The sequence below is a fragment of the Lygodium microphyllum genome, chromosome 21 (assembly GCF_053477565.2).
Source record: "Lygodium microphyllum isolate KBCC chromosome 21, Lygodium_microphyllum_v1.1.10, whole genome shotgun sequence".
Classification (NCBI taxonomy): Eukaryota; Viridiplantae; Streptophyta; class Polypodiopsida; order Schizaeales; family Lygodiaceae; genus Lygodium; species Lygodium microphyllum.
In genome coordinates this window covers 117,413,758-117,485,846 of record NC_141155.1, presented here as the reverse complement: position 1 = coordinate 117,485,846, position 72,089 = coordinate 117,413,758, and the positions used below count along the sequence as shown (strand labels likewise).

The 72,089-nt window shown below is 40.3% G+C and overlaps 1 protein-coding gene across 1 annotated transcript; it reads right to left on the bottom strand.

Moving 5' to 3' along the window:
• Positions 1-13,870: 13,870 nt before the first annotated feature.
• On the bottom strand, positions 13,871-69,743 carry LOC148018475 (RNA-binding (RRM/RBD/RNP motifs) family protein). Its single transcript, XM_087662160.1, has 7 exons — positions 69,396-69,743; positions 69,237-69,300; positions 48,224-48,291; positions 15,498-15,587; positions 15,270-15,400; positions 15,012-15,173; positions 13,871-14,510 (listed from the first exon to the last, which is right to left on the bottom strand). The coding sequence occupies exons 1-7, from the start codon at positions 69,661-69,663 to the stop codon at positions 14,487-14,489; spliced, it is 807 nt and encodes a 268-aa protein (XP_087518286.1). The 5' UTR covers positions 69,664-69,743; the 3' UTR covers positions 13,871-14,486.
• Between the last annotated feature and the right edge of the window lie 2,346 nt (positions 69,744-72,089).

Genomic DNA, 72,089 nt, shown 5'->3' with positions numbered 1-72,089 from the left:
TACATTGTAAGTGGCGAACAGTATTACCATTACTTCGTTCTTTATTCTTTCAGTGACATTTGAATAAAGGAAAGGTTGGCCACACATTGTGATTGTTGGAGTTTTCACATCCTCTCTCTCTCTCTCTCTCTCTCTCTCTCTCTCTCTCTCTCTCTCTCTCTCTCTCTCTCTCTCTCTCTCTCTCTCTCTCTCTCTCTCTCTCTCTCATGCTCCTTCCACCGTAGCTCTTTCTTCTGCTCTGTGCTTTCACTTTAGGGCTTACTGCCTTCATCTTTGAGATGATTCACCCTACATGTTTTTCTTTTCATCAATCATGAGAGAGACCAACTTTTGGAAATTTGGAAACGGTTTCTGTACATACACAAAAGTAACAAAAGATCTCTAAGGCATCTCATTATTAAGACTACGTAAAGTAGATAAAATCAAATCATCATCATCAAGTATTGTGGCAATAGCTATTAAGCCATCTGCAATGCTTCTCACCTTCAAAGCATATTCATTTATAGATAGTTGTCCAAGCTGTATGTGAAGTTTATGCATTTTTTATATACCCTAGAATAGTGCTATCAAGATTGTAGACAACCAATTTTATCTTTTGCATTCCATTCTTTCCACAACTTTAATTCTTATGCAGTCGCAAGATTATTTAGCTATGGTTTTTTTTCTTCACCTTAAACACACTTGTAGAGATATTTTTCAATACGGAAGTTCGTTGTATGAAACTTCCATGATGCGTAGTTATTTTTGTCTAGCTTCTCAATAATTGGGCTTCCACAGTTCTCACTTATTATAACATAATTGAGTACCAAAGAATAAGTCAAACTTTTGCAACCCTTTACAAGATGTACAAAGCAATAAATTTGGTAACCTTTCTCACTTTGCATTAGGGGAGTTTTGAGGTCTCAAAAATGGCTTGTGTAAGAAGTGAAGAAAATATTTTAGAAAATAAAATTATTTTTTATATTTTTAAAAAATAATATTTTAGTAAGTACATATATAAAAATTTGTTAACAAGTCATTGTCGTGATATTCTCATGGTTACATCAAACTTAGAAATCTAAGCCACCATAAAGGTGACAAAGGTTGTCATAATGAAGATCTTACTCATCCTTATTAAAGTGAAAACTAATATTCAATTTGAATTTTGTTCATTGTTTGATTACTTCTCTCCATTCACACTCTTTTCTTTATTTCCCCTCCTTATTACTAGTTTCTTCTTGTTTTTAATTCACATAGTTTTTCAATCCAATCTTCTAATCACATCCTTAGCTATGGATTAGTCATCCAATGATATATATAGCTCTAGTAATAAAAGACCTCTATATCATCTTCATATTGAGTTGAATAGTGAGTATGAACCAATAAGGAAGAGAACAAAACCCAGCACTATTACGAAGTCTACGAAATATATACTCAAGTTTGAAGGAAAGAAGATTCTTGATTTTTGATTAAATGGTAGGCTAGATCCCAAAGATCCTAACAAAAATAGCACTCTGCCTTTCTGTAATAGCTCTTCATTGATGAGATTTATTAATGATGGTTATAATGGATTTCTAGATTATACACTTAACTTGGTTGCAGAAAAGAATATTCTCAAATTGGATGACCATCTTTTATCAAAACATAACAATGAGTTATTACAAAAGCTAGAGGGTTGTGAATAGAGGACTCATTAGTTGAAGAAACACATTAAACATTGTCAACGAAAGCAAACTATTTTAGGCATTTGAAACAAAAAAATAGATCTTAAAAATATTGAGAGTCTCAGATGACGAGGAGATGGTTGTAGTAAAAGAATTCAAGAAACAATGTATATTTTTTTCACTTTAAAAATATTAAATATGACTTTGTTTATAACTATTTGTATTGATTTGTGATGTTAATTTTGTTTAGGTCTCTTCTTCAACTGAATGCACGTGAAATTGATTTTTAAACAGCATCTCAGTTTTATTATCACCATCTTCTTTCAATGGTTTCAAAAGATATTTTAGAGAAGAAATTTTTTAAAAAGGTAAAGAAACAATACTTGGAGTCGTTAATAAAGAATCATTCTTTGGATATTAAGTTAATGCAGAAGACACTAAATAGTATTGGTATCATTGAAAATACTTATATGTAACTTCTCTAGCTTTTACAATCAAATATAAAGCAAGGACAGGTATGCAATTGCATACTTCCAAGGCCATCTGTGGTTAGAACCATTAGATAGAGGAGAGAATAACAAAGTGATGAAAATTCTAGGTAAGCCTTTGCATATCAAGGCTAGCATCAGGGGCAAGAAAAAGTAAGTTGTATTCAATGAGTCTAAAAATATTTTCCTTGACTTGCCCACCCTACAATGTTTAATGATCAAATATTCTATGACTTGTCATCACTAGAAAAAGCACAAGGAGTGGCTAGATTTGTGGTTAAACTTGATAAAAGTGAGATTTTGAAATGCACAAAATTAGAGAGGATCTCTATTACCTTGATGAAAAGAGTACTTTCATCATGTCATTGGAATTACTAAATGTCATTTAGTGTTCAATTTGAACACAACATCTGGTGGCTAGGAGCATTCGAAGTAGATATAGAGAATTTTGATATGAAGAGCTATTTGTTGAAGGATTTGGAAACTGTAAGATTAAGTGGCATATAAATGGTGACTTAAAGATACTCAAATGTATGTACAATGTGTTAAAGGGAACCAACTCCAGATCTCCTTGTTGATCCCCGTAGAGTTAAACTCGAGAACTTGGAATAGAACTCCCTCTAGGCATAGCAAGGATCCACTATTTAAGCTAGTCCTAGATATTCATTTAGTGAATGCTCATATCTGTACATCTCATGTACTTTTTAGGATAATTGAAAAGCTTGTTTATCTTTATATAGGGTTTGCATTGAAGTTAAATTCATTATTAGCTAAAACAAATGCTATAACAAAGATTGAAAAAGTCTTATTTGTAATTGGTTTGCATGGTGGTAATATTGTTATTGAACTAGATCTTCAAAAGTCTAAGGATGGAAATTGTGTCCCCAAAAAGTAATTTTCTTTGAGATGAAAAATGTGTTGAATATAATTTAGCAATACATATCTCTTTTTATTAATAAGGTAAGTGGAAAATGTTGTGATACAATCAAGAGGACCTTCTTCAAGCTCTGCACTCAATTCTATCTCTTTTCCTTCCACTTTGTAATATTTTTACTTTTAAACAAAGCGATATCAAATCCCTGCACTAGTTGGTTCTCAACATCCTCTTGAAACATTTTTCCCTTCTCTTCAACCTCTTTAACTCTACTTCCAATATCCTTTGTCTTCCTCTTGTATTGTATCTAAAGAAGACCTATCCATATACTAAAGATATACAAAAAATCCAATATCCTTGTGGACAAGAAGACATTGATGATGATCCTGATAAAAAGGGCAATCTACTTTCCACTTCTTAAATTTCTCATCAATGAGGCTAAAGCTTATTTGTAAAGTTTTTCTAGCTACATTGATAGTTTCCACTACATCACTATAATGGATAAATCCCTCAATCTCTAGGCCCTACACATGTCTATCATAACACTCCCTATAATCCTTTAGTTGTCTTCAAGATCCTTTAAGAGCTCTTGCAAATCAAAGGGAACATTGAGCATATATCTAATGTAGTTGAATCTTGATGAATTTTCAATCGCATGGAGGAAATCAAAGAGCTTCTCATCACTTGTATCCTCCACATCCTCTTCCTCCCTTCCCTCTAGAGAAATCTTCCTTTTAGTCATCCTGATTACTCACAGAACCAAATTCTAAAACAACAAGACAAGTTTAGGAATACAAAGAACCAATCCATATTTACTTACATTGAAATATGTAATTTAGATTTGTATAAGTCCTAATTGCCTTCAAAAAATAAAAGGCCTTGACTCAAAATGGCTCAGCAAAAGGTGGCAATACATTTTTCAAGCTAATCACTTGGCATATGCTCTTAATATGGAGATTTATGAGTTTAGGACTTATGAAATGTGAGTTTCTTAGTCAAGTAGCAAACTGTGGCATTAGCTTTTGTGTTTCATTCGGCATTTGCAATTTATGAGTTGACGACTTATGGAACGTGATTATAGAGGTTAGAAGAGCTTTCTAGAGTCCTATTGCATTTCATCGAACAAAATAGACCATTTAGTTATGGGAAACATTAACACAAAGTAAAGATGGACTACTTACTTGTACACCTTTAAAATAAGATATTCAACCATTTAAATTGCTCTCAGTGGAATTAAGAATAAATCGCAATGCCTATGCATGAGAGAAATAACCACTAAAAGTTTGTTAACTTAGAAATATATTTCTTTGTGAGCATGAACCGGTTTCATCAAGAGCGGTGTATTCTTGGCTTATGATGTGCAAGATGTATGGTTGTAGAAGAGAGAAAAAAATGAATAGAAGCAAAGTTTGTGTAAACAATAACCCGACTTGGCTTCATAATGTGTATTTATTTATAAACAGTCACCTTGAAACTCACTCAAAAGGTACCATGTATTGATTTAAAAAGGATATATTTAAACTAAAAAAAGAAGGCTAAAAAATCTTACATTCTACTGAAAAAATAATGCCATAATGTCAGGAAGGATCAGTGACACATGGCATAAGTTTCAAGGTGACAACGATATACCCGCCACATGTATGGAGTAAATTGCTCATTATGCTTTGAGGAAATGTCCTTTTAAAAAGAATTTTCAAATCACTAAGCTCCCTTTTTGCTCCGACTTCACCAGCACAATGCAACTTTATCACAACTCAAAATTTTCCAATACCCAACACACAACATAAGATTTCATTACACATAAGGTCCCATAGTGCACAGTATTTTCTATAGTCTTGGGCTAAAAAGAAGACATCTTCTCTATAATAATGTATCTCTTTGACAGATCCTAGCTAGTTGTTATTTCTCTATACTAATGTAATTTTCTTTGTCAGATCTTGGCTAGTTTTATATCATTTTTTCATTTATGAATTTTCTCCAAAATAAAACTAAAATTTATTTTTTCACGTATGAAATGTGAAAACTGTGGCTTTGTCTCATGGATAGGTTTTCACTTTTTGTTTCATACTTCAGATGATGCAAGCGTGTTGGCATGCACTTTGAAGCAAAGCACTAGTGTCATTCAAGTATCTCATGATACTCTATGTTGCCTGCTAATGCTTTTTATAGGGTTTGTCATATACATGCTAACCACTTCCATTGCATAGGCAATATAAAGACGTGAACAACTATGGCGGCATATATCATGCTAATAACCGTGGATGCATAAGATCCTTACCTATGTCAACCTTTTGTTTGTTTGACTTGGGGCTATCCTAATCTTGACTTTTTTTTGAGATTTCAAATGGCTAGAACCAAGTCTATTGCAAGAAAGCAAAAAGTTGATCCTAGAGGCCTTGCTTCAAAGATCCATTAGTCCTCCAAGCCTTCTAAACTTTTAAGAAAATCAAAGCCAAGGAGAAAAGTTTTCATAACATATTAGATGCCTGAAGGAGATTAGAAGTGCAATTAAGGCTCTCGATAATGCAATTTCAAAACTACCCTTTCAAAGGCTTGTCAAAGAAATTTGTGACAAGCATAGTTTTGATCTTTTTAGATAGACAAGGACAACTCTCAATTGCATCCAAGAGGTTGCAAAAGATTGTTTGATTGAGTTTTTTCAAGATTCCTATTTCTGTGCTGCTCATGCACGTAGGCTTATACTTACGAACAAAGACATGATAATTCTTAGGAGATCGAGATACAGATTTTCAAAGGTCCTTGAGCCAATCCCCCTAGAAGACTTTCAATATTGTAAATGTGCCTCCATATAGAAACGGGTGTGTGGGTGCATGCGTGCGTGTGTGTATGCGTGTGTGTGGCTCAATATCTATTAGTGTCTACTAATATCTAAATATATAGCTATATATACTTTTCCCTTTTTCAAAAGTCATATAAACATATGGGTTAGAAGATGTTCGTGTGCATCTTGAGTTGGGTTGAGACAACCATATGTGCATCATACATGGAGAAGGAAAGTAAAGACAGCATGGGAAAGAAATGAAGCATCACAAGGTGAGTATGTTTCATGTGGTATTAGAGAAAAAAGTTAATGATGGGTTGGCCAATACCATTAACTCCTCCAAGGAACTTGACACTACAATTTGAAGCCATGAGGCGAGAGAGAGAGAGAGAGAGAGAGAGAGAGAGAGAGAGAGAGAGAGAGAGAGAGAGAGAGAGAGAGAGAGAGAGAGAGAGAGAGAGAGAGAGAGAGAGAGAGAGAGAGAGAGAGAGAGAGGGGGGGGGGAGGGGGGGAAGAGAAGATAGTGAGATAGAAGAGAGAGTGAGAGATAGAGATAGGGAGAGAGGAAGATATTGGAGAGAGAGAGATAAAGGCCATCCTTTTCCAACATCGTATACACTCTCCTTGCCACAATCAAGCCATTGGAGCTACTAAGAATCTTCTAGGAAAATAGGACAAGTAATAAGGAACTTGAGCACAATCAAGCCATTTGAGCTACCAATAAGCTTTTGGGAAAATAGGACAAGTAACAAGGAACTTGAGCAAAACACAAAACCCAAATATAGCATCCAAGAGGAACATAAAGCTTTCAAGTCTCACGTCAAGGGCCCTCCAAACACTTTTATTGTGGTAAACCCCAACTTCCAAGTAGTTGTGTAATCAAACTCATACCTTCAAGAATATGATGGTGCCATTATTATATTTTATTGGTTTAATAGGGAACTCTAAAATCCTAGACATTATGAGTCTTATGCTATTGAACCATGCCACTAGTACGCCCTAGAGGTGAATGTTAATGACAAGTTAGAAAGGTGTAATTTATAGGCCTTAAGTCCATTTCTAAGAATAGCAGAAATAATATGCATGTCCCTACTATGTTATGCAAAGAGCAAGGATTTGAAGCTACATCGATTAATAGGGAAATATCCAAGAAGAATTCTCATTGTACTTTGTGAGGATGATTTTATCTCAAAGTTCTCTCTCATTAAAAGCTTGTTATCGATTATAATGCTACTCCAATTAGCTTCCGCTAGGACCCAAATTATTGGAGACACTCCTCGCAAACGTTGGCTGAAATCTACCCATAGTTGGTTGACCTTTTAATCCTTGAGAATTAGTAGCATGAGTACTTGTAATCGGGTCTTCATTTCTTTGAGATGGTTTGCCCACTTCATAGATAGTGTTAGAGATACCTTGAGACTTGTCTCTTCTTTCTCTATCATTGAATTGAAGTGCTACTAGTTGAGAGATTTGGGCATAGCTTTTGTCTAATGACTTCTTGATTGAATGATTCATGTGATCAATAGCTTCCAGCTTGATAAAGATTGACACCCCCTCTCTCGCATGAGATTGTATAGAGATAGTTTAGATAGATTGAGTGCTCATAAGATAATTGTTTTCTTCATTAATATAGTGCTTGTTGATAGCAAAGATGATTTCTAGCATCAAACTCTCCTCTAAATTCTTGCTAAGTTTAGCTTTATCACTCAACCAAATTTTTTACTACCGTATAGGGTGTGAAGACACATACCTAGGGTGATGCGATTGTTCCTTAGAGGAAGGTTCTCTCCTATGGTAGCATGGGGCTAGATGGGGGCTTTAGTCATGTTAACATTAATCCCATGCTAGTCCTAAAATGAGAGAAGAAATGTTTGGTAAGCATGGTATATGGGCACCAAATAGACCTTGATTTTAGAAAAGATAAGGATGCAACCCATGAAGAGGTTGGAATATCCAATGATTAGATATTAGTCATGGAGTAAGGCTGGCTATAGATAACCACTTAAAATTTGCTTCAAGTAACAATTTGGAAAAGGTTGTTTTCAATTGTTTTTGTGTACATGCCTAAATGACATTCAACAAACCTTGCATAGCACGATAACTAAAGAAGCTATTTTTATATGTCCTCACAACATGGTAGAACCCCTAATTAAATGAATAACATGACAAATGTGTAGGTGGAAAGTGGATGGATAGTTGTCTCAATGATGCTATTATTTGAATGAGTGGACAGGATTAGTCGGGTGCTTTCCTAAAGAATTCATAGGATAACTACCTAGGGTCGAGTCTTAGAACCCAACTAGCATCATTTTAGGGGGGGCCAAAATGAGATTATGTCAAGGCAAAGGGGTTGATGATCAGCTCCTCCTAGTCACTTACTATCTTTAAACCAAGTGCTATGCTAGTCCACTCATGATCGTGATCAGTTATTGCAAAGTGATCCATCTCAATCACTCACTAAATTACTGATAGAGACCAATAAGTCATAAGAACCTAAATTTGATCCTAGCGGATCAAGGCTATGACATCGTGTTACGAGAGAAGTCACCTAACTAGCTAAGTTTGTGAATCCTATGGGATCCAAATGGTAGTGCTCAAAAAAGGTGTCCGAGCGAATACCAAATGTCACTACTCTTAGCTTGGGTCTTAGCTTGGGTAAGGGCAAGTGTTTTTCAATAGTACCTTCTCTATTTTGGTCAAATTTTTGCAGAATGAGACTATTAAACATGAAAGGAAAGGAAAGAGAAACAAATGAGAGAGATGCAACCATAATTTCATACTAATTTCCTAAAACTGAACAAAAACAAGCAATCAATAAGGTGCCATTCTTCCCCTATTTTTATCCAGTTAGAATGTGATTTGGAAATTAAAAATTTTCTTGTGCAAACCATTTTCTGTCTCAAATTTATCCCTAAGTCATATATGTAGGTGGTGGTGGGTGGGTTGGTCAACAGACTATGTGGGTGATCAGTCAAGGTAAACTACGCATGTGCATCTATATTAGTTATCCTTTAATGCTATGCATACATAGCTAATGTTGCCCTCATGCATATCATAGTTACTGAGTTCTCATGTTTTCTATACTCCCTATTATCCATCCAATATCTATTTAGATGACCATTGAAACACATAGGAGTGCATAGATAAATAGAGCCTTCAACCACCAATTGTATCACTTTGGTATAGTAGTACTTTTTAATTCTCTCTTGTACTTTTGTTTGTTGCTATGTTCTATTGTGTCATGTTTTCTTTCAAGTTAGGAATTGGAAGAAGAAAGTGAGGGGTAATCCTTGCCTTCAACCAATCTAGCTCCTAATTGAGCCATGGGTGCCTTAGGAGAGGCATTACCTTCTAGGAAGGTACTAAGACCCATGTGGTCTTGCTCAGTACAATATCCATTCTCTTGTTGGAAGGCTTGGAACCCACTACAAGAGTCAAAACCTTGAGCAACTATGTACCCACCAATGAGGATGAGGGAGGCTAGATACACATGCTTACAACTCTAGACCTACTCTTTATAATTGGTGAAGAAATCAAGGAAGGCACCCATTACACATCAAAGATGGAAGATCTCGTGCACTATTGTGATCATGTGGCAATGAAGACTAAGTGTGTAGATATTTTGGTATTTATGATGAGTATAATTCAAGGAACAAATGATGATGTATATTAACATATTCCTAGGAATAGATATGAGTTAAGCCAAGCAAAGAAGATAGGACGAGGACTGGATAGCTAACCTCTATCCTACACAAAATCTACTAGAAATCCCATCTTGGAATGGACTAGTGCACATGAATAAAACTTTAAATATTACTGTATAGTAATAGCTAGCCAAGATAAAGAGAGATTGGATGTTTGTGATGTGTACATGAGTGTATCTTATGAGAGCACACATGAAACCAATGGGAGAATGAGTAGCAAACTCAATCCCAAGTTGTTTCTTGATCAAGAGAGTGAACTAGCAACATATTTCAACAAGATTTTGACCTACAATAGCTAGAGTATTTGTGGGTGCTAGATCATGTACAATCAAGAATGGGATCCAAGGTTCTTCACCAGTCTTAGATGTTGGAATTAGCAAGTGATTGATTATTAGATGAAAATTCTACTTCTGATTCTTTTGGTTTAGAATTTGAAGCTACTAGCAATAGAGCAAAAGAGACAAAGGGACAAATAAAAGTGAGGCTAGTAGTGATAGAGCAAAAGAGACAAAGAGAAATAGTTAAGATAAAACATAAAAAGGAAAAAAGGAAGCCTTGAGATCTACCCATTTCAATTTGATTTTGGGTGCAAGAAGCAAGGTGTGATAATAGTATTAGGAGCCAAGAGAGATTCCTCCATGAGTGAGCAAACCCATTGAAGGTCCAACAAAGGTCAAAGAAGTAAACTTAGTGGGAGAGGGTGAAAATCCAAAGTCAGTATATATAGCTCAAGATCTCACATTTGAGGAAGAGGAAAAGCTAATCACCTCACTTAAGGAATTCATAGATGTGTTTGCCCTAACTAACCAACCTCAAGGAAGTGCCACTTTTCACAGTGACTCATATGATCTGCATGATGCTTGAGGTAAGACTAGTTAAGCAAAGCCCTATTTTATGAATCCTCGATTTTCTCAAGTAGTAAAGAGGAGATCAGCAAGTTGCAAGCTATAGATTTCATATTAGATATTAACATGTGGAATGGATGTCACCCATTGTGGTTGACACAATGAAGAACGGCAAGATCAAAGTGTGTGTCAATTGCAAGAAGGTGAATGCAACCACCAAGAAAGACAAATACATTATCATATACTGACCACATGCTAGAGAGAGTGGATAAAAAGAAGTGCACAATTTTTTGAATGATTTTTAGGATACAACCACCACCAAGATGATAGGCACAAGACCTTCAATACTAAATGGGGATCTTCAAGTCATTCTAAATTCTTTTGGGAGGACAAATGCAACAACCACTTTTCAATGTTTGTGTTGTGCACAATTTTTAAGGGTATGTTGCACATACGTTCCTAAAAGACTCTCTTATGTTATGTGAAACTAGGATGGAATGAATATCTTGACAAGTTGAGGCAAGTGTTCATGAGACTTGTCCTGGTATATAGATTCCATTTCCCAAGCATTATTTCCGTGATCTTTTGTAGTGTTCTTTTCTTTATTTATAGTCTCTCTTCTCTCTTCCATTGTGCAATCTATTACAATAACTTTTCACACTTCCATGCTTGCACCCACTTCTGACAATATGTCCCATGTCATGTGGTCCATGAATTCATCTTGATGTCATAAAGAGACATGGATTGTTATTGCTATTTTTACATTGATTGTAGTATGTATGTTTGAACAAATTTATGGCATTATGCTTCTTATATATTCACGAAATCTAGAGTCTTAATAACGAAATGCAAGATGCAATGTACTATGTATGTATTATGTGAAATGTTGGTATGTTGATTGTTCACCTAAATTTTGTAGACAATGTTGAATCGTATTCAATATATGTTTTTTTGTGGCTCGTAAGACTTATATATATTTATACGTATAACTTTTTTAAATATTTTTCATCCCAAAAGAAACGTGTTTCTTGTGTTATAGGAAGTTAGTATGAAACTTTGAAAACATGTTTCATGCTTCCTATTTCTAAAACCCCTAGCAACTATACTCCAACACTATGTGCCTAAATAATAAAGCACAAATAATGTGGTATTCTTGATTGCATTTCCTCTCTCTCATGTCTCTTGCTAGTGGGATAAATGTGAGGTGTGAATTGTGTACTACTAAATTGAAGGACCCTTGAATTAGGATGTTCTTAGGGCCAAAGTAAACCAAGTTAGAAATTGCCATGTGAACAAAGCTAGAAATTGCCATCTGAGCTTAAACTCTAGTGATGCTGCATAGAATCCGACAACATGAGTTCATTGATATCATGCTTGCCTTTCAAAGTGACACCAAGTCACACCATACCTACTCTCCGCCTTCATAGTCATGATTGCCATTTCATTGCATGGTGATGCAATGAAAGACTCGTTCAACTGTTGGAGCGATTCAACACCGTCACTGAAAAGCACAAGCATCATAAACCTCAACCACAGCTCCATGAGTAGGTTAAAACAGTGAATCCCCCAACACTGAGCATAAGCAAGATCTTTGAAGAATTAAAATAAAAACTCTGAATGTACATTATCATACACAGTAGGAGATAACCAAAGAAAAGCATAAATCTCAAAGATCAAAAATCAAAAATCGAACACATGGATTAAGATGTCAAACAATCACATGCATATAAATACCCTCTATGAAAACACGAGAAACGATTCGCTCAAAAACACCCACAAATTGACTCGACGTGACCAAGATTCAGAGATTAAATCAAGCATGTGATGAGGAAGCGAAGGTCTAACATGAGCGTTGCCAAAGCCATGATGATGCAACCAATGATGGAGCGAACGCTGGGTCAACACAAGGCAGTCATCAATCATTGGCGTCAGTGAAATGATACAAACATCAACCAGATGTCAGGCAAGTCAACGCAAAAGATGTTGCATGCAGGATAGATTGACGGCACCCACACACCCCCCGCCGCCCACAGGACAAATCAATCCGACAGGGCAGCAAAACACTGCAACGTGAACGCGGAATCTCAACACAGATACGAACATGCGATCTCATTAACGCAAACCAGCAGTAAAAACAATGTTAGTATAATACAAGCAATACCTGTTTTGAGCATCTCGGTGAGAATCTGTGATTCACGGTAGAATACTAAAAAGGATGTATTAGAGTGAGCTTTACCAAACAACTAAAATGTGTTGCCTCTCTTCTCCTTCCATCGAGTGATTGAAGCCCATTTTAGTACAATGATGCGATCTTTGTTGCACAAGGCACAAAGCACACAGGCATTTCCCATCAAAGGAGTGCTCTCAAGACTAACCACATTGAAGCCTCTCTTCTATTTCTATCGCCCCAAACACAAACACACACATGATCCACAAAGGCCAACACACACATAAAAGCATCAACACAGTCATCATTTGCATATCTAGTGTAGGTGAAACCTAGTAGAATCAAGTCAACCCAGAGAACTATCCTACAGAACATCAATGCGACAAAATCCTCATCGCTCCAACTTAAAGCATCTACTGCCATACCCAAATAGTGCAAAAACAACCAAAGCAAAACAACAAAACATGATAATTGAAAAAAAAAACAAACATTACCAAAAATGAACTAGGGTAAGGAATCTGCTAGCAATGATTAATGAGATACAACAAACAGAAGACGAGGACCACACAAAATGTGCTCGAGCATGCTAACTCCCACATATGCAAAGCAATTGTACAATAAGGCTGATTACACGCCACAGCAGATGGGCAGTTTTTGCCAAATAGGAGGTGTCCATCAAGTGGCATGTTGCAGTTTCAGGATGGTTTCGCACCGAATGGGGATATCCAACCCCTACCCAGAGTGTGGGCATGCAATTTTTGAAACTGGGTGCATACATCGGGCACAAAGCCTTCACATACCGAAAGGACACCTTTTTGCAAAAAAGTGAAAATTATTATATTTATAATTTTCTTAAGTGACCATGTCCTCTCGGGTGTGTAAAGAACTGCAGACGCCAAACCCCTACAGCAGTATTTTGAATGGTTAATACTTGCAAAGGGTACATCCACCATTTCGTGTGTAACCAGCCTCATTTTTTTCTGGGTGGTGGATATTTTTGGGCAGGGGCTTCCCCCACCCAGAATTCTATCTGCACCCAAACCACACTGAAGACAACTTTATTGTAAACAATTGTATGTGCACTTGACAGGGTTTGAGCCCCCGCTGATAGCATGGAGGGGAAGTACTAGATACTGCTGGACCATGCCTCCTTGTGTGTTAAACTTGGGTGCACTAAGCGTGTAAATGTTTGAATGGATAGATCGCACACTGCCCAAGCTGTCTGGGGCAATGTGTAACTGCCTTGAGAGTGTGCACAAGTCCCATGCCCCACCCCTCTGTATATAGGCACACGCTATTGTGAGTCATACAATGATAGTGGCATACAAGTGGTACAAAAGTAAGCACGTATGATATGCCCAAAATAATGGCCTACACCATATTTACATCTTTTTTCATGCTTTTTGAAAAGTAATGGAGCATCACAAACATGTGGCCACAACAGACACATCCAAATGACAACTATTAAGTACAATAACTAAGCATTTATAAGTGACGTTGAGACTTGATATAAGATTAGTAGAAATTGAAGGGATGAGCTACAGTTTACATGGACCCTACAAAGACTTGCATCTTTTCTTTAACTATCTTTTTTGTCTAAAGCTTCTAGAGTAATTGAGTAACTGTTGGCAAAAGAAGTCACAATTTCTCACAACCTCCTCCTCTGAGCATTAATAACACCACAAGTATGGCCCCACAGCTATGGCCTGCTGTGCTGGTCTGGTAGATATTCTCTAGGAGGAAAGGGTTTCCTAAAATCACATGGCCCTTGCTGAAAGCATCCTTATCGTTTCGGTCCTAATGTTTGGGTTCCAGGGTTCAGCACTTGCACAGCCAGATCAGAATTCGTGAATGCATCCTCTGCACCATAGAATGTTCCTCTAAGTAACTGTGATGACAACTGACTCCATGGATGTGTGCCTACTTTGTGTTTCAAGGCATCACTACATTCTTCTAGCTCAGCACAGATTTCTGCATGCCTGTTCACACACTTGGCTTTGCAAGGACCTATACAGTACAGCAAAACAAAAAGATTTCATCCGAATGAAAATCCATCATATAGAACTGTAAAATTTTCGTTTTGCATCTTCAATCAACATTAAAATTATTTAAAAAAACCTTGTGTTGGCTCAAAACATGATGATTTTTCTTTAGCTTACAACATACCCTGGATATTAGCCTGGTCAAATCATTAATCATGAGACAAGTTCATGCTCAATATTACTCTTGTAAAGTTATTAACGATGACAAAATTCCTGCTTGATATTGGCCTGGTAAAGTCATTCATCATGACACAAGTTCAATTCTGGTGTGTGTTTTTTGGTTATACAGAAACTGACACTATGCATGTAAAGAAAGATACAAAACATTGCCCTTGGAAAGTCAAATACTTCCATCAGCTATTGGTATTATTACGGGAACATTTTTTATAGTATCAGTATTACTGAGGGGACATTTTTCGTAATACATAAGTAACACTGTACATATAAGGGAAGATGTAATACATACAGCTGCAAGAATGTCCTTGGAAAGTCGAGCACTTCCGTCAGTACCACTGGGAACAGACTTCTTTTGAGGAAACCGTCGCACAACTTTTGATACATCAGCTCTGATAGGCTCCTCATCACTCTCTACTTTCGATTCACTAGGATCCTCCTGATTACGCCTCCTCTGACAGTAGCTCGACAGGCCATTTTCAAAGGAGGCTTCAGCTGCAAAAATCAAAATTGCCCTGATTTACAAAAGTAAAGGTTTTCCTGGGCTTACCTTCTTCTTCCGTTGTTCCATGGCACTGATAGCCCTCGACTGATCAACTTTCGCCAGATAGAAATCACGCTCCCTCTTAGCAGCTGAGATTTCAGCTGCTAGCTTCTGCTCCCGAACAGCATTTTTATATGCTACAAGATCAACACAACATTGGGACGTCGTAACTCCCCTCTTTAATTCCTATGCCAAATCTTGAAGCAGTTGAACAAAATCTTGAACATAACTCACCAATCTCCTCCGTTAAGTTGTCCCATTTGAACTTCTTCAAGTACTTGATATTCCAAAGATCATAAAAATACGCCGACCGCCGCTTTCCACCTGCAACAACAAATTGGATGCTTAAAACTCTGACGAATTATTCAAACGTTCACTTGTAAAAATTTCAGATCATGCCACTTGATACTCAGTTCCAGTCATAGTTATGGGAAACCGCAAAACATGGTTCAAGTCATAGTTATGGGAAACAGTGGAATGGACATGTGATCAGAAACAAAAATGGTAAAAATTTGGACTTTCCAGTAACCATAGGGATGAGAAAGGCTGAAATGAAAATCAGACGAAAATTGAAAATGGAAAGGTTCAAACAGCAAAAAACTGGAGTTTCAGGGCCTTTCCAATAACTATGGTTCCAATATGCAGAAAAGCCCCGTTTAAAAATCTAGTTTCCAACTGCTTAAAATCAGAGCGATGATTCTATTTGAGACATCTGAAGGAAAAAACCCCTGATTTCATGGATAATTTGAAGGATGCATCAACTTGCATAAAGTTAGGAAAGATGGATCCTACAAGACCCTTAGTTCGAGGCTACTGCATGTAGAGAGTACCTAAATAATACACCATGCAGGAAAGAGCAAGGGAAAACTATTTTTGTCAAAAGATACGACCACATGATTTTCTTTCTTTCTTTTTTAGTGCCTGAAGCAGAAGAGAGAGGGTGAAGGCAACCACAAGCCACAAACCGCAATGTCCTCCTGAAGGGATGTGAGGGTAGTGGAAGGGGCTGGTGAGAGAAGGGAAGTGGTGGTGATGACCGAAGAAGGTGGTCAAAAATGACTGAAGAGAGAGTGGTGACCGAAGAAGGTGATGAAGAATTAATGAAGTGATTGCCTATTTATAGACAAAAGGTGCCTAGGGTGGCGTACCAATGTGTGGAAGCCCACTAAAAAAATGGCCAAAATATGGACACCGGCCCTTTTTGGGGCTATCAATGCAAAACCCTAAATGAAGTGTGTAAACTAAAGAAGTGGTTTCCCAACAAGCATTTCTTGGCCGTTTTGAGCAAATCTCAGCCAAATTTTGTGGACAACAAAGGAATCTCTATTGCAAACTCCAAATTTCTGCAAAAAGTCAAGGTTTAGCAGCCACCTTGGAACTCACACCAATAGGAGAAGGCATCATACACTAAAATCAACACTTGAAATATGTGGAATTGACAGAGATTTTAGATGCCAACCCATCCATTGTAAATTGGGATTGAGGCAGCTAGGATACTTTGGAGGTAGCATAATTTTTCACGCTATAGTTGAACAAGGACCACATACAAGAGTGTATGGAACAAATCCCTATGGTATGCAACAGCCAATGCATGGTGTGCAAGGCCCAATATATTCGGGTATGGCTGGAAATGTGCAAACCCTATGTATGGCAGCACTGGTTTGATGTCTGGGGCACAAAATAGCATGTTTAGTAATGCATCTGTACCCCCGAATGCTTATGGGGCTCATGGTGATAATGCTAGTCATGCAAATGCTCATGCTATTAATGTTGGTCATGAGGAAAAATGCAGCTAGTAATGCATGCGATGTATGGGAAAATGTTTTGAGGCTAACTCCGTGTCTATTGTCCAAGATTGTTGAGATAATGTGTGCATTTCACTTCATGCTCAATTATCAATTGCTGTAATTAAGTGCTTGATCAAGGTTTTACCACCCTATCTGAAGAGGAAGGTTAGTTTCAATATCTGTCTCGTGCATTCGAGACATTATTGCTTGAGCATGGCATTACACATCAAGCCACCATAAGGATGACACCTCAACAAAATGGAATGATTAAAAGAAAGAATGGCACACTCATGGAGATGCCCAGATACATGCTTAAGAGCAGAGGGCTACCACATAAGTTTTGGTTAGATGGTCTTCAGTGTGCAAATCATGTTTTGGATCATGTACCTACAAAGGCACTAAAGACTATTATACCGTTTGAGGCTTGGCATGACAAGAAACCAAAGTTTGATTACTTTCGAGTGTTTGGATGCGTATCTTATGCACATGTACCGAAGGAGCTTTGTGGCAAGCTCGATGATAAGGCCATAAAATGCATTTTTATTGGCTGTAACTCGGAAAGTAAAGGCTATTGTTTGTATGATCCACTCATGAAGAAAGTGTTTATCAGTAGGGATGTGACCTTTGCCGAAAATGCAACCTTTCCACATGATCAGTTTGAAATGTCAACTACCTACAACTTGGGTGATGTATTTGAAGGCCTTCTACCAATTTCTTTAGGGTCCGAGCATGCTGAAAATGGCTGGACAGATTTATTACAGCAAGCTATTCCTACACCACATGCTATCGAACAGTAGGGATTTGATGAGTGCAAACAAAACAGTCCCAAGATGGCCGTTATAAACTCTCCAAGAGAGTCGAATGGATGCTCCCTTGCCTCAGTGCACTAGAAGGGCTGCTAGACATGCAACATATCATGCAAGAGGGAGAAGCCCACTAGGATGTACATTGGATGCAGGACATGCAAGAAGAATTGGATTCTATTGCCACCAATCATACATGGGATCTTGTTAATTTGCACCATGGCAAGAAAGCCATTGGAACCAAATGGGCCTATAAGCTAAAGCACAAGGCTAATGATACTATAGACAGGTACAAAGCACGTTTGGTATATAAGCACAAAAGAAGGACATTCATTATGAGGAGATATTTGTTCCTACATCTCGTATGAGTACAATTAGGTGTGTTATTGCAATGGCTGCAAATTATGGGTGGCAAGTACATCAGTTTGACATCAAGACAGCATTCTTGAATGGTGACCTACATGAGGGTGTTTATGTGTCACAACCTCTAAGGTTTATGCTAAATTTGTTATCCATTCAACAGCTTTCCCGGTTGGGATAGGCTGTCTTCTTTATAGCGACCACAATCAAGGTCCTTGACTGTCAAACTGGTTGGGCGATTGCACGCGATGAGGCACAGCCTAGTGGCCTTTACCCCATACCCAATTCCTTTCCAAGCTGACAACTAAAGACTCAAAGTTCCACCACTTCCACACTTTGGCCATCACACAGAAACCTACGAGCAAGAAGCATCTTTGGCATTTCCACTTGGGGCATCTTGGGTACGACTCTCTTTATGAGTTATCTTATCTACCAATGGTTAAGAGCCTTCCATGCCTAAAACTGTTTAGAGATGTCAGTAAAGCCTATCGACTTTTTTGCTTTGGTATTATCGATACATAACCAAATTGGCTGTCGTATAGATAGTATAAGGAGTGGCAATGGTGGTGAGTTTATCTCCCATAAGTTCCCCGAGTTTCTACAGTCATGAGGACATGTATTTTTGAAACCTCACTTAACATGTGGATTAATTTTTAATCACATGGTTAAATAAATGTTGCAACTTGCACATGTGAGGTGCAACTGGGGTTAACGTAAATTTATGAGCCCGAAACCCGAAAAAATCACGAGATGTCAAAGGCAAAAGTTGCTATAAGTTATGCCGCACATGTACTTTGTGGTATCTGGTGCTAATTGTTGGCCTAGGTAATTCATTTGACCATAAGTGTCAGTTGGTGACGCTAGAGAAGTGGCGTTTAATAGTACCTAACACCAATCTGATGGTCAAAGATGGCGCAAAGATACTCGAGAATGGAAGTTGCCTAGCCAATTTAATTATTGGCCAATCAGATTATTTTTCAAGGCACCGAAATAATGGTTAGATTAGTTTCAGTATTTAAAGACTGAGAATTAATATTTAATTATGGATAATGCTGGAAAAACCATTTGGGAAGATTGTCACTGGTCAAAAATGCCCGTGCAAGACTAAAAAACGTCTTTAGGGACTGGAGAGAGGCATTTTTCGTGTTTCAGCCTGCAAGAGAGAGGGAGGAGATGCTGCTAGTCTGATTTGCAACCATTGAAGGACCTTCTAAGGCAAGCAAGGGTAGGAGAAGACCAATCAACAGCAGGTGACAGCATCTACAGGCTGTTAAGACGGAGCAACAGCAATAAATGACTGATTTTCTTCAGTTCTTTGAATCTACAAGCTATTATGGTAGGACAGCAGCTGCATTTGACTAATTTTTAGTCATTCTTCGCAACGAAACTCTGAATTTTCTCTTTACAGCTTTCTCTCTCATCTCCCAGTCATTTCACAGTCTTGCTCCGAAGATCTCAGCATTTGGACCCTTGGAGGCTGAGAAATTGCAAATTTCTCTGTTGTAAACCCTAATTTACAGCAGAATTTAGGGTTTAGCAACAGTCTCAAGAAACATCCCAAAAATTGAAAGCTCCAAGACTTGGATTTTTCAAGGCTGAAGGTGAATTTCAGCTAAATTCAGGTGGAAAACTAGCCAGCACTTGAAGTTGGGGCATTTCCATTGTCTATGAAGTAGGTAAAAGCCAATTGATTACCCGAATCAAGGGGCAAATCAGATTGAAGAATTACTGGTCATTTTGGACAGCAAGGAAAGTTGGAATACCGAAAGGGATTGGGAGAATTCCATTGTACATCAACTTCTTCTTCAATTAAGTTAAATAAATACCGAAAGGCGCGCCAATTTTTGGGACCAACAGGGTATTCAATGTCCAAGATCAGTAGGTAAATTTGTATTTTCAGATTTGCATTTATTGTTTGTTGTTGTAATTAAGTTTTAATCAAGGATTTACCACCCATCCACGGAAGGCTGATTTCATTCTACAAGAGCATAGCATCTCTTGCCACCTCACCTCTATCAACTTCCCTTCCCAAAACAAAGTTGTAGAGCACAAGAACCGAATAGTCATGAGCATAGCACACTCGATCTTGTTCACAGTAGAGCTCCGTAAGTTTCTTTAAGTCAAGCTGCTAGCACTTTAGTGCACATCGTCAACCGGTGCCTCACTGCAGCACTCTCACGCATTCTTTGGCTCTCAGCTATAGATTCCAACTTCAGAGTATTCAAATGTCATGCATACACACACACTCCTGATGATAAAATAGGAAAGCTCACTCCTCAAGCCAATCTCTTAAGTTTTGTAAGATATTCCTCCGAAGAGAAAGCCTATCATTTGTTTGATCCTCCAATAAACAATGTGATCATATAGAGAAATGTCATTTTTTACCAGAGGGTCATTGTGCAATCTTCTACACCAAACTCAGAGCCAGTTCCTTAAGATATATCATTGGAGATAGTACCTTCTAAGTCATGTTTATTGCCCACTCCTCACCTTCCCGCAGCTTCTTCAATTCCTACGTCCCCCTCTATAAGACCCATTACCTCGCTAATACCTAAAGGCATTGCAAGATTCGAGGATCCTTCTACCAAATTCCACTCCGAAGGACCCTAGAAGATCTGCTCAGCTAGCCTCTTACACTTCATTTGCATCACTATCACACCAGACTATATAGTGCATTCCAAGCCAAAAAGATGGCAAAAGGCATTTCAACACTCCCAACGTCGAGAGGCCATGGCAAAGAAGCTAGAGAATATTGATCAAAATAAGACTTGAACCTTGGTGCACCTTCAAAGTCGCACAAAAGGCATCGGGACCAAGTGGATTATTAGGACCAAGCTAAAAGTTTATGGGACTTTTGACAAGTACAAGGCTCGCCTTGTTGTGCAAGGGTTTCGACAAAAGCAATACATTAACTATGAAGATACCTTTATCCCTACTACTACACAATTGACATCGTTTTGCCTGTTGGTTGAACTTGCCGCTCGCCACGGTTGGCCGATCTATCAAATAGATATCAAAAGTCACTTTCTCAACAATCATCTGAAGAAGAACGTCTATGTGGAGCAACCACCTAAGTTTTCTTCTACTAATCGAAAAGACAATGTCTTTTGTTTGTGGAAAGCTCCATATGGACTAAAGCAAACACCGTGGTCTTGATTCCAAAGGATAGATGAGTTCCTTAAGACTTGCAGATACCATTTTACCCCTGATGACCCAAACATATATGTTTGTATCACTTCAGAGGGAGTTAGCTATATCCCACTTTACATAGATGATTTATTTCTCATTGGCTCAAATTCTACTACCATAGAAAATTAAGGCCCAGCTTAGCTGCACATTTGAGATGACTAACCTCCATCAATTGTGTAATTTTCTGGGGATGGAGGTAGCTCATTCCGAGGGTCCTACTTTTGTGTTACAATAGAAGTTTGCTCTTCACTTAATGGAACAATCTTACACAAATGAGACACGGCCTGTGGCCACATCTGTTGATCCCACTATCCACTTATCTAAGAATACTCTCGATCAGCGAGCATACTATATGTCTATTGTAGGGAAGCTCCTTTGGTTGATTCACACTAGGCCAGATTTAGCATACTCAGTTAGTTTGCTTGGTTAGTACTTCATTGCATCTCATATGTCGCATTAGACTACTTATTTACGCATTTTGAGATATTTTCGGTGTACCTATTCTCATGGATTGACTTTTCGTTATGGTTAATGTTTCCAAGGTTACACTAATCTGACTGAGTTGGAGATCTTGATACCCTACATTCCCATGGCAATTCCCTCTTTTCCTTGACCATAGCTTTCATCTCTTGGTCAAGTCATAAGCGGAAGATGGTAGCGACTTCCACAACCGAGGCTAAGTACACAACTCTTTACGATGGCATCAACAAGACTGTCTATCTAAGGAACTTACTCGTGGTACTTCAATTCCCTTGGGCTACTCTTACCGTAATCTATTGCAACAACCAGACTGCGATTGCACTAGTTGGTAACCGCATCATCACCCCGCAAACGAGACATGTAGAAGTATACTTCCACTCCACCACAGAGCAAGCTAAGCTAGGCACTATTCACCTAGAGTGTGTGCCTTCATGTGACAATTTTGCAAACATATTAACCAAGGTAGTCAATCAGCCGGTTCTCCAATACCTAGTTCCCAAGATTGCCTTGGGTTACACCCTCCCCAAGTGCTTCGAACTAACGGGGAGAGGGTAACTCCCTCCAGCTTTTCCTTCTAATTTGATAGGGGACCAAAGGTAATAGGATGTTTGCAGTGTAATTCACACATTATCTATTTACTTTGTACTTTGTTTCATCATCCACATCATCAAGATGACCATGATTGCAACAAGGCACTTGGGCAAGTGAACAATTCCCCTATGAGGGTACTGTCCAAGTGACACCATTACATAGCATTTTGCATAAGCATAATCACTTGCATTGCATCTTGCATAACTCCAATGCATCATGCATCAATATTCTATTTTGTAAAAATGCATCTATGCACCTTTATCCCTTTTTGGTCTTTGGAGTGGTCGACTTCAAATCCACCATATTTGCAGCATTACACATGGAAATCTCCCTTTCTTGCTTTGCTTGCTAAGCTTGCCTCGCTTGCTTCCACCTTTTTTTTTTTTGCCTCTACTACATACTTTCCACGTTCCACTATTCTTTGTCATCAACACCTAGTAGTGGTAGGGATAGCCTTATTTGTTTTGTGAAGGTCTTGGGGCTGACTATCCCTTATCATTCTCCCTTTTAGGCATAGTTACTCAATACGTTGGAAACTCATTGAAAACACTCACTCAATGATAAATCTTTTGTAAAACAAAGCAAAAGTCATCACAAAAAAAACGGAAAGAAAAGTTTATTGTGTTCCCATCCGCCTTTAAAGATCTTAGTAAGCCACAAGGCACCTGGCATGAACCCTTTGTTCGATACTTTGGTCTCTCTGGGGTAAACATTTGGGCTATAGTCTTGGTAGGTCACTATGCAACCGATATGCCCGATGCCCTCGCTACTTTGGGCCTTGGGTTAAAAGAAAAGACATAGGGCTTGGGCTTGTTTGTAGTCCCTTTCAAGTTCCAATTTTCAGCCTAAGAGTGGGTGTCGTGCTAAAAATATATTAGTTTTATTTAAACAGCCCCAAAACACAAATGAATAAATGAATTTACACTTTTTATTAAAAAGAAATGCGGTCCTACAGACTTTCTATGTCCCACATGCAAACCCTAATTTGGGAGGTTCCAAACTTTCTATAAATAGACAAGCTACCCTCCCATTGAGCTAATCTCGTTTTTGCAGTTTGCAGGTACTGAATCTTCCCTGTCCACACCCCATTTGCAAGGGACATCTCAGCTGGAGCTGTCCTAAGTTGCTGTCCGCCCACTTGCGCCTGTTGCTTAGCCTTCCACTGCTGTTTCAGAGTCCACACAACCTAGCGACTGCTATTCATACCCTGGAGACTACTATTCCACCTGCATTTACCTGTTTTGCACATCCTGGAGCTGTCAAACAGGATTAAATGCTGCCACTCTGATCTGTCTATACACTTGACACTACTGTGTTTTCAATCATAGACTGTTCTACTACAGTAAACACAGTCCTACACTTCTGTGTTTTGGGTTTCTATTGCAGGCTGGCCTGCTGCCACATCATCAGCATTTGTGTTTGCAGTTTGTTGCTCTGTCCCTATCCGTTTGACACTGATCTAGCTTCTCTCTGTTGTATTTGCTACTGCCAGACACCTTCAGAGGCTGCCTTACTGGGTTTTGGGATCCATCAAGAGTTTGGCACACTCTCCAGCTCATACTCTCTGCCCGGTCCTCGAGACACAGAAGTTTGAGGGCCAATATTCATTCTATTCATTGCATGAGCATTGTATTCTATTCAAATTTATTCATTTCATTATTCACTATGTTCTTTGTCTCTGAGTTATCCTAAGCCTAGCTGTGTTCTATTATCAGTTTCTACTTTGTCATACGATTGTATTTGGGTTTGTGTTAGGGCATTTCTTTATGGAGGGGGGTAAATGCTGATCAACGTCAACGTGGGCTATGCTAGCTATGGCACTACTGCTTTGAGTATTCTCGCTACTACCTACAATAGATTTGTTGCTTTTTCTGCCTGGTGAAGTTGTCCTTCATTAGGTTATTTCTCCATCGGACAGATCTGTTTAAACCAAGGCGATGCTGATTCAGAGTTGTACATGGTTGTTTCCTCTGCCATGGAGGCTCATTGGCAATCGTGCTACTATCTACTTTCATGGATGGTGATGCTAAATGCTGCTCTCAGCTCAATGCATGTGGCAGGAGATCCAGGTTGTGTTACATCAGCTGAAATGACCCAATGCATGTGTATTTGCAGCCAAGATCGTGTACCAGATCTTGTACCCAAGGGATGTGGGATTGTTCATAAGTAGCAAAAGTCCCAACTAATCGTACTTTTATGTATCTTGGTGATCCATAAAATAAAGAAGTTAAGAAATTCCACAAGGGGCACACTGGTTTTGGGGCAAACATTGTCAATGTACTTGGGTATAAGGCTGGTATTGCTGGTATTGGAGCATGGTTCTCATCTAATTTCTCAAGGACACACCATGTCAGACAATAAGGATTCTATATACTCACCACAACAATCTACCACAAAGCAGACTGAGGGGCAACCACTCACTCCTCAACAACCAACCACTTTGGTAGAGAGCGTTTCATTTGCAAGAGGCTTTTCAGGCATAGTCACAAGGGACATAGGCCAGGAACACAGGGACACCATCCCAAAACATAGGATCCATCTCCAATGCATATCAAAAAGGGTGCATTCCGCAGGGGCCACCACATATCATAAGGTTTGTACTGTTTGCATTGTTTCTTGTAGTCTCCAGTCCACTGGTTTTACTGTTTCTCAGTTTGCATTGTTTCTTATAGTCTTCAATCCGAGTACTTAGCATTTACTATTGGACTTTCGCCTTTATATCATATGACATTTATGATTTCTCAGTTTTAACTTTTACTACATTTCTCAAATTGCACTATTTCTTGTAATGTTCAGTCTAAGTGCTCATTATTCAATGTTTACTCTTGGACTTTAGTCTTTATGTCAAATAGCATTTCTCAATCATCATTTGGCATTGGCAATTGTTACTTATATTCTTGAACTTGAGTATTCATTGTTCATTTATGTCTCAACTTTCATACCTCTTGTACTGTTTTAAGATTTTATGAGACATTTTAAGAAGGTTTTTAAGCTAAGGTATCAAATATATTTAGTTTCTTCAATGAACATATTTCAATTATATCTAGAAAACATATAATTTTAGGTCCTGTCCCCTATTTATAATTTTCCTCCGTCCATCCCCCATCCCTCATGACTGTGCCTTCATGAAGTGATGATGATGCAGTGTACCAAGGCTATGTGCAAAGTGCCTTCGAGGCAATTGCTGATCTTGTCAGAGATGTTGGGAATAAAGGCTCACTATGCCTTTTACAATGTTCGGGTGTGAACCCACCCTTACAGTCTTGTACTTTATATATATTATCAAAACCTAAAAAGTGGTACTTGTCTTTGTACCAAACATCAAGTGTGTCGTGCTCACTCTCCTCTCTACTGCTCTCTATTCTGTGTGTGTGTTATCCGACACATTCACTCTCAGCTCACTCAATCCAGATCCGTAACGTTCCATCAAACTCGTATCAAAGCCAGTGACGGGCGTCAAGCCGTGGAACAGGCGAGCAGGAGTTGCAGGTGTAGTGCGTGTCAGTGCTGTCGCACAAGTTGCAAGTCGTGAGATGCGACAAGTCAACAGGGGGTCGAGCAGCACTGACAACGTGCGACGGGGGGTCGAGCAGCGAACGACGTGCAACAAGGGGTTGAGGAGCTAACGACGTCAAGGCGGACAGAACGGAAACCAAGACCAGCCACCACGAATCTGGTACACACTTACCAGTCTACAGTGGCCAGGCGCCGATGGGACGCCACGACACTGGCACACGGTGCCAAGCAACGACGGGCAAAAGTCAACATTTTATTTAAATTAGAAATATCATTTTTCATTTTTCTTTTTTCTCCACAGGGCATTCACACGCAAAGGCACAAAGTTAAATTTTGCCCAAGAAATTGGGGCTTTTCTCCGATTTAGGAATCTCAACGCGGGACAAGACAATCAAACTCAAAAATTGCACATTTGGTGCACATCTACCCGAGAAATTTTGGGGATTCTCACATTTTAGTGGAATTTCCTCAATTTTACTAGAATGCGTGAACTTTGAATCCAAAAATTTGGGGCTTATGCAAAATCCCTTCAATCTATGCAACAAATGTACGGTACTTGCACTTAGCTACATGTATTGATGCAATATGGACCCATAACCCTCTAAAAATTTGGGCCTTTTGATCAAAATTGTCAAATTTGTGCCCGGGAATGCCTTCACAGCAGAAATTGCAATGAAATTTTGGAAATTTCACATGTAATTGGTGACTTGGTCTCTAAATGTGTCAGTAATTGCTTAAGGAGTGCAGCAAAAGACATCCTTTTAACTCTGAAAATCTATTTGCAGATCTGAAATTTCTGCAATCTTGGGATATTCTCATTGTTGGTTGGTACCTTTGTGTACCGTAGTTACTTGTGTCACATTTGGGCTTATCTTTTGGTGACTGGTTAGTCAATTTGGGATTGCAAATTATGGCTGGAAATAGTGACAGCAGTAATCTTTTGCACATTAAGAAGCTTGAGGGTGCACATAATTTTGCAAGTTGGCAAAAACAGTGCTACAATGTCTTGGTGCAGAAGAAACATGTAATGCCCGTCAAAACAAAGGAAATCAAACCAACAGACATGGAAGAAAACGAGTGGGATGACTTGGACAAGCTTGCTCGCTCTACCATTGAGCTCTCAATGTCAGACAACTTGCTCTTTAACATTGAGAAGCTGAATTCAACATATGCAATGTGGCAAAGGCTTGAAGAATTCTGTGCTCAGAAAAGTACAGCCAGCAAGGTTTATTGGCTAAAAAAACTAATGGACTTTCACATGAAAGAAGGTACAGCCATGTCTATACATTTGAATGAGTTTAACTCAATTTTCAGTCAGCTGATTGCTTTGGATTTCCATATTTATGAAGAGTTCGAGGCTACTTTCTTGCTATGTACTTTGCCTAAAAGTTGGGATACATTCAGGACAGCTTTGAGTAATTCGAATGCTCAGTTGTTATACTCTGATGTGGAGAGTTCTTTGCTGATGGAAGAACTCGGTAGGCAAAATAACTTGGCAAACAAGTCTTCTAATGCAGTACACACTAGAGGCAGATTTCAGCAAAAGGGCAATTCTGAAAATAGAGCATGCAGTAATCACATGGAAAAAATGTGGAGTGCCATCATTGTGGCAAAAAAGGGCACTACAAACAGGATTGTTTTCAATTGAAGAAAGAGAAGGGCAAAAACAAAAATACTGAAGCCAACAAGGATGAAAACAAGGACAGCTAGCCTGCAAAGAAGAGCAATGTGAAAATAAAAAAGGTTAATGTAGTCACTCATGATATTGACAGTGATGGTGATGTACTTATTGCTTCTTCTTTGAGTGCACATGCATTGACTGCAGATTTTGAGGATGATATAAACACTTGGATACTTGATTCAAGTGCGTCCTTTCACGTCACACCACATCATGAGTGGTTCTCTGACTACAATGGTGGTGTACGTGGTATTGTCCACTTGGGGGATAAGTATGCATGTAACATTGCAGGCATTGGCAGTGTGAAACTGGAATTTCAGCATGGCTCCGTGTTTGTTTTGCATCATGTGACACGTGTGCCTCAACTTAAGAAGAGCTTGATAAGCGCAGGGCAACTAGATGATGAAGGCTATCACACCACCTTTAGGGATAGCAAATGGAAAATCTGTAAGGGCTCTCGCATTGTTGCCAAGGGGTCCAAAAGTGATACCTTGTATCCTTTGCATGTATCCAGTGTGCATGACCATGTAGTCACCATAACTGAGCAACCAAGTGTTTCTTTGTGGCATAGCCGGTTGGGACACATGAGTCAATCTGGAATGAAAGTACTCTCTCGTTTGGGTTATTTACCGTCTTTGAGGTATGCTAATTTTGAACAGTGCGATCATTGTATTTATGGTGAACATGCTCAAATGTCACATAAAAAATCTCTCTCTAAAGTCTTCACCCTTAGAGTTGGTACATTCAGATGTATGTCAAATGCCAGGATTATCTTTAGGGGGGAAGAAGTATTTCATTACCTTTGTCGATAATGCCACACGCAAAGTATGGGTTTATCCAATCTATAGGAAAGATGAGGCCTTTGATAGATTTAAAAAATTTTCCTAGCACTTCCTGAAAATCAGACCAACAAGACATTAAAATGCCTTTGCTCTAACAATGGTGGGGAATATGTGTCCAAAGCCTTTTAGGACTTTTGTGACAACAAAGGGATTAAAAGGGAGCTTACTGCCCCTCATAATCCGCCCCAAAATGGTGTTGCAGAGTGTATAAACAAGACCATTTCAAGACAAGGTCCGTACAATGCTGTCACATGCTGCTTTACCCCATGGATTTTTGGCAAAGGCTGTTATGACAGCCGTACACTTGATTAATCGGTCACCAAACAGGTATTTGGGGAGGAAAGTCCCTCAAGAAGAGTGGTCAGGCAAGCCACCTTCGTATGCTCACTTGAGAGTATTTGGCTGCGAGACATTTGTGCACATTCGCAAGGAAGAACGCAGCAAACTTGAGCCAAAGTCTTGTAAATGTATTTTCCTAGGATATGGTGATGAAGGTGAGATGGAATATCGATTATGAGATCCCGAGATAAGAAAAGTAGTACACAGCAATGATGTTATCTTCCGGAGAGATCACATGCACAAATAGCCCGAAAAAACATAGAAGGTCAGAAGGGTTGTATTCCGAGAAGATATACCAATAGGACAGCAAAGAATGCCCGTTAGACAGCAACAAATACCTGCTGTAAATGTCCTTGAAAATGCAGGGAATGATGCTGAAAATGACCATTAGGATCTTGCCCATGATTTTCCACAAATTTAGTAAGAACATATGCTTTTGGAATAACCTGAACTAGCTGTACAACATGCTAAACCTGTAGAATAGTAAGCTCTTAATGCAGATTTGCAGGCTGAACAGCCAGCAAATCTTGACCATTGGGTTCGTAGGTCAACCAAAGTGCAAAAACAACCAAATAGATTCGTTCCTAATGTAAACTATGTGGCCAATTATGTCATGTTAACAGATTGTGGTGAACCGTCATGCTTCCAAGAAGCAATGGACAGACAGGATAGTAAAAAATGGCACAAAGCAATGCTATCAAAGATGGAATCCCTCATGAAGAATAGCACCTAGGACTTGATACATTTTCCAAAAAGACAAAAAGTGCTACCCTCCAAATGGGCTTACAAAAAGAAAGTCACTTCTGGTTCTTTGCCAAAGCACAAGGCACGCTTGGTTACTAAAGGGTATAAACAAGAACATGGAATTGATTTTAATGAAATCTTTTCTTCTGTAGTCAAAATGACTACTTTGCGAACCATCTTGGGCTTGGTTGCATCTGAAGACATGGAACTCATACAGATGGATGTAGAAACCGCATTCTTACATGGTAATCTGCTTTGAAGGGGAGAGAGTGCGCAATGGAGTGCAAAAGCAAGACGCGAACTACAAAGCTGAGTGTTAGAGAGAGTGAAAGCAGAGATAGGTGTATCGGATCGTGATGGTACACAAAGAATAAAAGAATGTATTTATATGTCAGGGTACAATAAGGGTGTGTTCACACCCATAAGACTATTTACATGGAGATGAAGAAACTTTACATCCAACAACCTTCCACTTAAAGGCCCGAAGTGGTACCTTTAAGCTAACCAACTTCCACTAAATGAATGCAATGCTTATGCTGAGCTTTTGTAAGACACTTAGTGAGAATATCTACAGGGTTATCTTGGGTTTTGATCTTAGTCAATGTGACAAGACCATCATCCAAGACATGTCAAATAAAGTGATACCGAACATCTATGCGTTTGGTACGTGCATGGAACATGGCATTCTTAGCCAGACATACTGCACTTTGGCTATCACAACCAAGCACTAGAGTACGTGAAGAAAAACCAAAATCCTTGACCAGACGGCCAAGCCAAATAGCTTCCTTAGAAGCTTTTGTGGCTGAAATGTATTCAGCTTCTGTAGTACGTTGTCACAATTTTCTGCAATCTTGAACACCAAGAGATAGCCCCACCAGCCAAAGTAAAAACATACCCACTAGTAGATTTCCCAGTGTCAAGATTTCCTGCCATTTCCGAATCACAAAATCCCTGCAACTCTAGTGTACCCTTTCCATGGCATATACAGTTTTCTTGTGTACCTTTCAAGTATCTGAAGATACATTTCACTGCTTCACAATGTGGCTTGCCAGGGTTAGACATGAATCTACTAACAACTCCCACTGCATGAGCAATGTCAGGGCGAGTTGCAACCATGGCATACATCAAAGATCCACAAGCTGATGCATAAAGTATGCCCTTCATGGCACTAATAGCTGCATTATCCTTAGGGCAATCAAATTTGCTAAGCTTTGTATATGGCAGTAAAAGCACACCAAGAGGCTTAGCATCAGCCATATTAAACCTATCAAGTACTTTGCTGATGTACTTGTCATGTAAGAGAAACAACAAATGCTACCCTCTATCTCTTTTAATGCACATGCCCAAAATGTGTTCAGCTGCCCCCAAATCTTTCATGGATATGGCTGAACTCAGCTACCTTTTAAGAGCATTCAAAGTACTCTTATGCTATCTTGCAATCAACATGTCATCCACATATAAAACCAACACAATAAGGCTTCCATCATCAGCCTTTTTAGTATATAAGCAGTGATCTACATGAGTGCATTTAAATCCACGGCTGAGTATAAAGGTATCAAATTTTTTGTACCATTGTCTAGGGGCTTGTTTCAGCCCATATAAGCTATGTTTCAGCTTACAACCAAATGCTATTTTCCTCAAATAACAAATCCTTCTAGTTGCTTCATGTACAGCTCTTCATCCAAGTCACCATGAAGAAAAGCAATCTTCACTTCCATCTAATCCAACTCTAAATCCAAGGATGGAGTGAGAGCAAACAGAACACGGAGCGTAGTCATATTCACCACTGGTGAAAAGACCTAATGGAAGTCTATGCCTTCCTTCTATGTATAGCCCTTAGCAACGAGTCGTGCCTTGTACTTGGGCTTCTCATCAATACATTTCCCTTTATAAACCCATTTGTTAAGAATAGCTTTCCTATCCTTGGGTAAAGGTACAAGCTCCCATGTGTTATTTGCATATAGAGACTTCATCTCCTCTTGCATAGCAAAGCTCCCACTTTCTCTTGTTTTCGCATGATTGTGCCTCTTTAAATGTCAAAGGCTCACCCTCATCAATCAACAAAATGCAATCCAAGGATGGCTGAAACCTCTGGGGCTGCCTTCTGATACGTGTAGACCTTCTTACCCAATGATCTGTATTATCAGGCAGTGGGCCTACATCCTGAGGAATGTGCACACCATCACCAGGCGGCTGATTTTCAGCATTTTCTTGCTGTTGTAATCTGTTTTCAACATGTTCTTCTTGCTGTCATATTTCATCTTATGCATCTATTTGCTGTTCATGATCTTCTTGCTGTAGCACAATAAGTTTTTGCTCATTTTCAGTATCAAAAGGGACAGAACTTTCAGCTAATGGCTGCTCAATGGCTGGCTGTTCATGCTGAAATTTAACCTTGTAGCATTTTTCAGCAATTTTGCCTCATTAAATACTATGTCTCGGCTACGTATTATCTTCTTGCCTTGAGGAAGCCAAACTCTATAACCCATCTCTCCCTCATCTCCATATCCCATGAAGATGCCCTTGATGGATTTCATGTCTAGTTTGGTCCTCTGTTCTATAGGTACATGCACAAAGGCATCACAACCAAAGATACGCAAATGGTCATATGAAGCAGGTTTACCAGACCAAACCTCTTCAGGAATGCCATTTTTCAATGCACGATTGGGAAAGCAATTGCATACATAAACTGCGAGATTAGCTGTGGACAGCATGCATCTGACCCTCTCACAAAGTGTGCGATTAAATCTTTCAACCACGCCATTTGATGCAAAATTATAAGGGGTTGTCAACTGCCTCTTAATGCCATGTATCTCACAAAACTTGTCAAATTCATTTGAGACATACTCACCCCCGTTATCTATTCTTATGGCTTTCAACTTAAGTCCTTTCTATGTGGTAACAAAAGCATGAAACTTTTTAAAAGCATCCAACACTTCCTTTTTGCTTTTAAGTACATACACCCATGACTTTCTACTGAAATCATCGATGAAAGTAACAAAGTAGCGTGCACCCCTATACGAATCAACAGACATAGTGCACACATCAAAGTGTACTAAGTCAAGAGCATTAGACTTCTTAACGACACTAGAGTAATAAGGAGACTTCACTTGTTTTCCATATAAGCAAACATCACAAAATTCGAGACTAGAGCCTTTTACATCAAAATCTCCCTAAAGAGGAGAGAACCTAAAGGCCTTTCTGGCTCATATGACCAAGTCTTTTGTGCCAAAGCTCCATCTGTGAATGGACTTCAGCCACAACCAAGAACTTGCCAAGTAATGCTTTACAATGCAAGTAATATAAAGTCCCCCTTTTGCTGCCTCTAACAATCACCATAGGGCCCTTATGGACCTTTCAAGATCCACCACCAAAGGTAGTAAAATACCCTCTAGCATCAAGCTGCCCAACTGATAGTAGACTTTTCTTTATGCCAGGTACAAATCTGACATCCTGCAAAATCAGCTCTTGGCCATTTTCAAGGGCCAAGTGAATGGTGCCAACACCCTCTATCTCACATGCATAGCTATTACCCAAGTAAACCTTGCCTAGGCAACCTGCAATGTATTCAAAAAATGACTCCAAAGAGAGGGTAACATGAAAAGAGGCACTGCTGTCCACTATCCATGATTGTGACAGCCCATCATGAGCTGAAAGTAAGGCATCAATTACCTCCTTTTTGGTGATGTGCATATCCCATGTTGCTGACATAATACATGCATCATTACATAAGGCTACAACAAGTATCTCTTCAATGTCAGGAAGCTCTTCAATCACCACACTAGATGCAACATTTGCCTTTGCAACTTCTTTTGAGGAAGAGCTGCCATCATCTTTCTTATCGTCCTTCTTTTTCTTACCCTATTGTTTCTTTCTTTCTTGCTCTTTCTTGAGGTACCAGCAATCGGGCTTTTTATGCCCTTTACGCCCACACTGATAGCATGTGACATCCTACACTTTGCCCTTGCTTTTGCTTCTACTTTTCCCTTTACTGGCTGCATTACCCCTCTTTTCAGACCTATCTCTTACATGGTAAGTTGAGCCACTACTGTTACCACTAGACTTTTTTCTGATTTCTTCATTACGGATTGAACCTCTAACACCATCAAAAGTCAAAGCGGGGTTGTTGCTAAGTGACACAACCAAAGATTCCCACCTATCAAGTAAAGTCATCAATAAGAAAATAGCTTTCAATTTATCATCGAAAGCCGCCAAACCAGAGTCCTGTAACTGACTCAAAACCCCTATGAAAGCACTCAGATGATGGCTTAGACTCATCCAACTCCATGTTCACAAGTTTACACATAAGATGCACTTGACTCACATGAGTTGTATTTTCATAAGTGTCCTTAAGCTTTTTTCATATAACACAACCTGTATCAAGACACTTGATGTCTGTAAGTACATCATCAGACACTGCCATCTGAATGTATGCAATGGCCTTATTAAGTCTAGCCCAATCCAGATCTGTCATACCTGCAGGCTTAGTCTCCAAGAGAGCATCTTCACAGTCCTTGAGAAACAAAATGCCTTGCATCCTATCCTTCCACAAGTCAAAAAGCTAGTGCCATCAAACCTCTTGATTTCAAAGAAGGATTTAGTGTCACTACTGCTAGAAGCATTTACAGCCATTTTTCAGCAATACACCAGAAATTCAATGCTGCAATTTATGACAGCAAAAATGAGCTGAATATTCAGCTGATTTCAGCTCAAATTTTCAACAAATAATAGCAAGAATCAGTCCAGGTATGTGTACAGCAATAGAACGAATGACTTTCAGCAGTATGACTGCAATTTCAGCATACATTAAATGCATACATCACTACCAAGTAACTCCCACTTCAGCAATATCACCAAAAATACATCTGCAAATGATCACTAAGACTACTGCAACATGAATAATCAGCAATACATCAACTCAATGGGAGTTGTCCAACATGTGTATTGCATACGTATGTGCTCGTATCAACTTTTGATACCCAAAACACCAAGAAATCTCTGCAATTTCTCCAAAATCAACCAAGCGAGAGATAAAAACGCTCAAATCACTCTACTTATAACCACAAGATTGTTGCAGCAATATTCCCAAAGTGCATTTCACACATTAACTTTGCCAGAATCCATAGATTTCAGCAAAAGCCCCAAAATTTCACTATCAAATCTGCCCCAGCTGCATTAATACATGTTCCCGAAAGCATAAAATTGGCAAACTTAGCAAAATTTCACAAAATTTTGCAGAAGCCCCAAAACTTCTGGGTCCAAGTGTGCATGAATGTCAGCCAATCTAACTCAGCTGAACAAAATTTCACCAATACAGCAAAAGCCCCAAATTTTATGGGTCCAATGTTGAGAAAATTCACTCAAATGAGCAAAATTTCAGTATATTTTGCAAAATCCCCAATTCAAACACACACAATCTCTGCAATTTCTGACACAAAAGCCTCAATTTTGCGTGAATAACTCAATTTGAAAAGCCCCAAATTTCTGGGCAAAAATACGCACAAACTTGAACTTTGTGTTGTGCGCGTGAACCCCCGTCAAGCCAAGGGGAAATTCAAAGAGAATTTTGAAGAAAAACGAATTTGTGACCTTTAAAAAATGGCATGACAAGGTCCGTTGACCTACCAGTCACGTCGCATGACCTAGAACCCTGCCGGCTGCCCATCTGACAGCAGTCATGTCGCCCGGTGATGGTCACGCAGCACGCTGGCGCCTGGTCATTGGCGTGTCACAACTAGTGCCCACGTGCACTACAAATCATGAGGCGTCACATCACCTTGTAATCCGCCGCCCTATGATGGTCATTGGGAGTCGCTAGTCGTCAGTCAGTCGACTGGCCACATCTCCCATCTGACGCCTTATTGCGAAGCTGTCACCTATCGCCTGTGACTGTTTCCCCTCGCCAGCGACTGCTTCCTCTCTCCTGTAGCTACAACTATCGCCTACACCTATCGGCTATGAGTGCTAGCTATTGCTTGCACCTGCTTGTACATGTCTTGTCTCCGAGCTTAGACCGTCACACTCTAATACCAGTTTGAAGGGGAGAGAGTGCGCAATGGAGTGCAAGAGCAAGACGCGAGCTGAGTGTTAGAGAGAGTGAACGCAGAGAATCGAGATAGCTATACTAGATTGTGATGGTACACAAAGAATAAAAGAATGTATTTATATGTTAGGATACAATAAGGATGTAATCACACCCGTAAGACTATTTACACAGAGACGAAGGGACTTTACACCCGACATGCTTAAGGAGATTTATATGCAACAACCTAAAGGTTTCGCTGCAAAGGGAAAAGAGTACATGGTATGTAAACTCAACAAGAGTTTGTATGGGCTGAAGCAGGCACCACGAAAATGGTATCAAAAAATTGATTCATTCATGCAATCTCAAGGATTTCATCGTTCTCAAGTTGATCACTACTTATACACCAAGAAACCAGCTGATGGCAGCCTTATTCTCTTGGTTTTGTATGTAGATGATATGCTGATTGCAAGCAAGGATGTTCATGCCTTGGACTCCTTGAAGCAAAGTTTACACAATAGCTTTGATATGAAAGATCTTGGTGAGGCCAATCACATTCTTGGCATGAGTATACTCAGAGACAAATCAAAGGATCTTCTTTATTTATCACAACAAGAGTATGTCATGAAAGTTCTGTAGCGTTTCAATATGAAGGGGGGGAAGCCATTAGTGCACCATTGCCTCCATATGTGAAACTTAGTACAAATGACAGGCCTACATCAGATGATGGAAAGGCTGAAATGGCCAAGATACCCTATGCTTCAGTTGTTGGTAGCTTGATGTATGCTATGGTTGCTACATGTCCTAACATTGCATTTGCGGTGGGAGTGGTTAGCAGATACATGACATATCCTGGCAAAAAGCATTGGGAAGCAGTGAAGGATATCATGAGATACCTTAAGGCCACAAAGGATTTGTGTATCTGTTTTGGTAAGCAGAAGTCATTTGTTGTTGGGTTCATGGATGCAGACTATGTTGGCCATCTTGACTGTAGGAAGTCTACTTCAGGATATGTGGTCATGTTCACAAGAGGAGCAATCTCCTAGATATCTAGGTTGCAAAAGTGTGTCACATTGTCTACTATAGAGGTAGAATATGTGGCTGCCACCAAGGCATGCAAAGAGGCTTTATGGCTTTCACGTTTGGTGAGAGAGCTTGGTATTATAGAGGCTCCTATCCTCCATATGACAATCAGAGTGCTATCATGCTAGCACGGAATCCTGTCTTTTACGCAAAGACAAAGCACATACAGGTGAAGTATCACTTTATCAAGGATGTACTTAACAGCAAAGGCATTGAGCTTGTCAAGGTACATACATATGATAACCCTGTAGACCTTCTCACGAAGCGTCTTCCAGCCGAGCAGTTTTCTCATTGCCGCCAGATGATGGGGATTGGATAGTATATATGTCTTTCAACTTTGTACATACACAGACTTAGTTGATTCTTTCCTCTACATTTAGGCACGTTGCCTTTAGGTGGGAAGTTGTTGGAAATAAAGGCTCATTGTGCCTTTTACAATGTTCGGGTGTGAACAAACCCTTACACTCTTGTACTTTATATATATTATCAAAACCTAAAAAGTGGTACACTCGTCTTTGTACCAAACATCAAATGTATCGTGCTCACTCTCCTCTCTATTGCTCTCTACTCTCTATGTGTGTTATCTGACGCGTTTACTCTCAGCTCACTTAGTCTAGATCCGTCAAGTTCCATCAAGAGATTAGAGATTTTTTGCTATTCTCAAAGGGCCAAGGAGGAAAGAAAAAGAATATCCTGATTCAAGGAGGAAGAAAAAGAATATCCCAATTCAAGGAGGGGCTTTAGGTGAAATTCTTAATGAAGTAATGACCATACCAAGCTTCAAAGCCCTATCAATACTTTCATTATTGGGTCAATTATACATTTAATACATTACAACAACCAATACAAAGTCAATATAATAATACAATTTTGCAATCATACCTAAAACTATTAAAATCACAAAATTGATTCTCATGATATTCAAAAGGCTTCTAGATGTATTCTTCACAAATAGCCCTATAGTATGCTGCAACAGTGTTTTACTAAGTCCAAAATGGAACGGCCATTTCTGCCCAAAAGGAAAACACCAAAACTCCATTTCGGTCTGTGCACCTCGCGGCAGTACATTTTATCCAAAACATTCTTTCTTCTCATTTTCCACCAACCCATCTGCTCGAGCGTTTCTGCCCAATTCCATCTCTCTCTCTCATCCACACAACTCATAGCTCTCTGTCTCCTCCTTTCTTCTCCTCCTTCTTCTTCCTTCTCCTTCTTCTTCTTCTTCTTCTCAGGCCTTCTTCAATCTTGCAATGATCATATATGGTGTATGTTGTAACACATTCGAAACTCATGAATCATGTAATATAAGGCTTGTTGTGTGAAATTTAAGTAAATATTCTTGTGGCCATTGATATATTAAAGAGAGAGAGTGTGTGCGTGTATGTATGTGTGTGTGAATTTAATGCTACAATCTGAAACTCTCCCCCTTCCCACCTCAAAATTCCAAAACGAGTTGAAACTCTGTTTTTTGTCATTTCATTTCCCCATTTCCAAAACTCCAGTGTACTATTTTAGTGACCCAGCTTCCTTCTCAACCCCCTATGCAGCATATTCCTTCTAAGCACATCACTCCTCAGAAATACCAAGCTTCACAATATTCATACCAGCCTACCCCTTTTCATTAACCTCCTTCACAACAATTTTTCATCTCAAGCACCCTTTTACCCACATCCAAGTCCCTCACCTAATCCTCTTCAACTTGCTATTTTGGCAAAGGTTTGGCTATGGCTGGTGGCCATTCTCAAGAAGGAGTGCATGCAAGCACGAATGGAGATGTGCAACCTAGCAAACAAGGAGGGGTGTATGACAAAATGCTTCTAGAGTTTTACCATGAGCATCATGGAAATTGCCAATCCAACTGCAAAAGTTGGATCAATAGCAATAATTTCCTTAAGGGCCTCTGTATGACCATCTAACTCTGAATGGGAAAACTAAAAACTTCAAACATGGAGGTCATTCTGTGAAGTTTGACCTTTCAAAGGAGCCAAAGACAAACCACAATCCCTCTCTTTATTACAGAAATTTAATGCAACATTCTCTAGTCTCAACTTCACTGAGGCCTCAAAAGTTCGCAAGGTAGTATCCCCCTCTTCTTTACAGCAATTTGATGCAGCATTCTCTGGTGGCAACTTCACTGAGACCTAAAAAGTACGCAAGGCAATATCTTTCTGGAAGGGCTATGCTTTGCAATGGTGTGCCTCTTTGATGCATCAAGGGATTGCTCCTACTACATGGGTAGGTTTCAAACACATATTTTCTTATGTGTGCTTAACGGCCACTTTTGCAATTGACATAATCATAGCTTGCCACAAGCTGGATGTTAAGGACTGCTCGAATCTAGAGGAATACAATGCTAAGTTGTGGGATGCCATGTTATGAATAACTTCTTACAAGATAATACCTTTGCCAGAGCATGTAAAGATATATAGAGGCGTAACGCAAGTCAAAGTATAGACCATCATAGCAGCCAGAAACGTTTAGAAACGAAACGTTAGAAACGTGTTTCATAAGTTTCTTTCAAGAGGGGATAAAATAAGAAACGCGGGTTTTTTTATATAGGGATTTTTAATAGTTTTGATTGGGGAAAGAGGTTCTAAACCTCTATGGAACTCTCTCTTAAACAAAGAATGGCTAATTGAGCTTGAGTGATAATAGAGTCAATTGAGAATAATACATAATACGTTACATATCCATGATCCATTATTGACTTGTCACTTATATCAAAGTTAGTCTTTGGACAAGCCATACTATAGTTTAGAACTCAAACAATATGATTCATATATATCATGCAAAGAAAATTGAAATTCACATGTAAATAGCCTATCTATGGATTGAGTCAAGTTGCAACATCACAATTCTCATTTCAAAACAAACTGACAAAATGTCAAAATTAAGAATGAATCATAATATATCATAAATAACTCATAAATGAGACTAAAGTCGTATAATATTCAAATCTCGAGACAAGAATAGATACTAGATTGACAAAGTCCAATAACTAAACAAAATCACAAAAAAATCAGTCTCTCATCCAAAATCTTGAGCCCTCATGAATCATTACACATCATCATCATCATGTTTAACATTGCCCATTAGTTTTTGTCAAAAGAACCTTGTTTTGAATTCCAACTCACCGAAAAAATAAAAAAAGTAAAAAACGCCCACTTTTTTACTCTCAAAAACGTTTCGTACTTTAAGAAACGTTTCGTAAGTTTCAAATTCAAAGAAACATGTTTCTTAGCTTGTCACAACTCTATAGAAACAGAATTTGTATCCTTTTTCATTAATTTGTCTATATAATGATTTATTAATTTTGTTTCCTTTGCACTAATTAGATAATAAAAAAAGTGCATTGGAGCTAGCCACTGATGAGTGGTCACAGGTTATGGTAGACCCACGCGCTAGGTTAGAGAAAAGATAGTTCACACTTCCATCTATATGGCCCGATTGGGCGCCTATGACAAGAACTCACGCATATCAGGGTGAGACTCGCACACAGAAAGAATTGATACCTTGAAGTGTGGGCTAGATCCGCCAAAACAAACAGTTACAATCAACAAGATGGCATGATCATGAAATGCTTGTACAATGTGCATATATGGGCTGAAAGTTTGAAATGCACATTTCTTTGCATAGGAAAGTCACATGAAGATTCTGATACCGTTTTTGCAATGTACACGGAAAAAGCTTTCATATGACACCCATATTGGGAGGGGTCCCTAAATTTTAGGAGATTCCTAAATTTTAGGAGCCTCAAATTAGCCTAAAAATGCTAGTCCTAAAAAATAGGAATGTCATTCTAAAAATAGTAAATTCTGTACTCTGACTGTGCTTACTAAATTTGGTTGTTTCTATTCTTGACAGTATTCAGCCCAAAAAATAAGGCCATAGAGAAGAGACAAGTGTCAAGACACTTGTCACACAAGTTTCCAAGTGTCCCACCACTTGTCACATCTCATGACATGTGGCTGGACACTTGTCTTGTGCTACTCCACTTTCCCCTTTTATACTAGCTCTTCCCTCTCCTATAAATAAGAGCTCGTTTTTCTTCATTCAGCATCATTTTTCTTTGCTGTAAACTCGTGTACAGCACCCACAAATAGCCAGAAACTGGCCCCATCCATCCCCATCATCATCCCCCACTTCTCCATTATCAAATTCCTCCATATTCCCTCTTCTATCACTGCTGTTTTACACGACAGCAAGCCTTAAATTCATTACAGCACCTCCTTCTCAAGCTCTTTCTTCCATTTTAGCAACAAGAAGCAAGCCCTATCCATGTACTGCTCATCAACGATGGAGAAAGGTTGATTTCCCCTCTTTCTTCTCTCATACTGTAAAGAAATCAGTTCTTATCATTGCATAATAGATAATGCACGTGTGTTTGTACATCGTTGCATGTTACTTCTCCTCACTCTCAGGTTGATTGTAACTGAGCTCTTCCCTAAGGGACTTGGGTTGAGCAGAAATACATTCCTTCGAGGGGGATTGCCCATCTTCAACCCTCAATCTTGTCTCCATTACTTTTACATTTTCATGGCTGTAATTTTGCGAGTAATTTTCATTTTCAGCTTTAAGTGTTCACTCTCTTTTATATTAAATCTCGAAAACAAGCAAATATCATAATTCTTAAGCATACTACATTGTTCGGGGTGTTTACAGTGGTATCAGAGCTTTGGCTCGGTCCTCACCCCAACACTGGTAGTGCTTACAATTATAAGTTCGTTTGCTTTCAACCCTTGCATTGAGTGCTTGAGTATATTTTTTTTAGAGTCTCAATGGATCAGTCGAGTACTATCCTTCAAGCCATTCAAAGTCTTAGAGAGGAGAATCAGCAAATTCGTGAGCAACTTCTCAAACTAGAAAAAGTTGAGAATCCCGAAGAATTCAAGAAAAGAAGCCCATCTGCTTCAAGGAGACAAAGCCATACCAATGAAAGGAGCCGATCAAGAAGTCCAACTACTTCTAAGAGGCAGTCCCATTCTACTTCAAGACAAAGAAAGAGATCACGTCGAAGCTCATCCTCTTCTTCAAAGTCATCTAGCGCCTACTCTAATGGACCCTCTTCTAGTGACGAAGAGTCACACCCTTCTCGTGGAAGACCTCATCATCGTCAAAGGCGTCGACATTCTTCACCCTCGTCTCCATCTTCATCCCCATCAAGCACTTCATCATCTTCAACCTCAAGATCCGGGCATGGACGAAGGTATAAGAAGAAGAAGAAGACTAAGTCACTATCTCAACTTCAAAAGAAGATCAAGTTCAGTATATATGATGGTTCCTGAAATCCTGATCTTCTTCTGAAGTTTATTCATCAATTTCAAATTTTGTATGGTCGTGACAAGTATAAAGAAAAAGAAAAGATTAAGTTTGCAACTTTACATTTGACCGACTTAGCCCATACTTGGTGGACGGGGTTGGAATATGATCATGCTGCCCCAAAATCATGGCGGTCCTTTGTTCGCATGATATAAAGCCAATTTCTTCCTGTTCATTTCAAAAGAGATGTAAAAATAGAATGGGATCGGCTTTGGTAAAGGAAAAATGAGTCACCTGGTGACTATACCAAGAGATTTTGGCAGCTACTTTTGAAGGTCCAACATTTCAATAAGATCAGCAGTTCGGAAAAGCTTAGGAAGTTTCAAGGAGGTTTGCATTTTAAACTTCGTATTGCTCTTAATCATTATCATTGTTCTAGTCTCAGGGAACTCACTGGCCATGCTAAGACATGGGAAATGGAGCACAATGGCAACAAATCATTCCAAAAGAATGATAACAAGAGAGTAGCTAATGATGAGGAGTATTCAGCTCCAAATGAAGGACAAAAACAGCGGCAAAAGCAGCCATCAAATCAAAAGAAGATGAAACCCTATGCACCTCCTAATTCTCCTCAATTTCGCTCCAATCTATACCCACAAGCAAAGCAACTTTCCGAAGAAGAAAAGCAGCGCTTCATGAAAGAATGGAAGTGCTTTAAATGTGGACAAACAAGCCACATAGTGAAGCAATGTCCAAACAAAGGACAAAGCAAGGTTTCTGACAACAAGCCTAAGTCGCCAGTGAAAATCAATGCTATCAGTGATGTAGTTGCAAACACAACTCACACTCCAGAGATGCGCAAATTATTAAAAGCTTGGGGACAGTTGCAAGGTAAGCAAGCACTATTCTTGATAGATCTTGGGGCGAATGAAAATGTCATTTCCTTGCAATTAGCTAAAGAGCTTGGATTAAAAAATGAAGAGATAGACACTCCGGCAGAAGTTCGCCAAGCTTTAAATGCCGATGAAGGTGACACAGTGAAGACTGTGACACCCTACATTGGCAAGCTCAAGTTTCAAATTCAAGGCTACAGTGACAAAGATACCTTCTGTATCGGAGACCTTGATGGTTGCGATGTGATTCTTGGCATGCCCTGGAATCATAGAGAGATTCAACCATCTTCTCTCAGAAAAAGAAGGTAGAACTCACCAACAAAGGCAAGAAGTATGAGATCCAAGCTGGAGTTTTTGGAGACACCATACCTATGGTAAGCCATATGCAAGTCTCTAGAGCAATTAAGGATTGTGTTCAATGTTGTTTACTTTATGTCACTGATGTAAAAGATAATATGAATGCTGAAAACCAAAAGCGACTTCAGCTCTTGGAAAAGTATAAAGATTGTTTTTCGGAAGATCTTCCTTATCAGCTTCCCCCAGAAAGGCCAGAAGACCATCATATTGATATTATTCCAGGCAGTTCTCCTTCTAATATAGCACCATACCGTGTGAGCCGTCCTCAACAAGAAGAAATCAGAAAGCAAGTCGAAGACCTACTCAACCGTGGGCTAATTAGGCCAAGTAGCTCACCATTTTGTTCACCGGTTCTTCTTGTTCTAAAGAAAGATGGCACATTCAGGATGTGCATTGATTATCGAGCCCTCAACAAAATCACTGTGAAGAATCGATTTCCTATTCCCAGAATTGACGACATTTTGGATCGTCTAGGAGGCTCAAAGGTTTTCAGCCGCATTGATCTAAAGAGTGGTTATCATCAAATTAGGGTAATACCACAAGATGTACACAAAACTGCTTTCCGCACTTTATACGGTCTTTATGAATTCTTGGTGGTTCCTTTCGGATTAACCAATGCACCAGCCACCTTTAATCGAATGATGGAGCGCATCTTTAGAGAGCATCTACAATATGTCGGTACTTTCTTTGATGATATTCTTGTCTTTAGCAAGAATGAAGAGGAGCATCATCAACACTTAGAGATTGTTCTACAATTACTTCAACAAAATCAACTCTTGGTAAATGGTAAAAAGAGTGAATTTTTCATGCATAAAATAAATTACCTTGGGCATGTCATCTCTTCTGAAGGGATTCAGATAGATCCTGAAAAGATCAAGATAATCCAAGAATGGCCTCATCTTCATGATGTACATGAGCTGCGATCGTTTCTTGGCTTATGCTCTTATTACCGCCGCTTCATCAAGCATTTTGCACAAATGGCTTCTCCACTTCATGACTTTACAAAGAAGAAGACCTCTTTCCAATGGAAGGAAAAAGAGAAGAGAGCCTTCACAAGGCTGAAAACAGCTCTTACTTCTGGACCTGTTCTTATCATTCCAGATTTGGTAAAACCATTTGTGGTGGAAGCAGATGCTTGCGGTGATTATATTGGTGCAGTGCTAAATCAAGAAGGCCATGCCGTAGCCTTTGAAACCAGCCGTCTAAATGATGTGGAGAAAAGGTATGACATTTATGAAAATGAGCTCTTAGCAGTGGTTCATGCTTTGAAGATATGGAAACATTATCTCTTAGACAATGAATTCCATCAGAGCTTGAAGTATTTCAAGACTCAAAAGCATTTGCAGGAGAAACATCCAAGATGGGAAAATTTCTTGTCTATGTTTCATTTTCAAATTATGTACACTCCACGGAAACAAAATGTAGTTGCTGATGCACTTTCTAGAGTGCCTCGCATTGCAACTATTACAGTGGCTCATCATGAAGATTTTCAAACGATAAAGAATACTTATGATGAAGATACTGATTTTGCAGCAATTTGGTCAAATCTACAGTAAGGAGGTTCTCATCCAGATTATTCCATCAAAGACGGTTACCTTCTCATGAACAATCGCCTTTGTGTTACTCTTCCTGTTCGACAAAAGGTGCTTAAAGAAAGTCATGAACCCCCTTATGCAAGGCATAGAGGGAGGGCAGCCACTCTAAGTGCAATTGAGCGCTACTTTTATTGGCCAACATTGCGAAGAGATACACATAACTTCATTGAGGCTTGTTTAGTATGCCAAAAAACCAAGTATGATAGGTAGAAAACTCCAGGATTGTTGCAACCTCTTCCAGTGCCCAAAGATCCATGGAAATCTATCACAATGGATTTCATCTCAGGTATTCCAAGAACACCTCAAGGTCATGATATGATTTGGGTCATAATTGATCGATTCAGCAAGCAATCACATTTAATTCCATGCCATAAAACATTGAAATCCGCACAAGCTGCAAAACTTTTCATTCAACATATCTTCACATTACATGGTATGCCTTCTGAGATCATTTCAGATATCATTCAACATATCTTTAGATTACATGGTATGCCTTCTGAGATCATTTCAAATAGAGACTCCAAATTAACAAGTAACTTTTGGCGTGCTTTATTTGAGAATTTGGGAACCACTTTAAAGTTCTCCTCAGCTTTTCATTCTCAAACTGACGGCCAAACAGAGGTGATGAATCTCACTCTTTTGGATATGTTGAAAGCTTATGTTAGTGAACATAAGTCACAATGGGAGAAATATCTTCCATTATTGGAGTTTGCTTACAACAATACAGTGCACTCATCCACAGGGAAAGCTCCAAATGAAATAGTACAGGGTAAAGTGATTCCTTCTCCAATTATTCGCACTAAAGATAAGATTTTTGCTGCTGATGAGTTTGCTTCAGATTTAAAAACAACAATGGATCAAGTTCAAGCCACTATCAAAGTTGCCTAAGAGCGACAAAAGAAGCAAGCAGATAAACGAAGAAGACCTTTGGCTTTTGAAAAAGGTCAATATGTCTTGCTAAAGTTTGATAAAAGCAGGCTCAAATAAGGTTCCAATTAAAATTCATCTTTTCCAAAGCTCTCCAGTAGATACTTTGGACCCTTCAAAGTGATTAAGAAAATAAATGAAGTTTCTTATCGACTTGAGCTTCCTGCTCATTGGAAAATACACAATGCTTTTCATTAAGTTTGCTAAAACCTTACATAGGACCAGAACCAAAGGAACCCATTATTGAAGATCCCCCAAAAGTTGAAGAAACAGAGCAACTCTTGGAACCTGAACAGATTTTGTTTCACAAGGATCGAACCACAAGAAGTGGCCTTGTGACACGAAAATTCTTACTAAAATTCAAGAATCTACCCACAACAGATGCACAGTGGGTAATGAAAAATTCATGAAGGATTACCCAGACATTCTTCAACCATATCAAGAAGCTTTTCAGCTGAGGAGAGCTGAATAAAAGCCAGAGGGCTGTCACAACTCTATAGAAACAGAATTTGTATCCTTTTTCATTAATTTGTCTATATAATGATTTATTAAATTTGTTTCCTGTGCACTAATTAGATATAAAGAAAAGTACATTGGAGCTAGCCACTGATGAGTGGTCACAGGTTATGGTGGACCCACGCGCTAGGTTAGAGAAAAGATAGTTCACACTTCCATCTATATGGCCCGATTGGGCGCCTGTGACAAGAACTCACGCATATCAGGGTTAGACTCGCACACAGAAAGGATTGATGCCTTGAAGTATGGGCTAGATCCGCCAGAACAGACAGTTACAATCAACAAGATGGCATGATTATGAAATGCTTGTACAATGTGCATGTATGGGCTGAAAGTTTGAAATGCATATTTCTTTGCATAGGAAAGTCACATGAAGATTTTGATACCGTTTTTGCGATGTACACGGAAAAAGCTTTCATATGACACCATTATTGGGGGGAGGGGAGGGGGGATCTCTAAATTTTAGGAGGTTCCTAAATTTTAGGAGCCTCGAATTAGCCTAAAAATGCTAGTCCTAAAAAATAGGAATGTCATTCTAAAAATAGTAAATTCTGTACTCTGACTGTGCTTACTAAATTTGGTTGTTTCTATTCTTGACAGTATTCAGCCCAAAAAATAAGGCCATAGAGAAGAGACAAGTGTCAAGACACTTGTCACACAAGTTTCCAAGTGTCCCACCACTTATCACATCTCATGACATGTGGCTGGACACTTGTCTTGTGCTACTCCACTTTCCCCTTTTGTACTAGCTCTTTCCTCTCCTATAAATAAGAGCTCGTTTTTCTTCATTCAGCATCATTTTTCTTTGCTGTAAACTCGTATACAGCACCCACAAATAGCCAGAAACTGGCCCCATCCATCCCCATCATCATCCCCCACTTTTCCATTATCAAATTCCTCCATATTCCCTCTTCTATCACTGCTGTTTTACACGACAGCAAGCCTATAAATTCATTACAGCACCTCCTTCTCAAGCTCTTTCTTCCATTTTAGCAACAAGAAGCAAGCTCTATCCATGTACTGCTGATCAACAATGGAGAAAGGTTGATTTCCCCTCTTTCTTCTCTCATACTGTAAAGAAATCAGTTCTAATCATTGCATAATAGATAATGCACGTGTGTTTGTACATCTTTGCATGATCTTGTAAGAGTGAGAATTATTTCTCCTCACTCTCAGGTTGATTGTAACTGAGCTCTTCCCTAAGGGACTTGGGTTGAGCAGAAATACATTCCTTCAGGGAGGGGGGGGGATCTTCAACCCTCAATCTTGTCTCCATTACTTTTACATTTTCATGGCTGTAATTTTGTGAGTAATTTTCATTTTCAGCTTTAAGTGTTCATTCTCTTTTATATTAAATCTCGAAAACAAGTAAATATCATAATTCTTAAGCATACTACGTTGTTCGGGGTGTTTACATAGCTGCTACAGTAGCAACATGTACTTATCACGCAACTGGGCCACAAATAATTGTGATTCACCAAGAAAAAAGAGCCTGGCATGAAGAAGGAAAATATAAGTGAAATTGCCTTAAAGTCATACAAAATTGTTAAATCTAGTCCAACAATGTCTACCACTTTAGAAGTTTAACTGTTGTCCATCATGACAAAAGATAATGTGACATGCAAGACATTGAGTGGGAGAGATGGAAGTGCCTTTGGTCACCATACATCTGTCCATTACTCCCAGTCCTGTCCCACTTCTACCCCAGAAGCAGGAAACCTTTGCATGTGCCAAACGGCTTCTGCAGCTAAGCACTCAGATACAAATGTATGACCACTCCAAATCAACCTAATAGCATTGTTAAGAATCATGCAGTAGCAAGTCTAACAACCCTGCAAGCCTAAACTTTCACCTTATAAAGACATGAGTAAGACATAAATTTATCATCAGCAACTTTGAAATTCAGAACTTACACAAACATATACCCAACTAAATCAAAATAGAATGATTTGTTTGATATATCAAACCAAATGAATTACCCATAGGTTCTCCATTCAGCATTTCGGCAACCTTCTTAGCCACTTTCTTATCAGCAAACTCAACCCAGCTATCATCAAAAGATAAACATGAAGTGAGAACATATTAGACTGAGTAAAATACAAACAAAAAGCAACACTCCGATATCACATTGTAATCTAATAACAGCTGCCTCAATAATTCACCTACAATATGTGCAGATAAACAAATACAAGCATGCATCGTACTAACAGGAAAACAGAAACATAACCTCAAATTTCTGAGAGATTAGGCTCATGTGCACTTCGGATTGTTACCAATAACAAATCTCCAACTTTCTCATTAGACAAAATAACTTCCTAAAATATTGCAATAATTGACCAAAATGCATACATCACCAATTGACAACAAATACTCTCGTTGTGGCTTGAGACTAAATGATCCATGTTCACTTCTCTCACAAGAACATTCAGTTGTGCAAAGATGAAGAGATATTGAGTGCAAAAATGTGAATAAAGAGGAATGAGAGCCCAAAAACAATGTTTGTCACTGCCAAACAGGGAAAAACTACATGGCAAAGCCCATTGGGTAATATGCAGGAGAGAAGGGCTGAAATAGGTGGATGAAGCCAAGAACAAAGGAAAGTAGAAGGGTCTATGAAGTTGTCGAGCACCTCAAAACCAATTGATGTTGCTCTTTTTGGCTCCATCTAGCTCCCCAATTTTGTCCAACTCAACTAAGTAGCCGCAGGACTATCTTGCAAAAGGCTTCATTGAACCATGTCCATCCCCACAGGGCACACTTGTTCTCCTTGCTAAAAAGAAGGATGGTTTCACAAGGACGTGAAATTTTGTTTGCTTTGCTTAACAATCGGATTAATTTTTAATCAAATGTTTTAAGTATGTGTTGCACATGTGAAGTGCAACTGAGATTATTTCATATTTATGAGCCAAGGACTTGAGCAAATCAATGGATGTCAAAGGCAAAAGTTCTCTTAAGTAATGTTGCATGGATACTGGGCAGTATTTGGTGTCCGAAATTGGCCTAAGAAATTTTATTAGCCATAAAGGTCACTTGGACACTAGGGATTTGGCATTTAATGATACCTAATGCCAATATGGGGACTAAAGAAAACTTAAGAACACTTGGGAGATGAATCGGCCTAGCCAATTTAATTATTGGCTGGTCACACTAATTTTATGGGCACTAAAATAATTACTAAATTAATTTACAGAATTTTAAAGTTGAAAATTAATTTAATAATGCAAACAATGCTGAAATTTTGTGTTTGGAAAGCTGCCACTTGGCAAAACTTGCCCATGCAAGTGGAAAAGACATTTTTGAGATTGGGGGAGGGGAAAGAGAGGGTCATTCCAGCCTTGTGCAAGCTAAGAGAGACAAAAAGAAGGTTGCCATAGCTGCTACAATAGTTAACATGCCATTTCTAGCCAGCAAGAGACCCTCCAAGAGTTGGTGACATGCCTTGAAGAGACTCCAGCAATAGGTGACAGTAGCTTGAGGGCTATTTCAGTCAAACTAACATCATGTTCGGTGTGTTCCATCAATGGAGACAGCTTTTAGGGCTATCTAAACAGGGCAGCAAGTGATTTCTTCTATTTTCTCATGATGGAAGTCTGAATTTTCTCTCTATTCAACATTATCTCTCATTTTCTAGCCGTTTCCCAGCCCGACTCCGAAGATTTCAGCATTCTAATCCATAGAGTCTGAGAGATTGTATTTTTCTCTGCTGTAAACCCTAATTTACAGCTAAATTAGGGTTTGACAACCACCTCGGAAAGCGTGCTAGGATATTGAAGCATCAAATCTTGAATTTTCAGGGCTGATAATTAATTCTTAGAAAGATTCAAGTGAGGGACCAATCAACGTTCAAATTTGGGATAAATTTCATTTCCCAAGGAGTTAGTGAAGGCCAATTGTCCAAGTAAATCAAGGGGCAAATCAATTTGAAGAAGACTTGCTGATTATTGTTGATAGCAAGGGGCTTTTGGATTGCGATAGGGATTGAATGAATCTCATTGTATCCAAATTCAATTGCAATTAAAGATAAAGAAATACCGAAAGGGGCACTAGTTTTGGGGCCAACAAGGTGTCCAATGTCCAAGATTGATAGGTAAATGTTTATGTTTCAACACTTCATTAATTATTGCTTGCTGTAATTAAGCTATAATCAAGCTATTACCACACTTCCACGGAAGGAAGGCCGGTTTCATGGTTCCATTGTCGGGATACCTTCAAATCCTTTGAATTGGTGGGCCCGAGGCACCTTGTAAGTCAAAAGCTTTGCATTATTGCTGAAATTGTGCTCAACTCTGCTGATTATAGGAAGTATTTCTTCACACGGTGATACAGGATCAAGTGGTAATGATGCATCTCAATTTGCTTCATTCACATGGTGAAGGGGAAAATGCAATGCATGATCTTGGACAAGGTTCTCAGCATGGACAGCAAGCTGAAAATGTGGAAAATGACCCAAATTTTGGGACTTCCATGCCTCAAGATGCTGATGACCAGCAAGATGGTGAAGAATTTGATGATAGGTTCAAAGATCAAATGAGGATAGCAACAAATCTCTTTGTTGAATTGGCAAAGAATCCTCACTTTACCGGATTCTTGAATGCCCCAAAGAAGGACAACAAAGGCAAAGAGAAAAAGACACCTTCTAGGAAATGCCTAAGCCTCCATTGGAAGAGCCCAAAGTTTCTCATCAACACAAACAATCAGTACTCGTGGGACAACAAGTGCAAATGCATGGGCCATGGCCAAGTTGATAGTGCAAATCCATGGGAATATGGACAAAAAGGTATTCATGCAAATGCAAACATGGGACAACAAGGATACTTTGGTGGTGCCACCATTTTTCATGCAATGCTTGGTCAAGGACCGCATATGGAGATGTATGGCACAAATCCCTATGGTATGCAATAGCCAATGCATGGTTCTCAACACCCAATGTGTCCGAGTATGTAAGATGGAGTGCGCAATCCCATGTATGGCAACATAGGCATGATGCCTAGGGCACAAAGTGGACCATATGGAAATGTATATGCACCCGCTAGGGCTGTTGGAGCACAAGGATTCAGTGCTGGCCATGTAAATGCATCTGATAGTGCTGGTTATCATGGAAATGCAGCAAGTGCACCCTTTTTGCAGCAGCCTATTTATGATAACTTGACTCCCATAGGTCCAATAAAGGACTATGATGAGGGTGGCAAAAGTGTGAAGTTTGAACCTATCAGTGGTGCACAATATAGGATGAAAGCTCTCACTTTCATATAAAAATTTATGTAGCCTATTTGGGAGACAACTCCACAAAGGCATCTAAAATTCTCAAGGCAACTGTATTTTTGAAGGGACATGCATTACAATGGTGGTCTATATTTCTTATTCGGGGAAGAGCACCTATCACTTGAGTTAAGTTCAAGCAAATGTTTGCTTCAAACTGGTTGAAAAGAACATTTGAAGTGGACATGATGACAACATGGAACTAGTTAGATACAAAAGATTGCAAGAACTTGGACCAGTACAATAAGAAGTTTTGGGATGTTTTGTTGCCCGTTGCTTCTTACCGGTCAATTTTCCTTCATGGGCAAGTGGAGAACTATGTATGTAGTTTGCCAAATGGAATTCGAGATTTTTGCATTAAATCCATTGCTTCCAATATGTCACAACTTATAGAAATCGGTACTACAGCTGATACATTGCTGCATGGAAAGGATGCAGGATTCCAAGATAGTGATGTCAAGTCAAATGTCAAAGAGGTAAAGGCTCAAAAAAAGAGCAAATATTTGTCGCATCTACAAACCTCACAACAATGAAACAACAAGCAAGACTACACATTGAACTTCTACACACTACATTCATTGTGTAAGAGTAATGACCATGGCCACCACACATGCATGATGCCAAATTGATCAACGTGTAATTTGAATCTTTGGTTATTATGGTAGACTCGACTATCTAAGCATTCTCAGCAATAATATCCAAGTACTACTACTATAGCATACCCATAGATTTATCCTGAAACAAGAGCCGAAAGCTTGTATAAAAATCTTACCATGTCTATATGGGCAAAGACATAGCACTTGTCTGTGGGGTTTTCCAAATTTTTGAAATCCTGTTTATTTTTTATTAAATATTTTGAGGGGAAAAGGCTAATGTTTTTTCTTCTATCTCAATATTATCTTCCTCTTTCTCTCCTCGTTCGGCTCTGATTTTTCTTATTCTTCCTCTTCTTAATCTTCACTAAAAGCAATTAGGCTCGTAGACAGCCTTATAGACACATTTCATGAACTTTTGAAAATGAAATTTACAACCACATCTAAAGCAGAGCGTAAGCACATGTCGAAATATCCCATTTAAATTCATATGTATTTTGCAAATGGAAAACACGATTTTAAACACACTTTTAAACACATTACAACTATAATTTTCACAGGCTATGAACTATGCTTTGAAAATAATAAAATAGAGACAGCAACTATTAATTGAGCATTGTTTATACAAATCAAAACCATATGTTGTAAGAAACTACATAAAATAACATAGCTTGCCAAAATAAAATGTAAAAACAATATAACCTAATTGTCATCTGACTTCAAAGAACCACTAGTGGCAAACTCAACAAGTAACCGCTTATGTTCTGCTAACTTGAATTTCAAACCATCCCCTTCCTTAATGGAAAACTTCCGAAGCTCAAAGTCGAGATTGATACACCGAGTACGTCTCACATTGCATAGCTGTCAATGAGATGACTCCAATGCTTAGAGGTGAGGGAAAAATACTGCATAGCGGTCAATGAGACGACTCCAATGCTTAGAGGTAAGGGGAAAATGTTGTAACTGAGAGTGGAACTCAGGAAGCAACCCCTCCATTAACTCAACATTGGTTGTGGCATTGCAAGCTCTCCATTGACAAATGTGATCAAGGTGAGCTAATTAAGGGTTTAACATAGGCTCAAGATCAATTACTAGGTTTCAAAGTCCCTTCGATTCAAGCAGATATTCCATGAAGTTCGACCAAGTGGTGAAATTTGACCTGTTGAAACGATTCTTACTGTGAAGGCATTCTTGGCTGAAGCAACAAGAGTGGTAGTACTGTAAGAAAGACAATGTAGACAGGGGGGACAAGGCAGGTAGGGTGGGGAAGTGGAGTGCACTTGGGAATGAGCCCCGGAGTGCCCACCATGCATGTGGAAAGTGTACAAAGTGGATCCAAATGTGGTCATGGACTGGGGCATGGTAATCACATGAGTAGCCAATGGAGGAGAGATGGGACATGTGGAGTAGAAGATACAAATCCCTCCATAGGAGTGACCCATGGAGTGTGTGATAATGCACCATAAGCAAAGGATAGAAATCCCTATATCTATAAGGCCAATGAATGGAGAGAGGAGTGACTAGGGGTAGTGAGAGAATGCCCATCACAACCATCCCAAGGTGAGAAGAAGTACTCACTTGTGGATATGTGGAAGGCACAGAGTTGAGGGATAGCATTCCCCCTAATGATATACCATGGTGCAAAGAGGTATTGAAGTGAGGGTAGGTAGAATATGCTGTGGAGAAAGAGAAGTGCTAGGTAAAACCAGCCTTCCTCCTCGAATACGTGGTACTCACATAATTTAACACTAATTACAACAAGTTTTAATTCGCATAAATTGAAATGCACACTCTACCGCTTTAATCTTGGACAATGGACAACTTGTTGGTCCCAAAATTAGAGTCCCTTGCGATATTTCTTTAGCTTTTATTACAAATGGATGGAGTACGACTAAGATTCTTTGATCCCCTTCACTAACCCAAGTGTCTCTTGCTGTCAAAATTGACCAACAAGCCTTCAAACCAATTTGCCCCTTGGTATGTTTAGGAAATCGGCCTTCATGCTAATCCTTACGAGACAAATTTAGACCCAATTTGGCATTGGCTAGCTGGCCTCTTGAATCTTTGTGAAGTTCTTTAATTTCAACTGTTAGAATTCGAAGTCCTAGGCCCTCATTTCTGAGCATGCATCTCGAAGTGGCTATCAAACACTAATTTCTACCGTAAATTAAGGTTTAAAGCAAAGATTTTCCAATATCTCCACCTCCGATGACTCAAACTACTAGAAAATGCTAAGGGCAATTGAGAACTAGCTATAAGATGAGAAAGAATGTCAAAGAGAGAGAAATTTCAAACTTCTATCACAAGAAAATAGAAGAAATCATTTGCACCCCCTATCTAGATAGGTATGAAAGCTGTCTCCACTGATGAAACACACCGAATACGATGTTGTTTGGCTGAAACAGCCCCTAAAATTGCTATCACCTACTACTATAGTCTCTTCAGGGCATGTCACTTGCTCTTGGAGGGTCTCTTGCTGGCTGGAAATGATCTGTCAACTATTGTAGTAGCTATATCAGCCTTCTCTTTGTCTCTCTCTCAGCTTGCACAAGGCTAGAATAATCCTCTCTCTCTTCCCGAACCTCAAAAACATCTTTCCCACTTGCATGGGCAACTTTTGCCAAGTAGCAACCTTCTAATCCCATTTGCTAGCATTATCCAACCATTGATTCCATGGGTTGGATCTATTGTGGAGAAGGCTTTAGGGCTTATCAAATTTTGTGCAAGCATGTGAGTTACAAATTGGATTATGTGTCTTATCCTTATTACAAATTCAAATTGTAATCATGATTTATAACTTACCACTATAACTTTGCCATATTTCCTTAATAAACACATGGTTAATCTCAAGTTAGTGAAATGCAAGGATGCATTGAGGCATATAGTAGTGGATCAGGAGTGGTTAGATTAGTCAGAATGCTCTACTTCGCATGCCTTAAATATTATGCACACGTTCTATAACATTGAGTTTTGGAGAGATACATATGGACTTCCATGTGCACTACTTCCTATCGTATCAATGTTGCAAAATGTGTGATAGTGAAGAAGCTACCATGGGCCTTCTGTATGAGTTTATGGAAAGGCTTCGTAATGCTATCCATGATTGCATTGTGTTGTCAGCTGACAAGTAAGGAACCATGAGTTGTTCTTTAATTCTATAACATATGTCATAAACTACCTCTTTAGTTTAAAAATTGAGACTTTATTCAAGTCTTGACAGGGTTGGATAGTGATGGGCTATAGTCAATGATGGCTAGACTGCAAAGATTGCATTGTGTTGTCAGCTGACAAGTAAGGAACCATGAGTTGTTCTTTAATTCTATAACATATGTCATAAACTACCTCTTTAGTTTAAAAATTAAGACTTTATTCAAGTCTTGACAAGGTTGGATAGTGATGGGCTATAGTCGATGATGGCTAGACTGCAAAGGACAGTGGCTGAAGGCTGAAATTTCCATGGTAGAGTGAGAAACCTGCACAAAATGATGAGGCTAAATGGTGGGCAGCCTGTCTATTTATAGATGTTGAAGGGTATCCCAAAAAATTAGGCTTTCAGGGGACCATTGAAACTCTCTCGAACCGCGCATCAAATTTGCATTTTTTATTAATTAAGCGTGTTTTGGGGCTATTTAAAAAAACTAATCATCTGTAAAACATGTTTTAGCTTAACACCCCTCTCAAGCCCAAAACTAAGCCTAAAAGGGAAGGCCTGCAATGTCCCAAGGCTTCCCACCTTGAAGCAGCCAGGGCATTGAACAAAGGGTGCACATCGACTGCCTAGTGGCCTACCAAGACTCTAGAGGCGATAGTTACCTTATCAAGGGAGTCTAAATAGTCATCCCAAAGAGGACAAGGCATCAGACAAAGGGTGCTCATTGGCTGCCCAATGGCCTACCAAGCACTACAAAGGCAAATGGATCAACATTGAACGTGTTTTTTTTTTTTTTTTTTTTTGGGCCGAGGGGGGGAAGGGGATTGAATTTTAGAAATGGCAGTCGATTAAGTAACAGTGACCCAAAAGACCAGAGTAGGGATGGTACACCCAACACATCACAAAACAGTACAAGCTTATCTAACCACTTGAGGATATCGATGACGAGGGAAAGGTGATGAAGTATCATGTGAAGAAGAATGGTAGTGTAATCCACCAATGGAAACAACTTAGGATCTATCCAATGGTGCTCTGCACAATGGGATGCATAATATGCTACATGCTAAAGAATGCTCATACAACAGATGCCACTTGGTCAATGTCCCTCATGGAAAAATTATTCACTTGCCCAAGCACCCTAGTACAAAGATGATGAAATCATACAATTCATAGGGGAAGGTACTATTGTTGAGAAACCCTTCACCCTTCACCTGCAGTTTGCCTTTTTGCGTTTTGCGTTTAGGGTTTGCAGCCCCAAAAAGGAGCGCCATCCTTGACTAACTGTTGAGAAACCCTTCACCCTTCACCTGTAGTTTGCCTTTCTGCGTTTTGCGCTTAGGGTTTGTAGCCCCAAAAAGAAGCGCCATCCTTGACTAACTGTGCCTATTTATAGGCCACTCTTTCATTTATTCCTCACGGCTGATTCATTTAGTCCGTCACCTCTTTCTCTCCAGCCTCTACACTACCCTCACACCCCTTCAGGAGGACATTGCAATTCATGGTTTGTGGCTGTCTTCATCATCTTCCTTGTGCTATGGCACCCTTGTTCCCTTGTACCACATTCACTCCATGATTCAAGTCTTCATCATTCCATTCATCAGAGTTTCTTCTCTCTTCTCTTCTCTTCTCCACGTTTGCCGAGTTCACTCCGTGTTCCTTCCCGCAAACCCTACTGTCTCGTTGATACGTCATCTTTTGACATGGTATCAAAGCTAGATCTGCTCAAACAACAGTAAAGATCCTCCACTCCAGTGAAGGCAAAGACCGGTGGCGGGTTTGGCATCCACTTCTCTTCTTCTTCCGTTGCATCAAAATCTTGTTTTTGCAGATTTCGGGTGTTTCAGCTTGTTGCCCACACCCCGTTCGCGGAGGACATCTCAGCCGAAGCTATTGCTGTCTCCATCAGTTGGTGCCTAATTTCCAGCCCTCTTCACGCCGTTTGGAGCTGATTCCAGCTAGGCCACTACTGTTCCTATGCAGACCTGCTGGCGTATAACCTGCCACGTCATCATAGTCATGCTGCCTGCGTTTTTAGTATTTCTCTCTCCTCACCTGCGTTTTTCTACTGGTTGTAACCTCTTACTACTGGTCGCATCCTCCTCCCACTGGCAGCTCACTCCAGCCCTTCCACTACCCTCCCACCCCTCGAGGCGGACATTGTGGTTCGTGCTTCACACTGCCCTCACACCCCTTGAGGCGGACATTGCAGTTCATGGTTCATGGTGGCTGACCTCTTCATTCTTCAGCAAGGCACACTGGTGTCCATGGCTTCTTTACCAATAGATGACCAGACTACTGGGTGCTACTGTGGCATCACCAGACACACCACCAATGCTTTGCCGACTTCGACCTTTGCTCCCCACCCCCCGGAGTATATGCGACTTCCACCAGGCACTCCTTGTGCCACCTCTCCTTTCTGGGCCACAGAAAACGTTCTGCATCGACTATCAGAGTACTATGCTCAGGGCAATAAGATGCATCCGATGCGCACTAAGTCCTTTCGAGCACATGGAGGATTGATTGGCACTACAACCTCCTGGAGATCGTCGCAATGCCAGCAATAGCCTTCTCCCACTTATTTTCAGGTACAGTGGCTTCCACGACCTACGGATCTGCAATCCGCTCCATGAGAGACAGTGATTGTTTGATACTGTCTCCTTGTCAGTCTGCTCCTTCGAGAGATAGTGGCTACTCGACTCCTTCCTCTTCTTTGGCTACCCAGTCTGCTCCACTGAGAGACAGTGACTGTTGCCCACCTCTTGCTTATTCTGAGCACCACCCTTCCCCACCCTCGCCTACTCACGTTTGAGAGGCTACCTCTGGGAGTTCTTCAGCACCCCAGATACCTTCTTCGGCACGACCGGCGGGTATTCCTTCGTCATCAGACATTTCGGAGTCCGTGATCCATGAGTTTTTGGATTCTCTATCTACTTCAGAGGGGGATGTTATTTCTTTGCCCTCAAAGGGGGCATCTACTTCTTCTTCGACTTCAACGGAGGCCCCTCCACCTCCCACCTCAAAGGGGGCACCTACTTCACATGAAGCTCTTCACCCATCCTCTACTTTCTTGGGGTGGCTGTCTTCGACCAGTCGTCTCTCCTATTGATACCCACGATCTTCAGGTACCACCTAGATTGAGACCTCGGAGGTTCAGCCGCGACTTGGTGACAAGGCCTTCGTATTCCTTCCACCATGGATGCATGAAGCTAGTGGCTTCTCTCCCAAGGTTGTGTTTCGGATTCTCCAGTTCACTCTGTCTACTGGTCTTTACTGTAGGTTCCCTTTCCGATGGAAATCTTGGATCTTCGGGATACTCTACATCTTCTTCCTCCTCTTTGCTTCTTACATTGGTCACTTGGTCAGCATGGAGCCACCTCCCGAGATTGAGTACAGGCATATCCTTATGGTTCTCGACACTACATAAAGTCTGACATTCCTCCTATGCATTGCATGTTTTCATCATCTTTGTACTAGGGCGCTTGGGCAAGTGAACAATTTTCCCATGAGGGACACTCTCCAAGTGGCACCTACTATATGAGCATTCTTCAATATGTAGCATTGTATCTCCACCTCACTCTTCTCTTGTTCCCCTTTTTGGGCCTGAGAGGGGTTGTTGAGAAACCCTTCACCCGCAGTTTGCGTTTTTGTGTTTCTGCGTTTAGGGTTTGCAGCCCCAAAAAGGGGCGCTATCCTAGACTGACTGTGCCTATTTATAGACCACTCTTTCATTCATTCCTCACGGCTGATTCATTCAATCCGTCACCTCTTCTCTCCAGCCTCTCCACTAACCTCATACCCCTTCAGGAGGACATTACGATTCGTGGTTCATGGCTGTCTTCATCATCTTCCTTGTGCTACGGCATCCTTGTTCCCTTGTACCACATTCACTCCATGATTCAGGTCTTCATCATTCCATTCATCAGAGTTTCTTCTCTCTACTCTTCTCTTCTCCATGTTTGTCGAGTTCACTCTGTGTTCCTCCCTGCAAACCCTACTGTCTCGCTGATACGTCATCTTTTGACAAGAAGTGGGGGGGAGGTGTCAAGAGTGGAGCGATGTATAAGTGTGGGACCAAGACTGAGAGAGTAGGGTGAACACAGAGAGGAGAGAGAGAAAGAGACAGAAGAACAAGATCTGTTGTATGAAATGCCAAAAAAATCTGTCAGGTCGGCTGCATTAAACGCAGCCAACAACTATACTGCATACTGCCACGTGGCAGCCCAACTGCATCCTGCATATCTGGCTGCCATTGCAGATGCTGATGTGGCACTCTCTGCATAGTCGCCTATTGACGTGGCATCTACTGAAGTGACACTGACAAATGGTAAACTTGCTCCGCGCACCGAAACACTCAAATGGCTTCCCAACTGGAAAAGTACATATGTACACAGCCTAACTGAGGACAATGCCTGTCTAGGGGATGACAATCTCTAACACCCCCTCTCATATCCTGGACGAGGCATAAGGCTAAGGGATTTGGAATGTCGTCGAAGTTGAGTCTGGGGAAGTGCCTTCATAAACAAATCTACAAGATTGTCCTCTGTCTTGCAATACTCCACATCTATGGTCTCATCCAGAAGCTTCTCCCTCATGAAGTGGTACTAGATCTCTATGTGCTTCGTCCGGGCATGGAATACGAGATTTCGTGCCAAGGCAATGCAACTCTCATTGTCACCCCGTAAAATAGTAGGACGAGTCTGGGAACACCCAAGCTCCTCCAACAATCTCCGAAACCACAAAGTCTCACATGTGGTAGAAGATGTAGCCCAATATTCCGCCTCAGTCAAAGATAGGGCTACCATGGGCTGCTTCTTGCCACTCCAAGAGATAACAACTGCACCCAAGGTAAAACAATAGCCTCTGGTAGACTGCCGGCGGTCCACATCGCCAACTCAATCCGAATCACTCCAACTTGCAAGGACAAGATCCAAAGCACCTATACCTATGGAATAGTAAATCCCTAGGTCAAAGGTCCCCCTTAGAAACTGTAGTATCCTCTGAGCAGCCTACCAATGCACCTGCTTAGATTCACTCATGAACCCAACCAAGAGACCTACAACAAAACATAGATCAACCCGTGTGTTGAGGAGCCAAATCAACAATCAATCAACTAATGGTAGCGGGTAGCATCCGCCAAATGAGAATCTGAGTGTGAAGTGGCCTTCCAGCTCGGATCCATAGGAGTAGAAATGGACCTGTAGTCCTCCATCTCAAAAGTCACCAAGAGCTACTGTACATATCTCTACTGAGAGATGAAAATCCCCCTCTGAGTCTAATAAATCTCGTGGCCCAAAAAGAAATGGAGAAGTCCCATCCGTCATCTCGAACTTCTAATGTAAGGCTCCATTCATCTCTTCAACCTTCTATACATGGTCACCTGCAACAATCAAGTCATCAACATACAAAACAAACAACACAAGACCACCCTCGAAAGTGTGCACATAAAGCTGTGGATCGGCCTTGGAGTGCCGATATCCCAACTTCTCCTGTAGGAATGAGTCAATCTTCTCACTCCAAGCACGTGGAACCTACTTCAGGCCATACAAGGACTTCTTCAACCTATAAACCTTCCCATCCAAGGATCCAAAGCCAAGAGGCTGCTCTACATACATCTCCTCCTTTAAGTCGTCATTCAAGAAGGTCGACTTCACATCCAGCTAAAAGACGGCCATCTTCTATGACCAGCCAAGGCAAGAACGCTACGGATCGTCGCCATACGAGCAGTGGGGGCAAAAGTATCATGGAAATCAATGCCTAGGCACTGAGCAAAACCTTTAGCAACAAGGTGGGCCTTGTGCTTGTCCAAAGAGCCATCACTATGATACTTGGTCTTGAAGACCCATTTGACACCAATCACCTTCTTATGAGAGGGACGAGGCACAAGGTACCAAGTGTCATTCCTCTCAAAAGCCTCCAATTCGGCTTCCATCGCTTTTTGCCAATGGTCAAACTGTAAAGCCTCCTTCACTGAGGTAAGCTCTCTATCTTGCATAACACGGGACATCAAACAATAGTTAGAGCAAACAAGCTCCGTAGAATGTGCATGGTACCTCCGTGATCTCCGTGGTCCATCCTACGGTTGCCACTCCTCAAAGACCCCCTCGATCCCCAAATTTTAGAGCATGTCATGGGCCCAACAAGGAAGAGGTCGGATCTCTCCTCGTCGCTCTCCATTTGCTGAAGCCTCTGGAAAATCCACTAGCAGTGGCTCCATTGGGGTAGCCGATGGAAGGGAAGACTCTAAAGAAGAATCCTTTCTAAGAGGCTCTAGCCACCACCTCAACCCACAGACACTGGGGTAACTGTCAGTGCGAGCCATCTTGATCACACTTCGATTCTTTCATTCCAAGATGCCATTTTCTTGACGGATGTTGGTATTAGCAAACTCCTGGTGTATCCCTCTATCTGCACAAAAACAAGCAAACTCATTAGAAACAAATTCACTACCCTTGTCAGATCGCAAGGTCTTTAGTCTCCACTCCGATCGGTTCTCCTTGAAGAGAAGCCAATCCTTGAAGTGGGAGAAAGCCTTCGACTTCTGCTGCAAAAAATAGGCCCAAGTCATCCTACTGTAGTCATCCACGATCAGCATTAAGTACAAGCTCCCCTTAAAAGACTCGTTCCTCATTGGTCCGCATAGATCCATAGATACAAGCTCCAAGGGTGAAGTAGACCTCCTTGAAGCTCTATTGGGAATGGCATCACAATGCTACTTCCCACGAATACAGGAGACATAGGGCTGCTGGCTCACCTCTATGTCCGGCAAACCTTGAACAAGTTGTCCTCGCGATGCCTTCTAAAGGTATGCATAGTTTAGGTGGCCAAACCAAGCATGCCATAGCTCGGACTATAACTGAGAGGTAAGAATAAGAGAGGTAAGAGCAGAAGAAGACTTCAATTTGTAGACTCCATTCTCCTCATACCCTATAGAGAGGACTTTCCTTGATCCACGATCAAGCACTCAAATAGCATCACTGTCAAACTCCACCAAAAGACCAAGGGAGCAAATCTTATGAGCCGATAGCAAGTGATACCCCAAACCTAGCACATACAGCACCTCCGAAGTATATGTACCATCGCGTCCATCTGGAATCAACTGCATCTCATCCCGTCTAGCTATAGATACTAAAGAGCTGTCTCCAATGAGAATCTGCCCACGCGAAGGTCGCAAATGGGCAACACCAATAGTCAAAGGGGTCATATTCCATGACGCTCCACTGTCCACGATCCACTCTCGAGCCTAGGGAGTTATCATCACAGCATTAGAAGTCTTCGATGAAGGGGCCTCAACCACCACTAAACGAAAAAAAACAGCCGATAAGGAAGTAGCCACTACTCCAAAATCCTTCATAGACTTGTCCTTCTTGTCTTCATCAGGGTACTCTTTCTTCCAATGGTTGGTCTTTCCACAAATATGGCATGTCGATTCTTTCTCCTTGTCCTTCTTTGGTTTGTTGTCCTCCTTTTTCTTCTTTTGGTCCTTTCCCTTCTTCTGAGAGGCTTGACCAGTCAATGCCTCCAATTTGGAAGCATTATGTCCCTTCAATTGTTCCTCTTGGTCCAAGACCATAGGAACTAACTCTTGTCGACTCCCACCCTAAAGCAATAAGAGCGGAGTAAACCACACCAAATCATGGCAGTAACTGGGACAGTAGTGTGATCACCATGTCTTCAGAAGTAATCGTCTTTCTCGCATTTTGCACCTGCATTTAAAGTTTTCGCAACTTACTGATGTGCTCCCGCATCGAAGAAGACTTGTTAATGGATAGGTGTCGTGGTTTCTCCAAGATCAAAGGGATGGCCAGTCTCACCAATCTGTCCAAACAGAGTAGTAGCACTCATTGAAGTAGTGTAAACCAAACTATACGTGATGCACAAGTACTCCTCAAACTCTTCATCTATAAGATGACCAAAATGAGAAGAAGAAGATGGTAAAGGTGAAGGTGTGTCTGTCTACCTCCTTCTCCAGACCATAATGCCTTTTCAATGCCTCCAATGATGGAGAAGCCTGATAGGATGTCACAATCAAAAGAAGAAGGTGTCTGAGACATTATGAGTCAGATTCGAGTCACATGTGAATCTTGCACAAAGACTAGCCTCCACAATCACCGCAAGATACTCTTTAGAAGAGCACCAACTCAGATACCATGTGAAGATATACTAGGGTTTGCACTGAGAAAACACATGTATGACCAAGAGTGAAACACAAAGACTCATACAGAGAAGCAAAACTCAAACCCTAAACACAAAACACAAAACACAAAACCCAAAAACTCAAAACTCAAACACAGAGACAAACACAAAGAGAAGAAACTCTGAAGTGAATGAATGTTGAATGTAAGAGTGTACAAAATGCCCAAGGGCAGAGGAATACAATATCGGAGAGAAAATGGATCCCAAGTGCTATGACCACCAGTTAGAGTATCTGAGTGCGGAAAACGCCAAACGTTGATCACCAGAGTGTCAAAGAACTAAGGTGATAACAAAAGTGCTTGCTGATATAGATAGCCTACTGGACAGCAAAAATGCAGCTACTGTAGCGGTCCCCCGATGGGAGAGATGGCAATAGCTTGTCACCTAGCACCAGATGCTGAAAACACAAATTGATCAGGTGTTATGATGACGTAGTAGATAGAGACCTCCAAACAGCAAGGCAATGGCTGAAAATAAACCGCCCAAGGCTAGATAGTGATGGGCTACAATCGATGATGGCTCGACAATAGATGGCAGGTGGTTGATGGCTGAAATCTACACAATAGAGTGAGAAACCTACACAAAAGGATGAGGCTGAATGGTGGGCAGCTTGCCTATTTATGGATATTGAAGGGTGCCCCAAAAAATTAGGGTTTGGGGACTACTAAAACTCTCTCGAACCGCCACCAAATTTGTGCTTTTCAGTTTAAAAATGCTAATCGGCCGTAAAGCGTGTTTTAATGCAACAAGCTAGAAAGGGCAAAACAAATATTGAAGATATTGAAGAGGCTGTCTAACTGACCAGAAGTCAGGCGTCAACTATACAACAAAAAGTGGCCATGATGATATTGGAACTGATGACAATGGTGGCTGGGGCAAAAAATAGCCAGCAGATGCCTCTAGAATGCACTGCAGGAGCCAGAAACTGTTGGCTGGGAACAAATACAGTCCAGCAGTAGCAACGGAAGGGTAGCTCAAGGATGTCCATGGCAGCAGCTAGAGATGATGAGGAATGGGTGGGCAGCAATAGGCAATGGAGCTGGCAACCATGTGCTGACAGGTGATCAATTGGGATAGACTAGGATGGCTATGGATGCAAACAACCTAGCACACTATCTATTTATAGAGAGAGAATCAACCAACATGGGGAGTTTATTATGGGACATTGAGATATATTGAGTGCATTTGAGCTTTGGGGCTGTTTAATGAGCTAATGAAGGTTTAATGTGTAAGTTTTGTAGGTGCTTAACATTAAGTTCGGTAGCGATTGCTTGTAAATGATCTTCTAAAATCTAGAGACCCATCTATCTATGTCATCCTTGAAACATCATGAAACCAATGGACAATTGAAAGGACAAATCAAACCATGGAGGATACGCTCCATATATAGATCTCCCAATGTCAATCTGAGTGGAAGTGTTGTAAACCAGAAATTAAGTTTGCTCATAAAATTGCTAAACATTCAGCAATTGAATACAATCAGCTCATCCTAAGGTACTATTACAAACTAAAACCATCCATTGCCATCAAGCTCAAAGGCATAACATGCAATCACAATATATAAGGAATGTAGCGATTCCAAAGGAAAGCATCAAAAAACTTCATGATAATGCTAGGGTTTATGGAAACCAAAACCGTACCCATTGAGAGCTATAGGAAGGCATGTGATTGTAACCAAAGATATTGAAAGACTCCAATTCGATAAGCATCAACAAATGTTACAAAGAATCTTCAAGGTATTGTAGATCATCCCAAATTACCAAGAATATAAGTAGCGCATCTTATCACTTGGATTTACCTCTAGGCAGCCCATCTTGTGTTTCATATAAGTCATTTGAAAAAACACTTGGGACAAGGAGAATGGATTGTTCCAATCAAGGAAGCCCTACAAGAGGGAAAGATATAGCTCAATACATTTCCCTCCGATCCAAATTGGTTCTCAAATATAGGAAAAAATGAACCCGTCAAACTGTTTGTCCCAATAATCGATCAAGTGAAAACACCGCTTGAAGGCAAAGATAATATAGGAGTCCACATACTCATTGAAGAGTCATTTTTATGGCTTCATCCCTGAGGATGTTGTTAAGGACAATAAGCGTTCACAAGGGGGGAAGTTTCATCCTTCACATCCAAGGTGGGCGCCCATAGCATTGATCGTAGCCTTAGTCACCAAGTGACCAGGTGTGAATGTGCGATTAGACTAGATTGCTTAAACATTGACTTTAGGCCTAATGGCCATCACACCAATACACATGGATGGTGTGGGCAAGTGATATTGGACCCTGGTCCTTGTGAGCTAAGCATGGCTTGTTATTTTTCTAGTCCTAGGCTTGGGGGACTTGAGCATGTTTGGGTCTCTGCTCAAGAGGCAAGTGTGATGTCCGTTTCCTTGAAGTTCTTTCTACATGAGTATGGCTTGTTGAGAAACCCTTCACCCACACTTTGCGTTTCTGCGTTTCACATTTAGGGTTTGCAGCCCCAAAAAGGGGTGCCATCCTAGACTGATTGTGCCTATTTATAGGCCACTCTCTCATTCATTCCTCATGACTGATTCATTCAGTCCGTCACCTCTTCTCTCTAGCCTCTCCACTACCCTCACACCCCTTTAGGAGGACATTGCGATTCGTGGTTCGTGGTTGTCTTCATCATCTTCCTTGTGCTACGGCACCCTTGTTCCCTTGTATCACATTCACTCCATGATTCAGAACTTCATCATTCCATTCATCAGATTTTCTTCTCTCTTCTCTTCTCTTCTCCATGTTTGGCGAGTTCACTCTGTGTTCCTCCCCGCAAACCCTACTGTCTCGCTAGTACATCATCTTTTGACATGGTATCAAAGTTGGATCTGCTCAAACAGCAGTAAAGATCCTCCACTCCAATGAAGGCAAAGACCGGTGGCGGGTTCGGGATCCACTTCTCTTCTTTTTCCGCTGCATCAACATCTCGTTTTTGTAGGTTTCAGGTGTTTTCAGCTTGCTGTACACACCCCTTTCGCGGAGGATATCACAATCTCAGCTGTCCCTTGCTGTCATCTACAGTTTGGCGACTGTTTCCAGCCTTACACCCGTAGTTTGCAGCTGTCTACAACAAAGCAACTGTTGCTAATTACTCTCCATTCAGAAAACAATCTCGTTTTTGCAGACTTCAGGTGTTTCAGCTTGCTGCCCACACCCCGTTCACGGAGGACATCTCAGCCGAAGCTGTCCATTGCTGTCTCCATCAGTTGGCGCCTAATTTTCAGCCCTCTTCATGCAATTTGGAGCTGATTCCAGCCAGGCGACTGCTGTTCCTATGCAGACCTACTGCCGTACAACCTGCCACATCATCACAGTCCTACTACCTGCGTTTTTAGTCTTTCTTTCTCCTGATACCCAGGATCTTCAGGTACCACCTAGATCGAGACCTCGGAGGTTCAGCCGCGACTTGGTAACGAGACCTTCATATTCCTTCCAACATGGATGCACGGAGCTAGTGGCTTCTCTCCCGAGGTTGAGTTTCAGGTTCTCCAGTTCACTCTGTCTACTGTTATTTACTGCCGATTCCCTTTCAGGTGGAAATCTTGGATCTTAGGGATCCTCTACCTCCTATGTATTGCATGATTTCATCATCTTTGTACTAGGGTGCTTGGGCAAGTAAACAATTTCCCCACGAGGGACACTGTCCAAGTGGCACCTGCTGCATCGGCATTCTTCAGCATGTAATGTAGCATTGCATCTCCACCTCACTCTTCTCTTGTTCCCCTTTTTGGGCCTGAGAGGGGGTGTTGAGAAACCCTTCACCCGCAGTTTGTGTTTTTGTGTTTTTGCGTTTTGCGTTTAAGGTTTGCAGCCCCAAAAAGAGGCGCCATCCTAGACTGATTGTGTCTATTTATAGACCACTCTCTCATTCATTCCTCACGGCTGATTCATTCAGCCTATCACCTCTTCTCTCCAGCTCCACTACCCTCACACCCCTTCAAGAGCACATTGCGGTTCGTGGTTCGTGGCTGTCTTCATCATCTTCCTTATGCTACGGCACCCTTGTTCCCTTGTATCACATTCACTCCATGATTCACAACTTCATCATTCCATTCATCAAAGTTTATTCTCTCTTCTCTTCTCTTCTCCATGTTTGCCGAGTTCACTCTGTGTTCCTCCCCGCAAAACCTATTGTCTCACTAGTATGTCATCTTTTGACATGGCTTGTGTTGTCTCTCTTGTGTAGGTTGGTTTGTAGATGGCCAATAGTTTGTTTTTTCTACAACTATTGGAACCCCATGCCATAAAAAGAATGCAACATCCATTTTTTAATGAATCTTTTGCACTAGTTAGAAACTATAGCTTTCATATCTTGAAAGATGTCCAATGCATATACAAATCATTGGGTTCTCAGAGAAAAGATTCGCATCACATATGGCTTAGGAAATTGCTAATTTGATCATTTCAAAGTTTTTATACTTTCTATAGGCCAACTAATTTGTATGCCAATTAGTTTGGCAAAGTGTCTTGATGCTTTCTCGTTTATCATGAGGCATGTTTGTGCTAATTATGCATTTGTCAACTAATCATGGTTTTACCATAAACTAGCATCAAGGCTCACCAAGCACCTATTTTGTAAAGGTTTGGAGATGTTCTAAAGTTAGGGTTCTAGAAATTGACTTTAGCCTTTTCGTTGTAACAATGAACAAGGGAGAATATGAAAAATGGAATACATGCATCACGGTTTGCCAAGGAGCTATTTAGTAAAGCTTTGGAGATGCTTTAAAGTTAGGGTTCTAGCAATTGGCTCTAGCCTTTTGATTGTAAAAATGGACAAGAAAGAATATGGAAAATGGAACACATGCACATTGTCTATCAAGCATGAGGTATTTAATGTACCTTGGCTAGGTTTGTTTGACCTTGCAAGGATCCAAATCTTTTGTAAACAAAAGATGTGAAAGTTTTTGCTGCAAATGCTTGGAGTCATGATGAGATGGTACTAGACATGGGTCGAATGACAAAAAGTCGATGAGGAAATAACAAACTGACCAATAATCTTTTTACTATGATACAAATGGTGACTAGATAGATTTCAAAATAGGAAACTACAGAGCTATTCAACTGGAGCCAATAATTGTTAATAGTAGGCAAAGTGTTATGCTCCATGACTGCAAGGGTCATGCGAATCCCACTGGAGCCAATGGGATCATGTCTAGCAAAGGTCTAGGCCATATGACTTGGCCAGTGGTTTTTAGCAGGCCAAAAGAGCATGTCATAAGTCAGATTGGTTGACATCAATCAATTGGACATTCTCCATAGCACATTGGACTGAATAACCCACGGCATAAGAAGCACCATGACTTTCTGATACCGACATTGTAGATGTAGTGCCCTGCCGTAGTTTAGCCAAAAGTTGTGTGCGGCCAATGCATCTCACACTAAGTAATTTTCCTTCGCAGTAGAATATCTATGCAGTCAATGCGTCTCACACTGAGAGAAAAATTTAGCAGCTATTGAATAGAATGTCAATCATTGTTTGCACTTTAACGCTCAGTTTTATGTGATTTGAAAAATGTGCTAGTCATGCATGCTTTTCAGCTAAGATAGAGAGGACGTCCATGTGATGCAACTTTGCTAGCTCATCTGGTATGATTTTTATGGTGCAAGATGTAGACCTAAAGCTAACTCTGTCCCACGAAGGAAGAGAATTCAGCCTCGTAAGAAAATTCAGCCTCATAGCAGTAATTTACGGTCATCTATGTGATGTGGTCGCTGCGCTACGCGAAAACGATTAGAAACCAAAATCGTCTTAATGGTTAAAATTTTGCTGCGAGATTACCCTTCGGTGAAGTTCTTCCCAGTGTTCTTCCCTGCCATCTTGCGACGCATCCTTGCTGTGGGATCTGGAGTTGCACAACTTCGGCATTAGATGTATTCAAAGCATTATACGCCCGAAGCTTTGTCTTGAAGTACTGTGTTGAAATACAACTCCTACTACCTTCTGGTGCAAGATAGATGCGGAGCACTTCTCCATATTGAGAGAGGAGATGCCGTAGCTTGAGGGGTTTGAGGTGGGGAGGAATGCGGCTAAGGTAGCACACACCTCGTTTCTCGGCTTTGGCGATCTCACGTAGAAGTTTCCTGCGCTTTTTCTCCTTCCTTTTCTTCTGCTCTGCTTCTTCTTCTTCTTCTTCTTCTTCTTCTTCTTCCTCCTCCTCCTCCTCCTCCTCCTCCTCCTTTGCCTCGCTAACCCCTCGATCGGTCATTCTCTAGGCTAATCGACGCGATTACAGCTTACAATGACCAGAAGATCTATACGTATTCATAGCAAAATCCATGTGATGAGTTGGGCAAGAATGTGGTGATGAAGTAGGCCATGTAAATATAGTAAAAGCATGGTATAGCATTATCAACCGTGTCTAGGCCAATTGGTAAAATGTGTGTGGGAGTTTGATAAAGTCTTGAGTGCAAGCCTTACGAGCATGCCAAAGTTGCCCTACCCATAAGGGATGTTGTGTAGTTCTTTAACCTTAGAAAAACGTATTAGAAAGAAACAAAGATGGAGTTTGGATAGAAATGCCAACATTATGTCACTTAACAAAGCGCACTAGTTCATCATGGCTTCTAGGACCAAGGATGTGATTGGGTGCATAAAAGGCATCCACCATGTGTTACACCGACACATATTTAGTATGGGCCCCATTGCCACATGGCACATGGGGGCTTGTGAAAGCTAATGGTCAAAAAACAAGTTGTTAATGTAAGGCAAGAGTTGCCACATGTCACTTATGCTCCAAATGGAACTCTACCTTATGCAAGTAGGAGCATGGGGATGATGTTTAGGCAATCTCTCTCTCTCTCTCTCCATTATCAACTTCAAGGCTCTATAGTTACGAATTAAGGGATTGCTACAAATGAGAAGGTGTAGATATGTTCCCATGCTATGCAAATGTGTCATGCAAGCCTTCAATTCAATAGTGTGCAAAAGTATTATCATGTTGTACAAAGGTGCCATGGTGGCCTTGAATTCAGTAATGTTTGTAGTTGTTATGTTTGTCTAGATGTGTGATGTGGGTGTTGAGAAATAGACAAATGATGTATGCTCCAAGAGGAGCTGTCCTGAATCCCATATGCACAGTGAAGAGAGTGGAACAACTCAAAACCTATAAAGCATTATACTTGACTATGAAATTAACACAATATCATGATGCTTGGTACTTTCAGTTAAGTGTATTGTCATTGTCAATTCTACACAAGATTGTGTTTATGAGTCCAAGCTAATCTATCTTGGAACCTAATTCACTTGTGTAATAGTTTGTCTCTACTTGTCCATGTCATTATGAACTTGGTTTACATCTTTGATCCACCATAGCTTGTGTCATGTCCTAGATCCACATCATTTAACATGGTATCAGAGCCCAGTTGGGCATGGCACAGCTCACACTCTGAATCTCTAGTCTCCCTTCATCTTTGGTGATCTCTAACCAGCCCACATTCAGCTTATATCTTCAGTTTCAACTTCAAACCTCAGTTGGACCTTGTGGCAGCCATAGCCAGCAGCACCCTGTCATCTTGAAGCTCCTGTATCTCACTCCACATACCAAATCTCTCTGAGCTTCCTTCTGGAAAGTTGTTCTTCACCTCACAAAGCTTCCCTGCATCACATCAATCCATGAGGTTTGTCTATCTGGACCTCAGCATTGTCACTATTGTCAGTTGCTGCCATAGCCCCAGTTTGTGGCCTGCAGGACATACCTCACTTTGAGCTCTCATATCTCTCAAATCAGGCAATATTTCAATGTGCTTTCTTCAGGAGGATTGTTCTTCTACTCAAGGAGCTTCTGCCTATCACATCTAAGCCTGAGATTGGATACCTACAAGCCTGGCATTACTGAAATTCGACGTCACTATCATATCTCTGCCTGGTTACGTTTCGTTGATCTGCGCGCGGACTGTAGTACACGATCTTGATGATTATCATGGGGCTCTTGTAGAGCATGGAGTAAGCTACATTTCCATAAAAAAAGTTTCCAAAATGATCAACTCTAGCTCTAGATATCTGGAAAAAACCAGGCCTGGGTCAAAACCCTAATCCAGGAAGCCATAGCCATCAAGGTGCAAGCTCATTTTTCCTTCAATTTCTCATTCCTTTCAACTGAGGGCACACACTGCCACTCTTATCCGAGTTTGAACTCAGTTCTCAGCAAGATTAACACTTCAAATCAACAAGCAAGAAGAAGATCAAGCACCGACATTCAATACTAAGCTCAAGAATAGTATCTATTGATACTCAACTAGTGTCAGTTGACACTAACCTCCTTGTGACACTTCATAAATCCCCCTTGCTGGTCTTTTCTCAGTTAATTGGAGCTGCTCAACATGGCAGAACTTGAGAAAATAGCAAAATTCAATGGAGAAGGCTTCCATGCCTGGAAGAAAAAGACCATGTATCACCTAATGCGGAAAGACTTGTGGGACCTATTTGAAGATGATGCAGATAACAAGAAGGAAGATGATGAAGACGGGTTCGTTGAAGAAGAATAGTTCAAATCCAAAGAATTGAAGAAGATGAATAATAAGGCACTAGGCATCATTGCCTGGGGACTAAGTGATGACGTGTTACATCATATATCTAGCATTAGAAATGCTAGAACCACCTGGGAGGAACTTGATAAAATGTTTGGTACTCAAG

What these genes read in the sequence shown, in the direction of transcription:
- LOC148018475 (XM_087662160.1), bottom strand. Translation starts at nt 69,663, where the DNA reads ATGACCGATCGAGGGGTTAGCGAGGCAAAGGAGGAGGAGGAGGAGGAG. An exon ending in GCTGAATGGAGAACCTATGG is followed by an intron (nt 15,588 to 48,223) that starts GTAATTCATTTG and finishes TTGTTGTTGCAG; the next exon opens with GTGGAAAGCGGCGGTCGGCG. An exon ending in TGGAACAACGGAAGAAGAAG is followed by an intron (nt 15,174 to 15,269) that starts GTAAGCCCAGGA and finishes AGCTACTGTCAG; the next exon opens with AGGAGGCGTAATCAGGAGGA.